The following is a 72,089-nucleotide window of genomic DNA, read 5'->3' on the forward strand; positions in this document are numbered from 1 at the left end:
TGCTCTTCATCAGACTTGCATGTTTCATTTTATTTGTCTTCTTCTCACTTTTTCTAGTTTTTTGTTTGTTTAATTTTTCCCATTCATATTGCATGTTAATTTTGCTTCATTCATTTAACTCATATTCCAAATAACTCTCTACTCTTGGTCTTCTACTTTTTATTCTTTTTATTATGTCAGAGAATTACACTTTTTCTTTTTTCCCCCTCTCTCAACCTGGGCTTTACTCCTTACACTTATTAATTTGCTTCCCTTATCATCTCAAAATGATTTTCCTTCTATTTTTAAAGACTTTATTTATTTATTTTTAGAGAAAGGGGAAGAGAGGGATAAATGCAGAGAGAGAAACATCAATGGGTGGTTGCTTCTTGTGTGTCCCCCACTGGGGACCTGCCCAGCAACCCAGGCATGTGCCCTAATTGGGAATCAAACAGGTGACCCTTTGCTTCACAAGCTGGTGCTCAATCCAGTGAGCCACACCAGCCAGGGCTCAAAATTATTTTTCTTTATGGTAGACATCTCAAATTCACTCTTTACTTTTCTACAATATTCTTTTTCCTATTCCACCTTTTCTAAACTTCAGTCAGCTGTCATTGCTGTCAATACAACTGTTGTTTTTCTGCAATTTGGATCCTGATGGTCTAATACCTTTTCAATTTTACTTCAGGACTCATAGTATACTTTTCCATTTTCTTACCATGTTGTTCCTATCACCTGTTTGTGTCTACTTATACTTTAAATTTTGTTCTCTCCCTTCTTTTGCCAGAGTTCTATACCAACACTTATCAATTCTCTTCCCTCTTATCACTCAATATTTCCCCTCTTTTATTCACCTCATATTCCCTTTGTCATAGTTTATAATATCTGTAATCTCTCTTCACCTTTATCTATCTGTGATCAATTGTGATTGACATTGCTCATGTGGTAGGGCTTTTTTTTTTTTTTTTCCTGACATAATTTTGGATGTCTGTAAATACTGCTTTGTTAACCAACACCTGCACAACAGCATACAACACGAGGTGGGAGTTGTGACTATCAGTAAGCCCCCTGGAGGGGATAATCCAACAACAAAAAAGCCAGTAAAAAGTAAAATCCAAGTACAACAAGAGAACCCGCACAAACGGAAGAAAGGACAACCCTAGAGCATCATGAAAAGACCAAAGAGACTCCATCACTGAGTCCCATAGAACTCCTACCACAGAAGTCCACCCCATGAAGACAGGTAGGCAAAACAGAGCACCCTGAGACACAGAAACAAACAAAAAGTGTCACCTAAAATGGAGAGACAAAGAAAGAACCTCCAATCAAAAAGAATGGAAGAATACCTAGTAAAAGAGCTAAATAAAATTGAGGCAAGCATCAGTCAGACAGAGAATTTAAAAAAATGATTATAAGGATGCTCAGGAAACTCAAGGACAACTACAAGGAACTGAGTGGGAACTACAACAGCATGAAAATGGAAATATAATCTGTAAACAAGAACCAGGAAGAAATGAAAAATACAATACATGAAATAAAAAAAAAATACACTAGAAGGAATTACAAGCAGGATGGATGAAGCAGAGGACCAAATTAGTGAGCTCCAAGACAAAGTAGAAAGAAATACCCTGGTAGAGCAACAGCAAGAGAAAAAGACTCAAAAAGTATGAGGATAATTTAAGGGGACTTCAGAACAACATGAAACGTAACAATTGTGAAATCATAGGAGTACCAGAAGAAGAAAAACCGTAAGGGATAGAAACCCTGTTTGAAAAAATAATGACAGAAAACTTCAGTAACTGGGAGAGGAGAGAAGCCATACAAGTTTAGGAAGCACAGACAATCCCAGTAAAGATGGGCCCAAAGAGACCTACTCCAAGACACATCATAATTAAAATGCCAAGTTTTAAAAACAAAGAGAGAATCTTAGAGTAGCAAGGGAGAAACAAGAAGTAACATATGGAACTCAAATAAGGGTAGCAGCTGATTTCTCAACAGAAACATGACAAGCCAGAAGGGAATGGCAAGAAATATTCCAAGTAATGAAAAATGAAGTCCTGCAACCAAGAGTACTCTACCCAGCAAAGCTCTCAATTAAAATAGAAGGCAAAATAAGGAGTTCCCCAGACGAAAATAGGCTGAAATAATACACCTCTATGAAACCAGCAATGCAAGATATACTAAATGGATTGCTTTAAGAAGAGGAATAAAAGGAGTGAGACACAGAGGAACACAGGAACAAAGGGGAAAAATGAATAAGTATCTATCAATAATTACATTAAATGTTAATAGTTTAAATGCTCCAATCAAAAGACATACAATAGCTGAATGGATAAGAAAACATAACCCTCACATATGCTGCCTACAAGAGACCCACCTCAGAAAAAAAGACCTACACAGATTGAAAGTGAAGGGTTGGAAAAAAGTATTCCAAACAAATGGACAGGGAAAAAAAGCTTGGGTAGCAATAGTTACATCAGAAAAAATAGACTTTAAAACAAAGGCCATAAAAAGAGACAAACAAGAACACTTTATAATATTCAAGGGAAAAATTTATCAAGAAGACATAAACATAATAAATATATATGCATTCAACATCGCATCACCCAAATACATAATGAAAATCTTGGAGGACTTCAAGAAAGATATAGACAGCAACACACTTCTAATAGGGATTTTACCACCCCACTGTCAACAATGGATAGATCAATAAGGATATTGTGGTATTTATCAAGGCCCGAGATCAAATGGACTTAACGATATACATAGGACCTTTCATTCCAAAGAAGCAAAATACACATTCTTTTCAATTGCACATGGAATATTTTCAAAGATAGACCACATCATAGTACAGAAAATAAGCCTCAACAAATACAAGTTGAAATCATATTAAGCATTTACTCAGATCACAAGGGCCTGAAACTAGAGACCAACCTCAAGGACAAAACTCAAAAACACTCAAATTCATGGAGATCGAATAGCATGCTATTAAACAATGAACAGGTTAATAATGATATCAAGGAAGAAATAAAAAAGTTTCTGGAAACAAATGAAAATGAATACACAACAGTCCAAAACCTATGTGACACAGTAAGGGCAGTTCTGAGAGGGAAGTTCATACTAATACAGGCCTACCTAAAAAAGAAAGAAAAATTTCAAATTAACAGCATAACCCTATACCTACAAGAAGTAGAGGAAGAACAACAAAAAAAGCCCACAACAAGTAGAAGAAAGGAAATAACCAAGATCAGAGCAGAATTAAAAGACATGCAGCATAAAAGAACAATTCAAAGGATTGATAACTCCAGGACTTAGTTCTTTGGAAAGGTAAAAAAAATTATCAAGCCTTTAAGCAGATCCATCAAGGAAAAAAGAGAAAGGATCCAAATAAATCAAATCAGAAATGAAAGAGGAGATATTACAACTGATAACACACAGACACAAAGGATTTTAATGAATTACTATGAACAAGTATATGTCAAGAAATTTGAAAACCTTGGAAAATGGACAAATTTCCCGAAAGATATATTATTCCAAAACTGAATGAGGAAGAACAAGAAAGACTGAACAGACCAATACCAGCTGATGAAATTGAAGCAGTAATCTAAAAACTCTCGGCACACAAATGCTCTGGACTGGATGGTCCACGGGAACATTTTATAAAGCATTTAAGGAAGAAATAACCCATATCATTCTCTGACTATTCCAAAAATCCAAGAGGAGGGAAGACTCCCAAACACTTTTTATGAAGCCAGCATCATCTTAATCCCCAAACCACATAAAGACACAACAAAAAAGAAAACTAAAAGCCAATAACGCTGATGAATATAGATGCAAAAATCCTCAACAAAATATTGGCAAACTGCATCCAGTAAAAAAAATAAATAAATAAAAGATCATACACCATCATCACCTGGGATTCATCCCAGGCATGGAAGGATGGTTCAATATTGACAAATCAATACACATAATACATCACATAAACAAAAGGAAAGATAAAAATCACATGAGCATATCAACAGATGAAAAAGCATTTGATAAGGTACAGCACCATTTATGATAAAAACACTCAGCACAGTGAGAGTAGAAGGAGCATACCTCAACATAATAAAGGCCATATAGGAGAAAGCTATAGCCAACATCATACTCAACAGGCAAAATCCAAAATCGTTCCCACTAAGATCAGGAAGAAGACAAAGATGTCCACTTTCACCACTTCTATTCATTATAGTATTGGACGTCCTAGCCACAGCTATCAGAGAAGAAAAACAAATAAAAGGTTTCCAAATTGGAAGAAGCAAAACTGTCATTATTTGCAGATGACATGATAGTGTACATAGAAAATCCTATAGACTCCACCAAAAAACTACTCGACCTAATAAGTGAATTTGGCAAAACAGTGGAATAACAAGTTAATATTCAGAAGTCGAAAGCATGTTTGTACACCAACAAAGAACTATCAGAAACAGAATTCTGGAAAAAAAATTCCATTTGCCATAGCAACAAGAAAAATAAAGTACCTAGGAATAAACCTAACCAAGGAGGTAAAAGACCTGAACTCAGAAAACTACACAACCGTGAAGAAAGAAACTAAGGAAGACAGAAACAAATGGAAACATATATGATGTTCATGGATTGGGAATTAACATCATCAAAATGTCCATATTACCCAAAGCAATTTATAGATTCAATGCAATCCCTATTAGAGTACCCATGACATATTTCACAGATATAGAACAAACATTTCAGAAATTTATATGGAACCATAAATTACCCCAAATAGCCTCAGCAATTTTAAGAAAGAAGAACAAAGTTGGAGGGAATCACAATACCTGAAATCAAACTATATAACAAAGCCACGGTAATTATAGCAGTCTGGTACTGGCATAAGAACAGACACATAGATCAATGGAACAAATAGAGAGCCCAGAAATAAACCCACGTTTCTATGTTCCATTAATAAATAGGGGAAGGGCCATCAAGGAACATGTATAAAAGACAGATGGACAAAGCCAAGGCAGGTAGGTTCAAGGGTGGGAGGTGGGGATAGGTGGGGAGGGAGTGTGATAGGGTGAAAATGGACATAAGTGTACTTGAACAACAATAAAAACATTAAGTGCTATTGATAATAAAAAATATATATTTGAGAAAGGGAGCAGAAGCATAAAACGGAGTAAAATAGCCTTTTCAAGAAATGGTGCTGGGAAATCTGGATAGCTACATGCAAAAAAAAAAAAGAAAGAAAAAAAAAGAAAAAGAAACTCGACCACCAAATTATACCATACAAATAAACAAACTCAAAATGGATAAAAGACTTAAACATAAGTCATGACACCATAAAAGTTCTAGAGGAGAACATCATCAGGAGAATCTCAGATGTTCCACACACCAATATTTTCACTGATATGATCTCTAGAGCAAGGGACATGAAGGAAAAAATAAACAAATGGGAGTTCATCAAAATAAAAAAGCTTCTGCATGGCTATAGAAAACATGAGCAAAATGAAAAGGGAACCAACCATATGGGAAAAATTATTTGACAATGATACCTGCAAAAAGGTTTGATCTCCAAAATATTTAAAGAGGAGTTGCATGACTACAGCAGGAAGTCAAACAATCCAATTAAAAAATGGACAAAGGACCTGAACAGACACGTCTCCACGGTGGACATACAGAGGGTCCACAGACACATGAACAAATGCTCAACAACACAAGCCGTTATAGAGATGCAAATTAAAATAACAATAAGTTACCACAACACACCGGTCAGAATGGCCATCATGAATAAATCAACAAATGACAAGTGCTGGCAATGTTGTGGAGAAAAGGGAACCCTAGTACACTGTTGGTGGGAATGCAGACTGGTACAGCCACTGTGACAATATGGAATATCTTCAAAAAACTAAAGATGGAACTGTCTTTCAATCCAGCAACCCCACTGCCTGGACTATGCCCTGAGAATCGTGAATCACAAATTCAAAAGAACCTATGCACCCCAATGTTCATAGAAGCTTTATTTACAAGAGCTGGAAGCAACCTAGGTGGCCATCAGTAAATGAATGGATCAAAATAGTATGGTATATTTACACAATGGAATACTATGCAGCAGAAAGAAAGAATGAACTCCTACCCTTTGTGATGGTATGGATGGAAGTGGAGAGCTTTATGCTAAGTGAAATAAGTCAGGTGGTGAAAGACAAATACCATATGATATCACAAATAAGTGGAACCTAATCAACAAAACAAATGAGAAAAATAGAACTAGAGACTAGGAAATAAGGAAGAAAGGGACAAGGAGCAGAGGGGAGTGGAGAGGGGTTTTACAGGGGAAAGAAGGGGAAGAGGCAAGCAAAGGAACAGGAATAGAGGAACCACGGACATGTACAATGGGGTGGGGTTGATTGTGGGAGTAGAGGGGCAGGGTGCGGGTGAGTAATGGGGAAAGCAGCGGGACTACTGTAACTCAACAACAACAACAAATGATCTCAAAAATGAATGAAAAATTAAAAAGAAAACTACTAAGAAAATATGCAATTTACAATTACATAAAAAATATCAAGGAATATATTTAACCAATGAGGCAAAAGATCTATACTCAGAAAGTTGTAAGATGTTGAAGAAAGAATCTGAAGATACAAATAAAAGGAAGTATGTAATATGTTCCCAGTTAGGAAGAATTGACATTGTTTAAATGTCCATGCTACACAGAGCAATCTATAGATTCACCTGGATTCCTATCAAAATACCAATGAGGTATTTCACAGAACTAGAAGAAACAACTTAAAAATTTTATATGGAACCACAAAAGACCCTGAATAGCCACAGAAATCTTGAGAAAAAAAAAAGAATGAAGTTGGAGGAATCATGCTACATGATATCAAACTATACTACAAGGCCATAGTAAACAAAACAGCAGGTTAATCATAAAAAGAAAATAAAAATACAGCTCACTGAATGCAAGAACACATTCTCTAATGATACATGTAGTAAGAGATTAAAATCCAAAATTTATAAAGAATTAATCCAACTCAACACCATAAATGCAAGTCATCCAATTAAAAATTGGCCAAAGGATCTGAATAAATACTTCTGGAAAGAGGACAGATTCAGATGGCCAATACACATATGAAAAGATGCTCAATGCCACTAACCATCAGAGAAATGCAAATTAAACCCACAATGATATTTCACCTCACACCAGTCAGTGGCTATCATCAGTAAAAAAAACAAGTATAATGCTCTCCAGAGAAATAAGCCAGGTGGTGAGGGAGAAATACCATATGATCTCACCTTTAACTGGAACATAATCAACAAAAGAAGAAAGCAAACAAAATATAGCCAGAGACATTGAAATTAAGAACAATATAACAATAGCCAGAGGGGAGTGGGGAGGGGATAGTCAGGAGAGGGGTTTACAGGAGCTACTATAAAGGACACATGGACAAGATGGGGGGGGAGGGTGGAGGTAGGGAGGGAGGAGGGGGTTTGGCTGGGGTGGGGTGGAGGGATAGGGAGAAAATGCAGACAACTGTAATTGAATAACAATAAAAATTTTTAAAAAATGCAAACCAAGGAAAACAATAGAGCATAAGAATTTATAGATTTAATAAACCCAGATGTTCTAGACTTTGAATCTTATTTTATTAGCTTGATGTTCTGTAGCATCCTTAGTTTACAAGAAAAATCAATTAGTACTTACAGTGTAGTTTTTGGCCATATGTTCATCTTTGTGCTATCTTTTGTGTTTTAATAAATAAACAAATGAAAAACAAGCAAACAAACAAGTGCTGGTGAGGATGTAGAGGAAAGGGAATCTTTTTGCACTGTTAGTGGGAATACAGACTGGTGCAGCCACTATAGAAAACAGTATGGAACCCTGGCTGGTGTGGCTTAGTGGATTAAGCACTGACCTACAAACCAAAAGTTCACCAGTTAGGTTCCTAGTCAGGGTACATGGGTCAGGTCCTCAGTTGGGAGGACTCTCACACATCAATGTTTCTCTCCTTCTCTTTCTTCTTCCCTTACCTGCTTTCTAAAATAAATAAATGACAAAATTTTAAAAAGAAAACAGTATGGAGTTTACTCAAAAAATTAAAAATGGGTCCTGGCTGGTGTGGCTCAGTGGTAGAATGCTGGCCTGTGAATCAAAGGATCACCAGTTAAATTCCGAGTCTAAGGCACATGCCTGGGTTGCAAGCCAAGTCCCCAGTAGAGGGCACATGAGAGGCAAGCACACATTGATGTTTCTCTCCTTTTGTTTCTCCCTCCCTTCCCTTCTCTAAAAAATAAATAATATCTTAAAAAAAAATTAAAAATGGAACTGCCTTGTGATCTAGCTATTCTACTTCTCAGTATATATGGAGAAACCCAAAACACTAATTTGAAAGAGTATATGGATCCCTATGTGCACCACAACATTTTTTTCTATAGCCAAACTATGGAAGTAACCCAAGTGCCCATCAACACACAAGTGAATTAAAAAGTGGTGGTACATATATACAATGGAATATTGCTTATCCATAAAAATGAATGAAATCTTATCATTTGTGATAGCATGGATGGACCTAGTGGGTATTACACTAAGTTCATATGATTTCACTTATATTTGGAATCTAAAGAACAATATAAATGAACAAAACAGAAAGACTCATAGATAGAGAGAACGGGCTGATGGTTGCCAGAGTGGAGGGAGGTTGGGAGAGTGGGTGAAAAAAGTGAATGGATTGAGAAGTACAGATTGGTAGTTTCAAAATAGTCCCGGGGAGGAGGTCAGAATATGGTGGCGAGGTAAGTGGGAACAAAGCTCAATTCTCCCTGTGCCTAGCTGGAACACCTAGCCGATATTTTGAGGAATGGTGTGGACAGCCAGTGGAATCCCAACTTATATGAAGTTTGGAGGAAAAAAATTGCGGAGGACATTGAAAAACAGACAGAGAGGAGATTGCACTGGGATGAAAAGGTCCCTGGGATCTGTGCGGGGACCAAGGCTGCTGTGCCCCCGGCCTGGTGCCTACCAAAGGATACAAGGAGGAGAGTTAGAGCACCAGCTCCCTCTGCTCTCAGAGCAGGGAGGGCAGCCAGGCACCAGGAGGGACCTGGATGCTGGAAGTCGCTGGGAGAAATAGAGACAAAGTAGGAGACTCACAGAGGCAGTACACATCTTCTAGGACTGTGGACGGCCAGCACCAGAGAAATTGGGGTGTTGGGGAATACCTGGAGATGGCGGCGGGGGGGCGTTGGGCCGTGTCAGACCCTGATTCAGATAGTCTCTGGACTGGTTGGAAAGTGGGGCTGTGTGAAAAGCCATGCGCTTGTTGGCAGTTGCAGGCATTTGCAGGCAGCTGCTTTGTAAGGAACTCTCCAGTGTGGCTGGCTCACCCTGAGGGTGATTTCAGCTGCTTGTGCCCAGATTGAGTGGCTGAGCAGAACTGTGTGCCCCTCTTGTTTCTCACTGTGTGCTCAGAGACAGTAGCTGAGCAAAACTGTGCGCCCCGATTGTCTTGGGCTCTGCACCGGAAATTGACTCATGCAGTGAGCAACTGAGTGGCTGATTTGAGCCTGGCAGCTCACAGAGGACCTGGACTGGAGACCGGGAAACTGTGCATATTGCAAACTATCCCTGGTCCCCATCCTCTCAAAACCATAGGAAGGGAGAAAAGCAAAGCTCATCCCTCCTCTTCCTGTGGCATCTAGGAAGACCAGCAGAACTCGCTGAACAGGTTTAAAGTCAGCAGGAGGCTTACTATTATCTTTTTTGTTTTCCTTTTTGGATCTCTTCTCTTTTTTTTTTCTTCCCACAAGTGAGACAATAAGACATGGAGTTACAAAGGGTCCACAGACAGATCGAAAGGGGGAGCACAAGGCTAACCCCAAAAACTGAGGAACTGAGACATATGTCACTTTGCTATCCCATAGAGCTGGCATTTTATTGTGGATGTGTGTTATTATTACCTTGCCATTATTTTTACCATATTTATTTTATTAGTATCTTTTAATTTTTCTTCCTTATGTTTTGTTTTCCTCATTTTATTTCCCTGTTTAATTGCATTGTTTGACCTGTTTCCCTTATTTTCTCTGTATTGTATTTTAATTTTCCTTCTTTCACTTCACCCATGTTCCAATAACACACAACTCTTGATTGGGTGCTTTCTATTCTGCTTATCCAAATCATATATTTCTTGTCATATAATTATTGTTCCAGTACTATTGTAAATAATTGTTGTTCCATACAATTGTACATACTACACAGCAATGCTCCATGATCTTAGCCCACTTCACTTTAATCCAGAGCATTATTATTGTTGTGGTTAACTGTATTCTCTCTCACACTACGCCTACTTTCTACCCTTTAATCTCACTATATCTCATCATCTAACCTTGCCCAGGTGCTCTGTTTTCAGGATTCAGCTCACAATCATCCTCCCCTCTAACAAGAGTCTGACCTCTCTTTCATCTTTTATAAAAAGTGGCTAGTAGGGTAAAATATCACAGTTAATGCTATATTTATCCAAAGAATCTCCTAACACTTCTCTACTTGCTGGTACTTTAAATCCCATAAAATACTCTCCTGCTTTCTTAATCCATTTTCCCTATCCCCTGCCACTGATCACATACAAGAATAGGTGGGAGCTGTGACCATCAGTATACCTGCTGGAGGAGAAAAAACACCAACAAAGGAACCACCAAAAGGTAAAAACCCAAGTAAAACAAGAGAGCCCACACAAACAAAGGAAGGGCAAACCTAGAGCATCCAGACAAGGAGATCAAGCAGACCACACAACTGAACCTCGTAGAATTCCTGCCATAGAAGTTGACTCTACAAAGACAGCTAGCAAAGCAAAACATCACGAAGTGCAGAAACAAAGAAAAAGAGTCACCTAAAATGGGGAGACAAAAAAAGAACATGCAATCAAAAGAAATGGAAGACTCCCCACTAAAAGAGCTAAACGAAATGAGGTAACCAAACTATTAGATATAGAATTTAAATTAATGGTTAAAAAGATCCTCAAGGAACTCACAGACACCTACAAGGAATTGAGTGAGAACTACATCAGCATGATAAAGGAAATAGAAACTATAAACAAGACCCAGGAAGTAAAGAACAATAGAATCTCAGAAATAAAAAATACATTGGAAGGAATTACAAGCAGATAGGATGAAGCAGAGGATCAAATCAGCAAGTTGGACAACAAGGTAGAAAAATACACCCAGATGGAGCAAGAAAAGGAAAAGAGGCTCAGAAAGAACGAACAGGTGTTAAGGGAACTGCAAGACAACATGAAATGTAACAATATCCGTATAATAGGGATACCAGAAGGAGAAGAGGAAGAGCAAGGGATAGAAAACCTGTTTGAAAAAGTAATGATGGAAAACTTCCCTAATTCGATTAGAGGAAAAAGTCACACAAATCCAGGAAACACAGAGAGTCCCAAGCAAGAGGAACCCAAAGAGGCCCACTTCAAGACACATCATCATTAAAATGGCAAAATTCCAAGACAAAGAGAGAATCTTAAAGTTAGCAAGGGAGAAACATGAAGTAACATACAAGGGCTGATAAGGCTAGCAGCTGACATCTCAATGTAAATACTCCAAGCCAGATGAGAATGCCAAGAAATATTCCAAGTAATGAAAACCAGAGAGCTGCAACCAAGATTACTCTACCCAGCAAGCTCTCAATTAAAATGGAAGGCCAAATAAAGAGCCTCCCAGACAAAACAAGTCTAAAAGAGTATACTCCCACCAAACCAGCTCTGCAAGATATGCTAAAGAGTCTGCTTTAATAAAAGGAAGGAACAGAGTGAGAGAGACAAGAACACAGGTACAAAAATATGGCAATGAATAAGTACCTATCCATAATAACCTTAAATATAAATGGATCAAATGATCCAATCAAAAGACATAGAATAGATGAATGGATGAGAAAGCATGACCCACACATATGCTGCCTACAAGAAACCCACCTCAAAACAAAAGACCTAAACAGACAGAAACTGAAGGGCTAGAAACAAATATTCCAAGCAAACGTGCAGGAAAAAAAAAGTCGGGATAGCAATAGTCGTATCAGACTTCAAAAAAAGGGCCATAAAAAGAGACCCAGAAGGTCACTTTATAATACTTATGGGAAGAATCCATCAAGAAGATGTAAACATTGTAAATATATATGCACCCAACACAGGAGCACCCAAATACATAAAGTAAATCTTGGAGGACTTCAAGAAAGATAATGAGAGCAAAACAATTATACTAGGGGATTTCAATATCCCACTGTCAAAAATGGATAAATCTTCCAAACAAAATACCAACAAAGATATTGTGGCATTGAACAATGTCCTAGATCAAGTGAACTTAACTGATATATATAGAGCCTTTCATCCCAAAGAAGCAAAATACATATTCTTTTCAAAGGCAAATGGAACATTTTCAAAGATAGACCACATGATAGGACAGAAAACAAGCCTCAACAAATTCAAGAAAGTTGAAATCATATCAAGCATTTTCTCTGACCACAAGGGACTGAAACTAGAAACCAACCTCAAGGAAAAAACCTAAAAACACTCAAACTCATGGAGATTGAATAACATGCTATTAAGCAATGAGTGGGTAAAGAATGAGATCAAGGAGAATCAAAAAGTTTATGGAAAAAAATGAAAATGAACTCACAACAAACCAAAACTTATGGGACATAGCGAAGACAGTCCTGAGAGGGAAGTTCATAGCGATACAGGCCTACCTAAAGAGAATAGAAACATTTCAGATAATCAACGTATCCCTACACCTACAATAACTTGAAGAACAACAACAACAAAGACAGCCCCGAGCAAGTAGAAGGAAGGAAATAACAAAGATCAGAGCAGAATTAAATGACATAGAGACTAAAAGCACAATTCTAAGGATCAATAAATCCAGGAGCTGGTCCCTTGAAAAGATAAACAAAATCGACAAGCCTTTAAGCAGGCTCATCAAGGAAAAAAAAAAAAAAAAAAAAAAGAGGGAAGGACCCAAATAAACACAATGAGAAATGAAAGAGGAGAGATTACAACTGATACCACAGAAATACAAAGGATTACAAGGAATCACTATGAAGAACTATATGCCATGAAATGTGAAAACCTAGATGAAATAGACAAATTTCTAGAAAAATATAATCTTCCAAAACTGAATGAAAAAGAAGCAGAAAGCTTGAACAGACCAGTAACACCTGACGAAATTGAAGCAGTCATCAAAAAGCTTACAACACACAAATGCCCTGGACCAGATAGTTTCACAGGAGAATTCTACAGAGCATTTAAGGATGAGCTAACCCCCATTCTCCACAGATTATTTCAACAAATCCAAGAAGATGGAAGACTCCCAAAGTCGTTTTACGAAGCCAACATCATCCTAATCCCAAAACCAGATAAAAACACAACAAGGAAAGAAAACTTCAGGGCAATATTACTGATGAACATAGATGCTAAAATCCTGAACAAAATATTGGCGAACTGGATCTAGCAATACATTAAAAAAATCATACACCATGGCCAAGTGGGATTCATCCCAGGGATGCAAGGATGGTACAACATTCACAAATCAATAAACATAATATATCACATAAACACAAGCAATGACAAAAATCACATGATCATATCAACAAATGTGGAAAAAGCATTTGATAAGGTACAGCACCCATTTCTGATAAAAACACTCAGCGAAGTGGGAATAGAAGGAGCATTCCACAACATAATAAAGGCCATATATGAGAGACCTGCAGCCAACATCACACTCAATGGACAAAAACTTAGAGCTTTCCCACTAAGATCAGGAACAACATAAGGTTGTGCACTTTCACAACTTCCATTCAACATAGTATTGGAAATCCTAGCTGCAGTGATCAGACAAGAAATAGAAATAAAAGGCATACAAATTGGAAAAGAGGAAACAAATCTGTCATTGTTCGCAGATGACATGATAGTGTACATAGAAAACCCTATAGATTCCACCAAAAAACTACTCGACCTAATAAATGAATTTGGCAAAACAGCCAGATACAAAGTCAATATCCAGAAATCAACGACATTTCTGTATAACAACAATGAAACTCAGAAACAGAAATTAGGGAAAAAATCTCATTTGATATAGCAGCAAGAAAAATAAAATACCTAGGAATAAACCTAACCAAGGAGATTAAAGACCTGTTCTCAGAAAAGTACAGAACATTGAAGAAATAAATTGAGGAAGACACACACAAAAAAATGGAAACATGTACCATGTTCATGGATCGGAAGAATTAACATCATCAAAATGTCCATACTACCCAAAGCAATTTGTAGATTCAATGCAATACTTATTAAAGTACCAATGGCATATTTCACAGATATAGGACAAACACTTCAAAAGTTTATATGGAACCATAAATGGTGCCAAATAGCTGCAGCAATTTTGAGAAGAAGAACAAAGTAGGAGGTGTCACAATAGCTGATGTCAAACTATATTACAAACCACTATAATCAAATCAACCTGGTACTGTCATAAGCACAGACACATGGACCAATGGAACAGAATATAGATCCCCAAAATAAACCCAAGTCTCTATGGTCAATTAGCATCCAACAAAGGGGGCAGTAGCATAAAATGGAGCAAAAATTACCTCTTCAACAAACGGTTTTGGGAAAGCTGGACAGCTACATGCAAAACAATGAAGCTCAAGAAGCACCAACTTACACCATGCACAAAAATAAATTCAAGGTGGATAAAAGATTTAAATATAAGTCACGACACCATTAAAGTCCTAGAGGAGAACATAGGCAGGAAATTCTCAGATATTCCACACAGCAATATTTTCAGTGATATGTCCTCTAGAACAAGGGACATAAAGGACAGAATAAACAAAAGGGATCTCATCAAAACAAAAAGCTTCTGCATGGCTGAAGAAAACAGCATTAAAATGAAAAGAGAACCAACTGCATGGGGCAACATATTTGCCAATGGTACCTCAGATGAGGGTTTGATTTCCAAAATATATAAAGAACTCACACAACTCCACTCTAAGAGGACAAGGAACCCAATTAAAAAATGGGCAAAATACTTGAACAGACACTTCTCCAAGGAGGATATACAGAGGTTCCAGAGACATATGAAAAGATGCTCAGTATTACAAGCCATCAGAGAGATGCAAATTAAAACCACAATGAGATACCACTTCAGACTGGTCAGAATGGCCATCATAAACAAATGAACAAACAACAAGTGTTGGAGAGGTTGTGGAGAAAAGGGAATCCTAGTTCACTGTTGGTGGGATTGCAGACTGGTGCAACTGCTATGGAAAACAGTATGGAATTTTCTCAGAAATCTAAAAATGGAACTGTCTTTTGACCCAGAAATTTCACTGCTAGAATTGTATCCTAAGAATCCTGAAACACCAATCCAAAAGGACCTATGCACCCAATGTTCATAGAAGCACAATTTACAATAACCAAGTGCTGGAAGCAACCTAGTTGCCCATCAGTAAATGAATGGTTCAAAGAACTATGGTACATTTACACAATGGAATTCTACGCAGCAGAAAGAAAGAAGGATTTCCTACCCTCTGCGATAGCATGGATGGAATGGAGAGCATTATGCTAAGTGAAATAAGCCAGGTGGTGGAAGACAAATACCATATGATCTCACCATTAACAGGAACCTAATCAACAAAGTGAACAAGCAAGCAAAGTACGGCCAAAGACATTGACATTGAGAACAGGCAGACAGTTAGTAGAGGGGAGAGGGAAGGGGATAATGGGAGAAAAGGGTGTAAGGTTTACAGGAACAATTATGAAGGACACATGGACAATAACAAGGGGGGTGGGATTCGGGGAGGGAGATGGAGGGTGTTGGGGTAGTGCGGAGGGGTGGGGAGAAAAGGCAGAAAACTCTACTTGAACAACAACAAAAAAATGTTTAAAAAACAGAAAAAAAACAAAATAGTCCCAGAGATGTAAAGTACAGCATGCAAAATATAGTCAATAATATTGTAGTAACTATATACATTGCCAGTTGGGTACTGGAAATATCAGGGGAAACACTTTGTAAAGTACATGATTGTCTCACCATGATGTTGTACACCTAAAACTACTGCAAGGTAATATTAAATGCAAATTATAATTTAAAAAAATGTAAAAAATAATAGTAAAAAATGAGACTATTGATTTGGACCATAAGGAGGTACATCCATCCCCCTTTTAAAGGACCTAGTATGTTACCAAAGATCTGGTGACACTTGTGTCATACTCTTGGTTTTCTCATTCAACCAGGTCTAATTTTCTCTGTACTGGACCACCTTATTCATAGATGGTGACTTGTGGTTGTGTTTGTATTTTGCTTTTATTAAGAATGTGTTTTTTCCCTCTATTTTTCACTCTCTTCATAGGTTTCATTTGGTTTTAGAGAAAAGCACCAGACAGTCATCTTTGCTTTGATATCTGTAACCTGAAGTTTTTTTGTTAATTAATTGTTAAATGTTTTTTCTATTTAAAATGAATCTTTTACACAATCTACTTTCTAACTCCTAATTTATGGTAGAAAAATATTTGCTTGATATATTTAGTTTAAAACTAGTTGCTTTATTAAACCACCTTAAGTGTTTTATCAATTTTTCAGTGGAATCTCACTGTTCTCAGTAGGCAGTGAACAAATTATTTTCCAATTTTTAAAGCCCTTCTATCTTTTATTGTATCTTCTTGATTTGGCCAAAGCTTTGAGAGGTATATTAAATAATTGTGGTAAACAGGGTATCCTTTACTTAATATTGATAATTTTACTGTTTAATTATTTTTCATTAAATCATTTAATCCTTAACTATTTTTAATTACCTACCATGTAACAGCACTGTACTAGATGTTGTACATACAGTGATGAAAAATAAAGTATCCTTTTCCCTTATGGTGTGAACAGTCTCATAGTGATATAGATGCTAAATAAACAATCACACAAATAATTTTATAGTTATGACTTCTGAGTGGATCTAATTTAAGTTATATGTCAGGAAAATCTACTCTGAATAACAAAAATTTAACCTGAGTCTTAAAGAATAAGTGGAAGTTAGTTAGAAAAAAAATATCCCACACAGAAGGAACAGTAGGCACCAAGGTCTTGAGGAATGTTGTTTGAAGAGCTGAAAGAAAGCTAGTAGGACTAGTTCTTACTGGGTAGGAATGAGTGCTGGCCAGAGATATGGCTGGAGAGGTTATCAATGGTTGCTCATTCAAGGCCTGATTAAAGCTTTTGTACTTTCTTTTAAGTTAATAAGGAACAGGTGATATTATTTACAGAGACCAGAAACATTGGAAAAGGGGAAGATTTCTTTTGGTAGTGTGGGAAGATTTAGTCCAGTTCTAGACATGTTGAGTTAGATACAATGGTAAGAAATCAAGTGCCAAATAAGCATATAAATATTCTGTACACATTTGGAGCCCAGAATACAGGTTGTGACAACACACACACAAAAGAACTTGAGAAGGAAAAGTCACAATGTTAGAAGGAAACATAGGGAGTTTCAAATGTATAGAGTGGACAACTTAATCAACTATCAATGTCAAAAAGTCAAGTAAAATGAGAACTGAAAAGTATTTACTAGAATAGCAACACACAAGTCAATAGGGACTATGTAAGCAAGAGATATTTCAGTGGATGATAAAGATTAAAGCCACAGAAAAGTGAATGGGAAGTGAGGAAGTGTTGTTAATGAATAGAGAATTCTTTCAGGAAGCTTGAATGTATTGAGAGGAGACAGAAACTTTTTGGAAAACTGTAGTATTAAGAAAGAATTTTACTTTAAGTGGTAGTGAATAAAGAATCTTTGAATACTATTATGGTCATAGAGAGGTAGGAAGAGATGAAAAACAGCTCTTAGCAAGGATCTGGTCTTTGTTAGCATGAGGGCTACTTTTCCATTATAATTAAAAGGAAGGGGAAGAAGATGAACGCAGATGCAAGATGTGGTAATTCCTGCCTGAGGGCTATTTTCTATGAGAGGTATGAGGAAAGATCATTCTCGAGAGAGATATTAGTAGTGGGGGAAGGTCAGTTTGGTGAGTTAAAAGGAAGAAAAAGTAAGAACTAGTTCTTGCAAAAAAGAGAAAGCAAACTTGTTAGAGAAACATAACACTTTTGCAGTGTTTAATGCTAAGTTGATAATTTGTCATAAATGTATAAAAATTGCCCAATTCTCCTGGCTCTGAAATTTTCTCTATCAACCTTTCAGTTGCAGAGTGATAGGCTTCATACAGTGCTGTATTTTACTGGTGGTGTAAAAGAAGGAACAGAAAAGAGCAATGACAGCATTTTCAAAAGACTGATAGTAATGATGAACCATTTGATATAGTATGAATAGGGAGAATGTGAGGTAGGAGACAAGTGAGAAGTAGAAAAAAAATGAAGTGTCCAATGGAGATGTTAATGAAAAGAAAATCTGTTTGGCTAAGCCATGTGAGCAAGTGAACTGGAAAAACAGGATGTTGTGCTGGAGAATGAGATGTCTAAATTAGTGATTTCAAGGATGCAGATTCTTAAGACAACAAGGTAGGTATAAAATGTGACTAGGGACGGGTGGCTGAGATAGAGTGGAGAACAGTATGTTTCTGTTCTCTAGCAAAGAGAAGTAAGAGCTCCCAAATTGCCCCTTTATAAGTGGTGAAAGATGCCCTTGGCAACTTTCTTTTCCTTTGTCAGTGATTTTACATTTGCTTTAAAGGGGTGGCAGCAAGTACTTTTTCACCTAGGTACCTGAAATATGTACTTTCTGCAAGGTACTTCAGATTATGCAGAAGATTGTCCCAATTTACAATTTTCTATGAAAACCTTAACATGATGAGGCATCTGCCTGACTTCCTAATGTGACTCCTTTGAAATCTGTGTTCCAAATCTTCCTGTTCATCCATGACTGTTTTCTTCTATTGTTTCCAGAATTGTCCCGTTTTACAAAAACTGGAAAAGAGAGGCAAAAATTTACTGTGACTTTAAAACAATTTATCATATATAAAATTTCAGTGTTAAAATGGTCCTGTGGAATTTCCAGACATTCATTTTCTTTTTTTTCTTTCTTTATATTTATAACTTTTATTTTATTATTTTGTTTTTAAATTTTAATTGAATTTATTGGGGTGACTTTGTCAATAAAATTATATAGACATTCATTTTCTTCCTTTGCTTAGAATAAACCACACCCACAGCAGACTGGTGGATGTTCTGGCAACAAGGTATAGGATAAAGCATTCACAGACACTTCTCTGAGCCAGCAAAGCAAGTCACAGAACTTGAACTCTTTCTGAAATCTTGTTTCACAAGTCCACAAGTGCCAATGCCCTGGCCTACCATTTCCTTAATTTTACTAATTTTTCCTTGAGGCTAAACCTTGTTTCCCCAATTGAGGCCACAATAAAGCTCTTCCCCACTTCTTCCTGAAAGTAGACTTAAAAGAAGATGACAGGAGTGTTCAGGGTGGATGATTCTGCAGTCTGTCCCAAGTCATGTTTTTAGCTCAATTTACTTTTTCCCCTTGTGATTCTACCCACATTCACAGTTTCCATCTAGCCCTCTCCCTGATCTTGCTGATACTGTACTTTTCCTAGCTACATTTATATATACAGTTGGAACCTTTAAGAAATTGTTCCCATATATCCTCAAATGGCTAGCTTAGTTGCTTTTATGTCAAAGCAATTGCTCTATGTCAGCTGGAATGTCCTCAAGTGCAGGATCAATGTTGTCTACATTTTGTATCCCCTTTGCAGCAAACTGAAGGCAAACTGAACAGGACATTTGTTATCTCACTTTCTTTTAAATGTGCCCTCTACTTTGAGAAGATAGAATCAAGTTATTAGAAAACTAATTCACATCAGGAATTAAGGCAAATTCACAAATATGAAACTCTTCATAGCGCCTTTTAGGCCCTATTCACAGTTAGCTGTATTTGACACCATGTTTCTTTCCTTTTGTGCTCTGATCAATAGTAGTTAATGGAGACAGTAATAAAGTTTCCACTTGGTAAACTAACTCTTAACTTTGGCTTCATCACTGACCCTTCACTTTACCTATTTGTATTATCCAGTTATACCAGCTTGGGGCTTAAAAATAAAAAAGGAGCTCTTGGCTTCATGAGACAGAAGCTAGAAAATTCTGTGGCTGTACACACCAGTCCTATCCTCTCTTGCAATTTTTTTTTTGCAGAAGATTATAATGCAGATAGTAAATAATGCCATCAGTTTAAAGCTTGCCTATATAGTGGACAGAGACTGTTGTCCTCATCTATCTGTTCCCTATAGATCACCTAGACAGGGTTAGTAAGCTCAATTCATTTAAACCAATATTTATTGAGTGCCTACTGTAAGCAAGGTACAGCTTTAATGCTTTGGACATAAGAAAAGCAAGTTGTTTGCCCTGACTAAGCTCATGGTCTCATAAAGAGACAGCTAAGCAAAAAATCACAATGTAGTATGGTAAATACTTTGATAAAGGAATGAACATAGTGCCTTGAAAACACAGAAGGCAGCCATTTGATCTAGCTAGGGAGAGACAGTGGGTCACACAAATCTTTCAGGGGGAAATTTTATAAAATCAAAGAATCTGCACTAGCCTAATTCAGACTTCACCAATAAAATTGTGTGATTCTAAGGAAGTGCTGTAACCTCTCTGTGTGTCAGTTTTATCATCTGTAAAACTCTGCTAATACCATCTCTGAATAAATCAAGTGCAAGAAGGAATGTAAAAGTACTTTGAGAAAAGTTAATGCCAATTTATTTTCTGTTATTATTAAAGGTAATTACCTGGACTTGAAGAAACGTAATGAAGGTACATCTTAGTCTCTGTAGTCAGGTATTTATGGGTTCAAGGCTTGGTTCTGCCATATGTGACTTTAGACAAGTTACTTAATCAATCTCTCTAAACCTCATTTCCATCCTTTAAATAATAAGGACCTCAGTGTTGCTGTGAAGATTAAATGAAAAAATGTGTATAAGTTGCCACATATTAATCATTCAATGACTTGAATAATATCGATAATGATGATGCTTATGATGGTAATATTGATAATGACAAAGTGATAAGTGTAGTGCTCAGCAAACAGAAGTTATTATAATTATTAATATTAATGAGAAGGGTTCTTGTACATTAGTTTTGCAGTTTCATTCTCTCAATGGCCAGAGTCTGCATCCTTAACTCAATCTGTCCATCATTTATTACTTTCTCATAGCCAATAAGAGAACAGGAATCCTCCAAGGTTCTGCCCTCTGCCCTCTATTTTTCTCTTATTATACCTGCTAAGTAATTGACAACACTCTCACATCTTCCATCATCATCTTTCTGTGTTTTAATCAGAAATTTTCATCTTTAACTCGTACAACAGTTCCCCCTCATTTATGGTTTTGATTTTCATGGTTTCAGATGCCCATGATCAATTATGGTCTGAAAATATTAAATAGAAAATTCCAGAAATAAATAATTCTTAAGTTTTAAATTGCACACCATTCTGAATAGCTTGATGAAATCTTACATCATACCACTCTGTCCTGCCTGGGATGTGAATCACCCCTATGCCCAGCGTGTCCATGTTGTATATGCTGCCTGCACATTAGTCACTTTCTAGCTATCTTGGTTATCAGATTGATTATCAGAAAGCAAGAGAAAGAACACATTCACATAACTTTTATTATAGTATAGAGTTATACTTGTTCTATTTTATTATTAGTTGCTGTTAGTATCTTATTGTGACTAATTAATAAGTTAAACTTTATCATAGGTATGTATGTATGTATAGGAAAAAGAAAAATAGTATATATAGGACTTGGTGCTATCTGCAGTTTCAGGCATCCACTGGGGGTCTTGGAAGATACCCCCCACTAATAAGGGGGACTACTGGATTTCTTTGCTTGTGTCAGTGGTTCCCAAAAGTTGGTATTCATTAGAGAGCTTATAAAACTCAATGCCAAGGCTGAACACAATACTAATTAAATAATAATAACCAAAGATCACTATTTTAAAAGATCCGTAGGTAATTTCAATGTGCAGCAAAGATTGGGAACCACTGACCTAAGTCTAAGTTTGTAATTACAACTTTCTATTAGAAATCTGGTTGGTTCATCATTCTTTGAGCTCAATTTGTCCAAGACCCACCTCATTATCTTTACTACCCCAATCTATTGTTTCTTTCAAATTCCATATTTCTATATGTTATCCAGGTCTCACATTTAAGAGATATCAATCAGCTGAAAAACTACTATAGATTATACTTCTGTTATAGAACTCTTTTTAATTGTTTATTCTACTATAGTTGTTCCAATTTTTTCCCTTTTGCCCCCTCCACACAGCCCACCTCTCTTTCCCACAGTCAATCCCCTCTTTGTTGTACATGTCTATGAGTCATTCATACATGTTCTTTGACTAAGTCTTTCCCTTTCCTTCCTCCCTTCTCCTCCTTTCTCCTCCCCTCCTACAACTATCAGTCTTCCATGTTTCCATGTCTTTGACTCTATTTTTCTTGCTGGTTTATTTTGTTCATTAGATTCCAGTTATAAGTGAGATCATATGGTATTTGCCTTTGGCTGACTGGCTTATTTCACTTAGCATAATAGTCTCCAGTTCCATCCATGCTCTCACAAAAGGTAGGGATTCCTTGTTTCTTTCTGCTGCCTAGTATTCTATTGTGTAAATGTACCACAATTTTTTAATCCACCCATATACTGATGGGCACTTGGCTGTTGTCAATAGCACTGCTATGTACATAGGGGGTGCATAAGTTCTTTTGAATTGGTGTTTCAGGGCTCTTAGGGTATAATCCCAGCAGTGGAATCACTGGGTCATAGAGCAGTTCCATTTTTAATTTTTTGAGAAAATTCCATATTGTTTTCCACAGTGGCAGCATCAGTCTATATTCCCACCAACAGTGCACTAGGGTACCCTTTTCTCCACAACCTCACCAGCACTTGTTATTTGTTAATTTGTTTATGGTGGCCATTTTGACCAGTGTGAAGTGGTATCTCACTGTAGTTTTAATTTTCCTTTCTCTGATGGCTAGTGATGCTGAGCATCTTTTCATATGTCTATGGGCTATCTGCATGTCCTCCTTGGGGAAGTGTCTATTTAGGTCCTTTGCCCATTTTTAAATTGGGTTGTTTGTCTTCCTGGTGTTGAATTGTCTGAGTTCTTTATATAATTCAGAGGTTAAGTCCTTGTCTGCCCAACATATATGTGCCCCCTGATCGTTTTGGGAGATAGAGTCCTTCTCTCCCTCCCTGTCACTCTCCTGGTTGGCATTTGGAACTGCACCCATGGACATGCTGCTCACTGTGTGTATAGTCTGTATCTCCTGACTCTGTACATCCTCTAAAGTTCCTATCAGCCAGGGTCCAGGGGTCCCCTGTGTGGAACTGGGGCCCCCTGCCCTGGAAGGAGAGGGAGCCAGAAAGCTGTGATTTTTGACCAGTCTCTTCACAGCTGCAGGTGCCATGCATGAGGTATTTATCCTTCAACTTATAAAATCCTTATTGCCCATTGTTAAGTGTATTCTTTACTCCTTAGCTTCAAGACTTCATAACAGCTAAGATTCCATTGATTATTCAGGTTATTTTTCAGAAGATAAGCTGAGAATTTGAGTTCGAGGCAAGAGCAAGTGGACTCAACTTCCCCTTACTCGACTGCCATCTTCTCTCTCTAGAACTCTTTTTACTCCCACTACTACCATTACACATCACTTAAGTAATCACATCATATTAGAATCACACATTTTATAGAGTTCAGGTTATAAAACTCAGTATATAAGACAAGCACTTGAAAACTTTGAGGAACACATCACAAGTTGCAAATGATCAGGATCAGAAAATAGTTGCCATAAGATTGGAATGGCTCACTCTTTTCTTGAGCACTAGATAAAAGTTAGGTTGTGTTTTGAAGTGACGTCATACATACATGAAACAAAATGCATGTATTTTAACTATAGAATGGCACTCAGCATGGTGAGATGGTTATTATATGAGAGTCCCACAAGAACTGAGAGACCTGCTGAGGAAAGAGCTTATTCATGTTCCTATCTCAAGCTCACTCCCAGTTCTAAATATCTTGAGTGAAGGGTAGACAAAAAATATCACAATGTTTTCAAACTGTTATTTTCCTGGTCTAACAGGGTGGCTAAGTTGATTGGAGTGTTGTCCCATACACCAAAAGGCAAAAGGTTACAAGTTTGATCCCCAGGCAGGGCACTTACTTGGGTTGTGGGTTCCATCCCTGGTTCAGGTGTGTTCAGAAGGCAGTCAGGCAAAGTTTCTCTCTCACATTGATATTTTTCTCTGTCTGTCTGTCTGTCTCTCTTTCTGTCTGTCTCTCTCTCTGCAAAAAATCAATAAAAACATATCCTCAGGTGAGGATTAAAAAAATTTTATGTTACTTTGTTTTTTTATTGAATGAAAATAATTAAATATGTATAGGTTTAAGGTAGAAGTGCATGTGTGTGCATGTATGTGTGATGTGCCTCCTCTTTAGTTTAAAGTGATTTCCGCTCTCTCCCACATTCTTTCTCACCTCTATTCCATTATGTGCACTGCTGCCAGGTGAACCTTACTACATTCTTACAACACAGTCTCATCACTTAAAATTCCAGTTCAAAAATAATCAATGGTACCACCTAACCTACTGAATTAATTCAAATTCCCTTGTCTGTCATTCATGGTCCTCTGTGATCTAGTTCCAAGCCTGTCTTTGTAGCCTTATCAACTACTCTTCCCTTTCATGGATCATATTCTCCAGTGAAACTGTAGTATTATGTACTGTATTTTGCCATCTTGATACTTTTGCTCAAACTATTTATTCCCTTTACCTGAAATAGTCTATCATTGTCTTGTTTATATCTGATGAAATACCAATTTTCTTTCAAAGACCTAGTTTGAGTGGAAATTTGGAAATTTTTCTGAGTTCTTTCCTGTTGCATATAAAAATACATTTTTTTTCTGGAAAACGATATCTTCTTCATATGACTCTGTATCACTGAGTATACCTGGAACTGTGTTGCATGTAATAAACACCCAATAAATAAATAAGAAATTAAAGCATTATAATTAAGCAAAAATAACTTCATAATCCCTGCTTCTCTTCTCTTCCCAAAACCCCTTCCACTTATTCATTGTATGATGTCTTTCTGTGTTATTTTAACAACCATGTTAACAGTTCCTTTATGAAGTGACTCATATATTTAGAATAAATTGAAACTAAAAGCACAGCAGGTATATGAAGCACCGGGACAGGGAGTTGGGTAGGAGAGAAACTAATTAATGTTAATTTAACTACAACATATAAAAGAACATGGCTTAAATGCCACATTTAGACCCAAATATGCTGAATCATTTTGAAGAAAATCTGAGCATTGAACACTTTTCCTTCACCTTGCCCAGTGGAAATGCTCATGCTCATTTAGTTAAGGACTATAATAAATGGGACAATGCATTCCCAAGAGTAAATGGGGAAAATGAAAGAAATGCATCTTGGAGTGCATTTCTAGAAATTATCTTCTAGTTGAGGCTCTGGGATGCTTCTGCATGACATTTGCAAATGTTTATCAGAAATTCTTCACCAGCCCTGGCTTGTGTGGCTCAGTGGATTGAGTGCCAGTCTGTGAACCAAAGGGTCACCAGTTCGATTCCCAGTCTAGGGAACATGCCTGGGTTGCAGGCCAGGTCCCCAGTTAGGGGCATGTAAGAGGAAAGCACACATTGATGTTTCTCTCTCTCTCTTTCTCCCCCCTTCCCCTTTGTAAAAATAAATACATAAAATATTTTTTAAAAGAAATTCTTCACCAAAACTGCCTCAAGCACCAAAATTTCTGGAACAAGGTGTAATACCTGGGAAGCCTCCAGATGACTTGATGGAAGTAAAATTCTCAATGAGTCTCCTATCTCTCACTGTAGAATTTATTGCATTGGTGTCAGTGCTGAGTAGAAGTAAAAAAGGGGAAAAAACAGGTTTGAGAGAAACAGTTAAACAAAACTTGGACTATAAAGAAAAATTAAATTTAGAGGTTTGGTCAGGGTAATGTAATGCAGTAGGAACAGAAACTATCATGGTTGAGTTGGCATCCATGGGAAAATACACAGGGGTTATGAAGAGATAAATCTGAGATGAGGGAGAGAAGATGGCGGCGAGATAGGTGAGAGCGGAGTTAACTTCCCCCTGCACCTGGGTGAAACACCTACGCACTCTACTGAGAAATAAAGCGAACAGCCAAAAGCTGCCCAGCGTTTATGAAGATAGGAGACCAAAAAGTACAGAGGACACTGAGAAAACAGAAGGTAAGGGGATTGCTTCAAGACAGAAAGGTCCCTGGGACCAAAGCAGGGACCAGGGTGGCTGCAGCCCCAGGCCCGCATGTGCTGGGCCTGCTGCAGGACTCCTGGGAGAGAGCCAGGTTAACGGCCCCCTCCCCTGCCAAACAAGGCCTGAGCAACACTGTGAGAGACCTGGTTGCCTGAAGTCGCAGGGAGGGGAATAAGGACAAAGTGGTAAACCCAGGGAGACCCCGGGCGCTGGCTGAGGAGAGTTAAAAGTTGGGCTGCGTGCTACCCTGACCCAGACAGCCCCCTGCGGAGCTGGAGAGGTGGACTGTGTGAGAGTTCAGGCCCTTCCTTGTACAGAGGGAGCCACAGGATTAAGCAGGAGGATTTTTCCCAAAAAGAAAAAGACCCTCTGGGGCACTTTGGGGAATTCCCCTGCAGCAACAGCTCCAGTCTCCTCTCCACCCCACCACCATTCGGGGGACTGTGCGCACCTCATCTCGGAGGGTGCTGAGACTACAGGCACCACCCGGGGCAGGATGCCCAACAACCAGGAGTGTGCCTATCCACCGGGGACTGCCCACACCTCATCTCTGAGGGAACTGAGACTATAGGCATCACTGGGGGAGTGTGCCCAGCTACCTGGGAGTGCCCACACCTCATCTCAGAGGGAGCTGAGACTACAGGAACCACCCGGGGGTGGGTGCCCAGTGAATTTGGAGTGTCTGCACCTCATCTCGGAGTGAACGGAGACCAGAGGAACCAGGGAGAGTGCGAATCAAGGAAGGCTCTGCACGCACACCCATAGCCCAGAGAAGGCCTACCATAAAAAAAGAGTGGGTAGAAGCTGGGAACACCAGGATTCCTCCTGGAAGAGGAAACCCACCAACAAAGGAAGCACCAAAAGATAACAACAGAAGAAGGTGAAAGAGAGAGTGGAAGTCACACTAACTCAACCCAGGACCTATCTGGAGATACAACTAAATAGTGAGAACAAACAACTGAACAAGAGCAAGAGAAAACCCTCAAAACCTTGTAAACACGGAAGAACCAGCTCCAACACAACCTGCCCACACCTGAACAACAGAAGACAACAGGTGGGGGACAGACTGACCCTCAGATAACCAGCTGGTGGGAAAGACCCACCAAAGAAAGACCCAACAAGAACCAAAAACCAAAGACATGCACAGAGCCAACAGAAACCACAGCCCAAGATCAGTAAGATCAGGAAATCAAGGAGACTGTACACAAAATCTCACAGGTATTCTACCACAGAAGTTTACACCAAAAACTCAGGGGGTCAAAACAGAGCAACTTAAGAAGCAGAGACTAACAGGAAGAATCTCACAAACAATGGGAAGACAAAGAAACAATCCCCAAATGAAAGGAAAGGGGGAAGTCTCAGAAACAATGCTAAATGAAAAAGAGGCAACTCAACTATCAGATAGTGAGTTCAAGGAATTGGTTATGAGGAAGCTTAATGAGCTCACACAGAATTACCAAAAACTACAGGGAAACTACAATGAACTAACTGCAAACTATATCAACATGAAAAAGGAAATAGAAACTACCAACAAAGGCCAAGAGGAAATGAAGAATACAATTTCTGAACTGAAGAACACAGTAGAAGGAATCAAAAGCAGGCTTGATGAAGCAGAGGACCAGTTCAGCGACCTGGAGGACAAGATAGAAAAAAACACTCAGAATGAGCAAGAAAAGGAAAAGAGGCTCAGAAAGAATGAAGACGGGTTAAGGGAAATGCAGGACAACATGAAACACAATAATATCCATATAATAGGAATACCAGAGGGAGAAGAGGAAGAGCAAGGGATAGAAAACCTGTTTGAAAAAGTAATGATGGAAAATTTCCCTAATTTGATGAGAGAAAAAGTCAGACAAATCCAGGAATCACAGAGTCCCAATCAAGAGGAACCCAAAGAGACCCACTGCAAGACACATCATAATTAAAATGGCAAAATTCCAAAACGAAGAAAGAATCTTAAGGGCAGCAAGGGAAAAAAAAGAAGTAACATACAAGGGAGCCCCGATAAGGTTAGCAACTGATTTCTCAATGGAAACTCTCCAAGCCAGAAGAGAATGGCAAAAAATATTCCAAGTAATGAGAACCAGAGCCTGCAACCAAGGCTACTTTACCCATCAAGGCTCTCAATCAAGATAGAAGGCCAAATATGGAGTTTCCCAGACAAAAGAAGTCTAAAAGAATATACCTCCACCAAACCAGCTCTGCAACAGTTGCGAAAGGGACTGCTTTAAGGAAAGGAAGGAAAAGAGAGAGAGAGAGAGGAACACAGGTACAAAATAATGGCAGTAAATAAATACCTATCAATAATAACCCTAAATGTAAATGGATTAAATGCTCCCATCAAAAGATATAGAATACCTGAATGGAAAAGGAAGCATGACCCACACATATGCTGCCTACAAGAGACCCATCTCAGGACAGAAGACCTACACAGACTGAAAGTGAAGGGATGGAAACAAATTTTCCAAGCAAAGGGACAGGAAAAAAAAGCAGGGGTAGCAATACTCATATCAGACAAAATAGACTTCAAAAAAAGGGCCATAAAGAGAGACCCAGATGGTCACTTCATAATACTCAAAGGAAGAATCCACCAAGAAGACATAAACATTGTAAATATATATGCGCCAAACATAGGAGCACCCAAATACATAAAGAAAATCTTGGAGGACTTCAAGAAAGATATTGACACCAACACAATTACAGTAGGGGATTTTAATACCCCACTGTCAAAGATGGACAGATCTTCTAAACAAAATATCAGCAAAGATATTGTGGCATTGAACAAGGCCTTGGATGAAATGGACTTAAAATATATATAGAGAGAGTGCCTTTCATCCCAAAGCAGCAAAATACACATTCTTTTCAAATGCATATGGAATATTTTCAAAGATAGACCACATGATAGGACACAAAGCAAGCCTCAACAAATTCAAGAAAATTGAAATCATATCAAGCATTTTCTCTGACCATAAGGGACTGAAACTAGAAACAAATCTCAAGGAAAAAACCCCAAAACAGACAAAAACATGGAGATTGAATAGCATGCTATTAAACAATGAATGGGTGAAAAATGAGATCAGAGAAGAAATCAAAAAGTTTCTGGAAACAAATGAAAAACTACTCACAACAATCCAAAAACTATGGGACACAGCAAAGGCAGTCCTGAGAGGGAAGTTTATAGCGATACAGGCCTACCTAAAAAGAGTAGAAACAGTTCAAATAAACAACCTAACCATTCACCTACAAGTACTTGAGGAACAACAACAAAGACAGCCCAGAGCAAGTAGAAGGAAGGAAATAACCAAGATCAGAGCAGAATTAAATGACATAGAGACTAAAAGCACAATTGTAAGGATCAACGAATCCAGGAGCTGGTTCTTTGAAAAGATAAACAAAATCGACAAGCCCTTAAGCAGGCTCATCAAGAAAAAAAGAGAGAGGACCCAGATAAACACAATCAGAAATGAAAGAGGAGAGACTACAAAAGATACTACCGAGATACAAAGGATTGTAAGAAATTACTATGAAGAACTGTATGCCAGAAAATTTGAAAACCTAGATGAAATGGACAAATTTCTAGAAAAATATAACCTTCCAATACTCAATGAGGAAGAAGCACAAAGTCTGAACAGACCAGTAATGCCTGATGAAATTGAAACAGTCATGAAAAAGCTTCCGATACACAAAAGCCTGGACCAGATAGTTTCACAGTTGAATTCTACAGAGCATTTAAAGGGGAGCTAACCCCCATCCTCCACAGATTATTTCAAAAAATCCAAGAAGATGGAAGACTCCCAAACTCCTTTTATGAAGACAGCATCATCCTAATTCCAAAACCAGATAGAGACATAACGAAGAAAGAAAACTTCAGGCCAATATCACTGATGAACATAGATGCTAAAATCCTCAAGGAAATATTGGCAAACTGCATCCAGCAATACATTAAAAGGATCATACACCATGATCAAGTGGGATTCATCCAAGGGATGCAAGGATGGCACAATATTCACAAATCAATAAACATAATACATCAAATCAACAACAGCAAAGACAAAAATCACATGATCATATCAATAGATGCGGAGAAAGCATTTGATAAGATACAGCACCCATTTCTGATAAAAAACACTCAACAAAGTGGGAATAGAGGGAGCATTCCTCAACATAATAAAGGCCATACATGAGAGACCTACAGCCAACATCATACCCAATGGACAAAAACTTAGAGCTTTCCCACTAAGATCAGGAACAAGACAAGTATGCCCTCCTTCACCACTCCTATTCAACATAGTATTGGAAGTCCTAGCCACAGCAATCAGACAAGTAAAGAAATAAAAGGCATCTAAATTGGAAAGAAGGAAATGAAACTGTCACTGTTTGCAGATGACATGATAGTGTACATGGAAAATCCTATAGACTCCACCAAAAAACTTCTTGACCTAATAAATGAATTTGGCAAAACAGCTGGATACAAAGTCAATACTCAGAAATCAAAGGTGTTCCTGTATACCAACAATGAACCTGCAGAAACAGAAATCAGGAAAGAAATCCCATTTGATATAGCAACAAGGAAAATAAAGTACCTAGGAATAAACCTAACCGAGGAGGCAAAAGACTGTACTCAGAAAACTGTACAACTCTGAAGAAAGAAATTAAGGAAGACACAAACAAATGGAAGCATCTACCATGCTCATGGATTGGAAGAATTAAAATCATCAAAATGGCCATACTACCCAAAGCAATTTATAGATTCAATGCAATCCCTATTAGAGTACCCATGACATATTTCACAGATATACAACAAACATTTCAGAAATTTATATGGAACCATAAACAACCCCGTATAGCTGCAGCAATTTTGAGAAAGAAGAACAAAGCAGGAGGGATCACAATACCTGATATCAAACTGTATTACAAGGCCACTGTAATCAAAACAGCCTGGTACTGTCATAAAAACAGGCACATAGACCAATGGAACAGAACAGAGAGCCCAGAAATAAAGCCAAGTGTTTATGGTCAATTAATATTTGACAAAGGAGGCAGGAGCATAAAATGGTGCCAAAACAGCCTCTTCTACAAATGGTGTTGGGAGAAATGGCCATCTAACTGCAAAAAAATGAACCTCGATCACCAACTTATGCCATACACAAAAATAAATTCAAGCTGGTTAAAAGACTTAAATATAAGTCGTAACACCATAAAAGTCCTAGAGGAAAACATTGGCAGGTAAATCTGCCAATAAATCTGCCAGTACCTATTCCTAGGTACTTTATTAGACAGTCCACGCAGAAACATCCTCACAGACACGTCCCCTAAAGCAAGGGACATAAAGGAAATAATAAACAAATGGGACCTCATCAAAATAAAAAGCTTCTGCATGGCTAAAGAAAACAGCATTAAAATACAAAGAGAACCAACAGTATGGGAAAACATATTTGCCAATGATACGTCAGACAAGGGCCTGATCTCCCAAATATATAAAGAACTCACACGACTCTACTCCAGGAAGACAAACAGCCCAATTAAGAAATGGGCAAAGGACTTGAACAGACACTTCTCCAAGGAAGACATACAGAGGGCCCAGAGACATATGAAAACATGCTCAGCATCACTAGCCATCAGAGAGATGCAAATTAAAACCACAATGAGGTACCATCTCACACTGGTTAGAGTAGCCAACATAAACAAATCAACAAGCAAATGTTGGAGAGGATGAGGAGAAAAGGGAACCCTAGTGCACTGTTGGTGGGAATGCAGAGTGGTGCGGCCACTGTGGAAAACAGTATGGAATTTCCTCAGAAAACTAAAAATGGAACTGCCCTTTGACCCAGCAATTCCGCTGCTGGGATTATACTCTAAGAACCCTGAAACACCCATCCAAAAGAACCTATGCACCCCAATGTTCATAGCAGCACAATTTACAATAGCCAAGTACTGGAAGCAACCTAAGTGCCCATCAGCAAATGAGTGGATCTAAAAATTTTGGTACATTTACACAATGGAATTCTATGCAGCAGAGAGAAAGAAGGAGCTTATACCCTTTGCAACAGCATGGATGAAACTGGAGAGCATCATGCTAAGTGAAATAAGCCAGGCGGTGAGGGACAAATACCATATGATCTCACCTTTAACTGGAACATAATCAACAAAAGAAAAAAGCAAACAAAATATAACCAGAGACATTGAAATTAAGAACATTGTAACAATAGCCACAAGGGAGTGGGGAGGGGATAGTGGGGAGAGGGGTCTATAGGTGCTACTCTGAAGGACACATGGACAAAATCAAGGGGGAGGGTAGAGGTGGGGGAGGGAGGTGGGATTGGCTGGGGTGGGTTGAAGGGAAGGGGAGAAAATGCAGACAATTGTAACTGAATAAAAATAAATAAATATATTAAAAAATAAAATATATTAAAAGAAAAAAGAAAAAAATATATCTGAGATGATGAGTTTGAAAGTTGGGCTTCTATGTTGCGACTACATATTGACAAAGCCTTGAAGGCTAGGCTTTCAATTCTTGGAAGTGTGTTTTCCCTTCATGGAAGGAAAAAGGAGAATTATGTAAAGGAAATCAGTGGGCTAATAACTATTGCATCTTTGTAACCTGACTAAGAGTGTCTTTAAATAGCTTCAATCTTGGTAGTAAAGATGTGCTAAATATTCTCATGGTAGATGTGGCTTCAAAAAGGCATAACCTGTCATTATGTCAAAAGAGCAGAATTTTTTGATGGACAGACACATATACAAGTATTGGATACTTTTCTTTATTGCTGCATTGAGGTGTTGGCATTGGGTGCAAATATTACAACTACAGCAAAACAGTTATATCAATGTATAGTTTGAATGAGGTTAATTATCTTAATGATAAGAGTATGTTATCCAGGATATATATACAGTCTCCACATAAGCTTTACTTTTTGGTCTGATCACAGATTTCAGCCCTAATCTTGAAAACTCATAAAAAAATATATTGATGATCATCCTGGAGAATTGTTTAGATAACATGAGATATTTCTGTATAAAACATTCTTACAACTTCAGAAATATCTTAAGATATATATTTCAGATGGTAGAGCCTATATTAGTCATGATGGGTTAAGCATGTTGTTGTAATAAGCAAGGTCCCAAATATCTGTGCCTTTACACAACAGAAGTTATTTCTTGTTTAGAAAAAGTTCACTGTGGGCCCTAGGTGATTCCAAAAGACAGTTGCCCACCCATATGATGACTCTGTAATCCAAGGTGCTTTGGCATCTCAAGGCCTCCTTAATAGGTGCTATGGCAGGGAAGATAAAGTACTTGAGAATTCCACATGAATTTTTAACTGCCTCAGACTAGAATTTATAGAGTATTACTGCTCATATTTTATTTTCATATTTTATACTCCTCTTAGTGCATAAGAGCTAGGAAATGCACTGTTTCCCTTCTCTGTTCAGAAAGGGAAGGTCACTAGATACTGGTGGACAATAGTATGCCAGATACTTACATTCTTTCATATGGAATCCCCAGAGTCCACTTGATTTCAGCACAGCTAGAGTGGACAGTTCACCTTATCTTATGCACTCTAGCAGGGGTGTCCAACCCACAGCCCATGGGCCACATGCAGCCCAGGATGGTTATAAGTGCAGCCCAACACAAAACCATAAATTTACTTAAAACTTTTTTTTTTTTTGCTCATCAGCTTTCGTTAGTGTTTGTGTATTTAATGTGTGGCCCCAGACAATTTTTATTCCTCCAGTGTGGCCCAGAGACACCAAAAGGTTGCACATCCCTGTTTCTGCTTTTGCACCTTAGTGCTACCCCCAAAACGTTGAAAGGCTGCTCACCCCTCATAAAGGTGTAGCCTGAGTAGGTGATGGAGTTAAAAGGCTTGAGGATAACTCTCAACAAGTGAGGGTTAAGAGGTCAGTGCATAAATGTTTCAAACATCTACTACCCCTTCAGAGGGAAAATTCTGAGGTGCTTTCTAAAGCATTTCTCGTAAGGTCTCAAGGGGAATTAAGCCTTATTGTTCACAGACAACAACTCAATATCATATATTTTATAGGCTTTTCCCTCTTCCCTGTCCCTCCACTTACTTGTGCTCTTTAGGATCATTTCCTATATAAACTATCTGTACACATGTTCCTGTCTCAGGCTCCCCTAACAGGAGAACCCAAACTAAGATAACTAGTAATGGTTACTACAGAGCCAATGCTGCACAGAATAGATCAGTAGCCCGGAAACTTGTGTTCTAGGCTGAGTCACCATTCACTAACTTCATGACCTTGGGTATGTCAGTTGTTATAACAGATTCCGTTTGTTTTCCCATGTTTAAAATGAATTCTTTAGACCAACAAATCCCTAATACCATTTACAAATTTGATGCCTATAATTCTGTGATTAAATTCTTGCTCTGTTAAGGGTTATAAAAACAATAATGAAGATCAGTGTTTCTTCATCATCAAAGAAGAAGAAATTATTTTAAATATTAGCCAGAGGGTTTCCAATTAGATCCAAAAAAGAGCTGCTTGAATATAAAATTTCTTATCAGTGATTTTTAAGAGCAAGATTATCACATATATCTGGAATATTTTTTTAATTGTTAATTTTATTGTATTTTTTCAATTATCATTTATCTTCCTTCTACCCTCTTCTACCTCCACCACACCCTCTGCAATCACCACACTCTTGTCTGTGTCTATGAATTCTTTTTCCTTTTTGACTTTATTCCTTAACTGCCCTAGAATAGTTTTTAACTAGGTTACTCTTAAATGCTCTCCTACTTTTGCTCCTAGGAAGCTATTGTGGTTGTGATGAAAATGGTTAGAGAGCAGATTTGATTATATGGTTGCCCTCTGCATTCCCTCTCTTTTTTAGGGAATCAAAGAGCTCATATCAGGGGCTTGACTTAAATAGCAACTTCCCAGGGGATAACCACACTTAGCTGCTGCTCCTATATTAATAAAATTAGCTCACATCCAGTAAATACTTGTTATATGCCAAATATTGAGATAAACACAACATGAATTATATTATTTAATGTTCACAAGGATAAATAAAATTAATACTGATATAAGGTATATTTTATTGGTAGGGAAACTAAAGCCTAGAGAAGTTAAGTTTACCTTCCCAGGATCACATAGCTGGTGAGTGGCATAGTAAGGACTCAAACCAAACTGTGTTTATTGCTTGAGCATCTAAGTATACTGCCACACCTTGCCACTGTAGAAAAAAAATCAACGATGCTCCTAGTATAAAATTTGAAGTTCTACATGGGCATTACCCACAACAACAACAAAGAAAGAAATCCTTTGCCCATTTTTTAATTGGGTTGTTTGTCTTCCTGGAGTGCAGTCGTGTGAGTTCTTTATATATTTTGGAGATCAGGCCCTTGTCTGAGGTATCATTGGCAAATATGTTTTCCCATACTGTTGGTTCTCTTTGTATTTTATTGCTGTTTTCTTTAGCCATGCAGAAGCTTTTAATTTTGATGAGGTCCCATTTGTTTATTCTTTCCTTTATGTCCCTTGCTTTAGGGGATGTGTCTGTGAGGATGTTGCTGCGTGGACTGTCTGAGATTTACCTGCCAATGTTTTCCTCTAGGACTTTTATGGTGTTATGACTTATATTAAGTCTTTTATCCATCTTGAGTTTATTTTTGTGTATGGCGTAACACCAATCCAAAAGAACCTATGCACCCTAATGTTCATAGCAGCACAATTTCCAATAGCCAACTACTGGAAGCAACCTAAGTGCCCATCAGCAAATGAGTGGATCCAAAAACTATGGTATAGTTACACAATGGAATTCTACACAGCAGAAAGAAGGAGCTTATACCCTTTGCAACAGCATGGATGGAACTGGAGAGCATTATGCTAAGTGAAATAAGCCAGGTGGTGAGGAACAAATACCATATGATCTCACCTTTAACTGGAACATAATCAACAAAAGAAAAAAGGAAACAAAATATAATCAGAGACACTGAAGTTAAGAACAATCTAACAATGGTCAGAGGGGAGTGGGGAGGTGACAGTGAGGAGCGGAGATTACAGGAACTACTATAAAGGACACATGGACAAAATCAAGGGGTAGGGTGGAGGGATGGGGAGAAAAGACATACAACTGTAATTGAATAAGAATAAAATTTTTAAAAAAGAAAGAAAGAAAGAAAAAGCGATCCTTGTTTTTGTTTTAGTCTCTACTTAATAAAGCAGGAATGTGTGGGTATAAATTTAGAAAAATCTTTACCACAATTAATAGAAATGAGGGCAATTTTTGTTCTCTACCCACAGCATTATGTCTATTTGTGGAATCACTTAATGATACGAATGTACTTCAAAATGTGAATGTCTTGGAGTTGGGGTTAACCTTGGGAAATTTTCTCAAAGCTTTCAATAAAACATTAAGTTCATACAATTATTTAGTCATTTCATAAATCTATATTTATGTTCAGATCAAGTTATCACATCTAATCATTAGATTCCATAAATACTGAAAAGTAAAGTATTATTTATCATTTATTAAAATCTAAAAATATACATGAACAAAGAAAGTAGAGTCCACTGAATGGTTGCTTTCATGTCTGCACAACATACAACTGTAGAATGGGCTGATAAGCTTACCTTCTTTGGATTCTGTGTTCTGGAAAGAAGAAAGTATGTGCTGAACAGGTTGTCTGAGGAAACAGTGGTTGGCTACAAGTAATGGGAAACCTAGTTTCTATGGTCTCACAGAGACGTATCTGCATAAAAAAACCACCTTTTAATGAATTAATCCTGAAAGAAGAGTGAATGAATGTCTTATTTCTAAAATGGAAACAGGCTGATTGTGTGTGACCCTTTGTTGTGAAGATTGCTGAGAAAGCATCACATTTTGTATCTCTCTAGAGTCCACAAGAGATAACTGGTTGATATGTTTGTGCAAATACTTTGAAAAGTATAAATTTATATGTGTAAATATTAGCCAGCATTATTCTTCCTGTTGAAAAACAATTTTCCCTCTCTTTTGGCATATAATGTTCATTAAAAGTTCCCAGATTATGTTAAAATGGCAAATGTCCCTTCAACTTTTAAAGAGCATCTCCTTTATAGAAGTATTGAATCAGAAGCACAGAAGAATGAATAAAAGCATGGGAAAGACAGACACTTTTTTGTACAGTATAATTGAAGGCTTTTATCTTTTTATGGTCACTACATTTAAATGAAGAGACCTTTTAGTTCTCATGGAGGTGATGGGGGAAATGGTGTCTGTATCATGAATAATAAACATCAGGAGAAAATGTCAGTTTTTCAGCCTACTAGCACATTTTGTTGCTATGACAACAGAATGCAAAGTATTATCTTAAAGGGAAACATGGCAATTTGTTGGGGATTAGAGTAAAACTCAACCAACATGGTATATTTAAATATAATGTTAGATTCATGAATACCAGGGACATACTAAAAAGGACTTAGAGTTCTTTGATTTGTGAGGAGATGTAATTATGAGAAGAGCCATGCTGAAAGTAATGAGGAGAAACATTAAGAGGGAACTTTTCTGTCTCTGCATTTCCTCTTAGAACCTACAGAACCATAGCCATTAGTAGCCCCATCTGGTGTGGAGCCAGAAATTGGCACCAAATGGAGATAGATCCTTTTAGTTCTCAGACATTTAGGCAGGCTATGTTTTAACATTCTCACTGCATACGTAATTTTATATCTGAGCCCATGTTAATTATTTTTTAAAACATGAAACATGGTTTGAACTCAACTAAACCAAAAATTAAAATTTTCCATATTGCAAGGGGGCACCTGCCAACCTGTTAAAAGAGGTAATTCTGAGAAATGGTAATTAAGATTCCCTTTTAAATTCTGTAAATGTAGGGAATAAGAATTTTCCAGTTCTGGATAATATATTCTATTGGTTTCTGTTAGCCTGAGTGAATTAAAGTGTTTGATCTTATCAGTATCAGCTCAAAATTGTACTTGGAGAGCTTTTGCTTCCATACCCAGATAAGATGGTTGTAGCCCACGTCAGATATCACTTAATTGATCATACCACCCTTTTATGCCAAGCCTGGAAGCAATTTCAACATCCTTCTTGACACAGAACTCTGGGCAGCCAGCAGCCACTATCTACGTTTGGAATTAGCATAAGAGATGAAACCAATTTAGTAACTCTGCTTGATCCTATGAAACAACTACCACTCTTGTATCTCATTCTGGGTTTAGGGACTCTGAAAGTCAGCTAAAATCTTCCTTCCTCCAGTAAATTTTCCTGATTTTTCTTTTTTTGTTTAAAGATTTTATTTATTTATTTTTAGAGAGAGGGGAAGGGAGGGAGAAAGAGAAGGAGAGGAATATCACTGTGTGGTTGCCCCTCATGCACCCACCACTGGGGACCCTGCCTGTAACCCTGACATGTGCCCTGACCAGGAAACAAACCAGTGACCCTTTGGTTCACAGGTTGGTACCCAATCCACTGAGCCACACCAACCAGGGCAGTTTTCTTGATTTTTCTAGTCCATACTTATTTTCCTTGAAAAATCTTATTACTTTATAGTTAGTATCACAAATTTTAGCCTTTCATTATGCCAAGGATTTTAAAATAATTTTTATTGTTATTCTATTACAGTTGTTTCATTTTTTCCCCTTTCCCTCCTCCGCCCATCCCACCCACTCTTCCCATAGTCAATTCCCACACTGTTGTCCGACGGTGGGTCATTCATACATGTTCTTTGTCCAGTCCCTTTCCCTTCTTTCCACCATTGTCCCCCTCCTCCCTCCCCTTGGTCACTCTCAGTCTGCTCCATGTTTCTATGTCTATGGTTTTATTTTGTTCATTAGTTTATTTTGTTCGTTACATTGCACTTATAGATGCGATCATATGGTGTTTGTTTTTCACTGACTGGCTTATTTCAGTTAACAAAATATTCTCCAGTTACACCCATGCTGTCACAAAAGGTAGGAGTTCCATTTTTTTTCTGTGGCATAGTACTCCATTGTGTAAATGTATGACCATTTTTTTTTTTTTTATCCACTCAGTACTGGAGTGGATAAAGTGCTGGAGGGAGTTTCCAGCACTTTGCTATTGTGAATAAAATCACTGTGAACATAAGGGTGCATAAATTCTTTAGAACTGGTGTTTCAGGATTCTTAGGGTATATTCCCAGCAGCAGGATCATTGGGTCAAAAGGCAGTTCAATTTTTAGTTTTTAAAGGAAATTCCATACTGTTTTCCACAGTGGCTGCACCAGTCTGCATTCTCACTAACAGTGCACTAGGGTTCCCTTTTCTCCACGTCCTTACTGGCACTTGTTTGTTGATTTATTAATGATGGCCATTCTGACAGGAGTGAGGAGATATTTCATTGTGGCTTTAATTTGCATCTCTGTGATGGTTAGTGATGCTGAGCATCCTTTCATATATCTGTGGGCCCTCTGTATGTCCTCTTTGGAGAAGTGACTATTCAAATCATTTGCCCATTTTTTAAATTACATTGTTTGTCTTCCTGGTGTTGAATCATATGAGTTCTTTATATACTTTGGATATCAATCCCTTCTCTAATGTATCATTAGCAAATATGTTCTCCCATATGGTTGGATCCATTTTCATTTTGATGATAGTTTCTTTAGCCATGCAGAAACATTTTTAATTTGATATACTCCCATTTGTTTATTTTCTTTATTTCTCTTTGCCTTAGGAGATGTATCAGCAAAAATATTGCTATGTAGGATGTCTGAAATTTTACTGCCTATGTTTTCTTCTAGGAGTTTTATGGTATCACAACTTATATTTAAGTCCTCTATCCATTTTGAGTTTATTCTGGTATATGGTATGAGTTGATGGTGTAGTTTTTATTTTTACTTTTTTGCACATACCAGTCTAGTTCACCCAACTCCATTTATTGAAGAGACTATCTTTACTGTATTGCATGATTATGCCCCTTTTGTCAAATATTAATTGACCACAGACACATGGGTTTATTTCTGGGCTCTCTATTGTGTTTATTGATCTTTCTGTCTGTTCATATGTCAGTACCATGCTGTTTTGATTACAGTGACCTTGTAGTATAGTTTAATATCAGGTATTGTGCTCCCTCCAATTTTGTTCTTTTTTTTTTTTTCTCAGGATTGCTGGGTCATTTTTGGTTTCATAAAATTTTGGGGAATATTTGTTCTACATCTGTGAAATATGCAATTGGTATTCTAATAGAAATTGTTTTGAATCTATAGATTGCTTTAGGCAATATGGACATTTTAATGATGTTAATTCTTCCAATCCATGAGCAAAGTATATGCTTCCATTTATTTGTATCTTCCTCAGTTTCTTTCCTCAGTGTTTATAGATTTCTGAGTACAGATCTTTTACATCCTTAGTTAAATTTATTCCTAGGTACTTTATTTTTCTTGTTGCTATAGTAAATGTGATTTTTCCCTTAGTTTCTCTTTCTGATAATTCATTGTTGGTGCACAAGTATTCCATCAATTTCTGAATATTGACTTTGTATCCTTCTACTTTGCCAAATTCACTTATAAGTTCGAGTAGTTTTTTGTTGAAGTCTACAGGGTTTTCTATGTATACTATCATGTCATCTGTGAATGATGAGAGTGTTGCTTCCTCCTTTCCAATTTGGATGCCTTTTATTTCTTTTTCTTGTCTAATTCCTGTGGCTAGAACTTCCAGTACTATATTGAATAACACTGGTGAAACCAGGCACCCTTGGCTTGTTCCTGATCTTAAGGGAAACATTTTAGTTTTTGCTAATTGAGTATGAGGTTGAAAGCAGATTTTGTGTATATGACTTTTATTATTATGAGTTATGCTTCAACTATTCTTGCTTTGCTGAGTGTTTTTTCATAAATGTGTGCTGATTATTTTAAAAGGTTTTTATTTATTTATTTTTAGAGAAAGGGGAAGAGAGAGAGAAAGGGTAACATCAATGTGTCATTGCCTCTCACATAGCCCCCACTGGGGACCTGGCCCACAACCCAGCATGTGCCCTGACTAGGAATTGAACCAATGACCCTTTGGTCTGCAGCCCGTGCTCAATCCACTGAGCTACACCAGCCAGGGCTGGGTGCTGATTTTTATCAAATACTTTTTAACATCTATTGATATGACCATGTGGTTTTTGTCTTTCTTTTTGTTGATGTGATGTATTACATTTATTGATTTGCAAGTGTTATACTATCCTCGCATCCCTGGGAAAAAAATCTCACTTGATCATGGTGTGTGCTAAACTTAATGTATTTCTGAATCTGGATTGGTAGTATTTTGTTGAGGATTTTAGCATATATGTTCATCAGAGTTATAGGTCTGTAACTTTCTTTGCTGTGTCTTTACCTGGTTTTGGAATTAAGATAATACTGGCCTCATAAAAATAGGAGTCTTCTCTGTTCTTGAATTTTTTGGAACAGTTAGGGAAGGATAGATGCTAGATCTTCTTTGAATGTTTGGTAAAAGTTACCTGTGTAGCCATCCATAAACCCAAACCATTGGTCCAGGGTTTGTGTGCCAGGAGTTTTTTGATTACTGCCTTAATTTCAATTGTTGTTATTGGTCTGTTCAGGCTTTCTGCTTCCTCTTGGTTTGGTTTTGCCAGATTGTATGTTTCCAGAAATTTGTCCATTTCACCCATGTTATCCAGTTTCTTGGCATATAGTTGTTCATAGTAATATTTTTTCAAATTTTGAGATTTTTTCATTTGAAGGTAAATCTTAATGCTATTATAATCACAAATATGTTAATTTAAATGCCCAATTCTATTTATCTAAAACATACAATGCAAACATACAAATATCTATTCTCTCCACATGTCAGAGCCCATTCATTTCATGGTTTGGAAATGGGGAGAATAGATTCCCCTTAAACTGCAAGTCAGCAGGTGTTTCTTTACAGTTAACTTTAGCAAAATTCATACAAAATAGTGATTAAAAATGGTCCTCTCTACTTGTTAACTCACAAGGAAACACCTTCAAAACTGCATTTTGTTAAACATTCTATACTAAAATGTAGAAAAACTGAACTACACAAATATTGAAAAGTTAAAAATTCCTTAATTTTTTATTCCTGGTACCACTACCACAATTTACAGGGCAATATACCTGATGTAATGAAAAGAAAAAGAAAAAGACAAAGCTACAACAGATAAAAGACCTCAGGAATGTACATCTAATTGACACTACATTGCATTAATCAATAGCTGCACTTTTTGCAAATTGTGGCTATGACAGTCCTGAACAAGAAGGGTTTCCTGTTTAAGTTGCAGTAACTTTTCTGACTATGGATCATCGCTCTTTCTGTGGCAGATTTTCACAGTTCCTCTAATGCATTTGAGATGACTGTCTCAAAGTAACCTGCAGCTTTCCTGACAACTCCTCACTCTCTCTCCTGCTAAGAACTGTAGCCCTTTTCTGCTGAGTTTTTAGAACTTTCTGCTACCATACCCACCACTTCCACTACCAGATCCATAACCACCACCATAGCGGCTGCCCGAGCTTCTTCCACCAAAACTGCCCCCTTTCATGGGTCCATAATTTGACTGCTGTTGTCCACTATAATTTCCAAAATCATTATAGTTCCCACGACCACTGTAGTTACCACCAAAATTCCCCCCTTCGTTGTAACCATCATATCCTCCATCACCACCACCATATCCACCACCACCTTGGTTTCCATATCTGGGTCCACCACCATAGCCTCCTCTACTACTATAACCAGGTCCACTGCCATAGTTGCCACCATCACCTCCAAATCCATTATATCCACCATCACCTCCTCCATAACTATCTCTGCTGCCACCTTCACCATAGCCTCCTCTTCCACCAAAGTTTCCACCATGGCCAAAGTTACCTTCACCACCTCCAAGGTTTCCTCCACAACCCATAAAGTTGCCAGATCCACCTCCATGGCCTCTTTGCGATCCAGCAGACTGCATTTCTTGTTTAGAAACGGCCTTTTTCACTTCACAATTATGCCCATTAATAGTGTGGTATTTCTGAACAACAATTTTATCAACTGTATCATGATCATCAAAAGTTACAAAAGCAAATCCTCTTTTTTTCCCTCTCTGCCTATCTTCCACAACTTCTATGGTTTCAATCTTGCCATACTTTTCAAAGTAGTCTCTCAAATTATACTCTTCTGTATCTTCTTTAATACCACCAACAAAAATTTTCTTCACTGTTAGATGGGCACCAGGCTTTACAGAATCCTCTCTAGAAACAGCTCTCTTTGGTTCCACTGCACACCCATCAACCTTGGGTGGTCGAGCACACATTGTTGCATCCACCTCCTTTACACAAGAATAAGTGACAAAACCAAAGCCCCTGGAATGTTTTGTTTGGGGGTCTCTCATCACCACACAATCTGTGAGTGTGCCCCATTTCTCAAAATGTTCTCTAAAACTATCATCTGTAGTTTCAAAGCTCAAATCACCAATAAACACTTTTCTCAACTGCTCTGGTTCCTTTAGATGGTGACCCTCCTCCCCCCGGTGGTGTCGGCGATGGCCAGAGTTGGGCTGGGGGCGACCAGGTGGCGGTTTTACCTCCATTTTGAGAGCAATTTTTTTTTTTTAACAATTCGTATTTCTGTTGTATCGGCTGTTACTTCTCCTCTTTTGTGTCTGATTTTATTTATTTGGTTCCTTTCTCATTTTTCTTGATGAATCTGGTTCAAGGTTTGTCAATTTTGTTTAGCTTTTCAAAGAATCAGCTCCTCAATTCATTGATTTTTTGACTTTTTCATTTAGTCTCTATGTCATTTAATTCTGCTCTGATCTTTATTGTATCCTTCCTTCTACTTGCTCTGGGCTTTGTTTGTTGTTGTTCCTCTTGTTCTTTTAGATGTAGAGTTAGGATGTTTATATGATATTTTTTTTCTATCTTCTTTAGGTAGGCCTCTATTGCTATGAACTTCCCTCTCAGAACTGTGTTCTCTGTGTCCCATAAGTTTTGGGTTGTTGTGTGTTTATTTTCAATTATTTTCAGATACTTTTTTATTTCTTCCTTGATCTCATTGTTCATCCATTCATTTTTCACTAACATGTTATTCAGCCTCCATGTATTTGAAAGGATTTAAATTTTTCCCTGGAGGTTGGTTTCTAGTTTCCAGCCATTGTGATCTCAAATGATGCTTGATATGATTTCAGTTTTCTTGAATTTGTTAAGGCTTGTGTCCTACTTTGTGGTCTATCTTTGAAAATGATCCCTGTGTGTTTGAAAAGAATGAATACTTTGCTTCTTTGGTGTGAAATGTTCTGTAAATATCAGTTAAGTCCATTAGATCAAGAGTGTTTTTCAATGCTACAATATCCTTGTTGATTCTTTGTTTGGAAGATCTATCCATTGTTTACAGTAGGGTGTTAAAATCCCCTACAATGACTGCATTGCTCCCAATTTCCTTCTTAAAGTCTTCCAAGATTTTCCTTACGTATTTAGGTGCTCCTATGTTGGATGTGTATAGGTTTACAAGGGTTGTTTCCTCTTGTTGGCCAACTCCCTTAAGAATTATGTAGTGACCTTCTTTGTCTTCTGTTATGGCCTTTATTTTGAGGTCTATTTTGTCTGATATAAGTATTGCTACCCCAGCTTATTTTCATGGAATCTTTTTTCCACCCCTTCACTTTCAACCTCTGTAAATCTTTTTTTCTGAGGTGAATTGCTTGTAGACAGCATATATTCAGAATATTTGCTTATCCACTCAGCTACCATTTACTTTTGGATTGGAGTGTTTAATCCATTTACATTTAAGGTTATTATTGTTAGGTGCTTGTTTATTGCCCTTTTTCCCTTCACATCTTTGTTCTTCTCTCTCTCTCTCTCTCTCTCTCTCTCTCTCTCTCTCTCTTTTCCTCCCTCGTCTTCTTAAATAAGTTCCTTTAGCATCTCTTGCAATGCTGGTTTGGTGGAGATGTACTGTTTTAGGCTTTTTTTTTTTTTTTTTTTTTTTTGGTCTAGGAAGCTCTTTATTTTGCCTACCATTTTCAATGAAAGCAATGCTGGATAGAGTAGTCTTAGTTGGAAGTCTTTGCTTTTCATTATAGGAATATTTCATGACATTCCCTTCTAGCTTATAGTGTTTCTGTTGAGAAATCAGCTGATGGCATTATTGGAGTTCTCTTGCATGTTGCTAGCTGTTTCTCCCTTGCTGCCTTGAAGATTCTCTCTTTGCCTTTAAATTTTGTCATTTTAATTATGATGTGTCTTGGAGTGTGCCTCATTGTGTTCATCTTGATTGGGACCTCTGTGCTTCCTATACTTTCATGACTTACTTATTTTTACCCACAAAGCTGCGATCTCTGACCAGGCTCTCTGTGGCTGCAGGTGCCACACACGAGGTAATTACCCTTCAACCTAATAAATCTCCTTACTGCTCATTGTGAAGTGTCTTTTGTACTCGTTGGCTTCCAAACTTCATAAAAACTAAGATTCCATTGAATGTTTAGTTTATTTTTCAGAAGATCAGCCAAGTATCTGAGTTAGGGGCAAGAGCAAGTGGACTCAGCTTCTACCAACTTGACAGCCATCTTCATTCCCAAGGATCTTAATTCTCTCGCCAAATATGTATTTGAGAGGTTTTTCCAAATGGCTGTTATGGCAGGGCTTTCATCAACACTTATTTATGCCTCCTTCTACACTGGTCATGACACTAGAATGTTAGCATTGCTGGTCTGGGTTTCTCTTCACAGCTACAGAGGTTTCTGGCTATTTGGGAAGAGAAAAAAGAAGAGGCCAAGGGCGGCATTTTTGTATGTTTTGTTTCGTTGATTTTTTGTTTGTTTGTTTGGCTCAGTGCCTATAGTCAAAATCAGCAGTAAAGTTTTTCTTTGCTGTCTTACAACAACCCATTTTCCCATTCCCCTACATGGGACCCAATTTTTCTTTCTTTTTTTTAAAAAAGATTTTATTTATTTATTTTTAAGAGAGATGGGCAGGGAAGGAGAAAGAGAGGGAGAGAAACATCAATATGGGGTTGCCCCTTGTGTGCCCCTCCTGGGGACCTGGCCTGCAACCCAGGCATTTGCCCTGACTGGGAATCAAACTGGCAGCCCTTTGGTTTGCAGGCCCATGCTCAATCCACTGAGCTATACCAACCAGGGCCCAATTTTTCTTATCACAGAAGAAAAGTATCTCATAAATAAATTTGATAAGGAATTTCATATGTTACTCTTCTGGAGGTATTTTTACTTCTAAGTGGATATTCAGAGGAGGCAATTCTTAACCCAAAGAAGATATTATCAGTGGCAGATTTCCAGATATGATTTCTTGGGGGTATGGGGAAGATATCTGGGGAAAGGGAAGGATGGCTTAAGTCATGGCATTTGAATAACCACCTACTCTAAATATACGTAAGTGTGATACTTGTAAGTGACTAGTAGTTACCCTCCTTAAGTTTGGTCTATATTGGCATAATGCGATCACTTCTCTGTGACTTAGCCACCTGCATTTGGTTTTTTAAGTGTTATTGTCACATGCTGAACCAATGGGAAAAGTTGTTGTTGAATTGGCACTGGTCACACTGAAATAGCCATGGAAATAAACTCATTACCCTAATTTGTGACTAGCCATCATATATTAACCTAAAAAAAAACTGTATGTAGAGTGTTAAGAACATAAAAGTGCTGCTTTCTTGATATTTCTTGAAATGCAGTCAAACTTAAGTAAATTTATAAAATACACAGTTTGTCAGAAAGGGCTCTAAACTCCCTGAACTCTTCCATTTCTGGAGACATCTCTGTGACTCCGAGGTACTCAAAACTTGTCCCAATTTCTTTAGCAAATCTGCTTCTCTTCCTTCACTCTGGGTGTCAGTCACTGAAAGAATATGAGTATTTTTCAAGATGGTGTTCTGTGTAACACACTTGGTAAAGTAAGTTCCTATGGAAAATACATTTAGGAGAACTGTGTTTCCAATAGTGCCTTTTAGAATGTTGCCATTCATATAAACATATTAAAATCTTGGAAAAGTTCTATGGTGAAGAAATCTGCTTAACTTTGTTTATCCCAACATCTTGCCAACTAAGTTGACTCTTTTGTAAGATAACACAATTCTTTTAAAAATCCCTCAGATCTAATGTCCTATGGACCAAAACTTGGAGAATTCTGGCACACATGCTGTACTCTCCAAGGTGTCTCTATTTTTTTTAAAAAAACTGATACAAATTATTAAAAGAAAAAGTATATTCATAAAGGTAGATTTTTAGCACTCCTCCAAGGGTTGGTTAAGGTGATATTCTTTTATTTTTTTAATGTATTCATTTTTAACCATCAAAATGATCCCAATGAACATTAATCTTGGATAATATCAGCCTACAAATTTTGAGGAATAGCTTAATGTAGTAGCAGTTATACAGGCTTTGTAATTGGATAAAGCTGTCTTTAAATCCAGTTAATTCACTGATTAGTTGTGTCATCTTTTGCAATTGAATTAGTGTTTTAATAATCTCATTTTTTAATCTGTGAAATGGGGGTGATACTAATATCACAAGTTTTTGGAGCTTAAGTAATATAATACATATAAAATCTCTGGAGTATTTTCTATCTTCATCACATAAATAAGTTTAATCCTTTCTACAAGTATACTTTATCAGGAAAAGAGTATTTCATAAATTTTGTGTCTTCACAAAAACATTGTTAATTTTTAAAAGGAAATGTTTACTCATTTGCAGAACTAATAAAGCAAAATTTTCCATGAGTTGTCATGTGTATATAAAGAGCCATTCTTTTCTTGTACTTACTTATTAAACTTCAAGCCTCAAAAAACAGTAAGTTGTTATGACCTTGCCACCAATAGCTCAAGCTCTTGCTATTAAATGTGGGATGCCTCACATACCATTCCAAACTATTGGCTTTTAGTAACAAATGAATTATTAAACGTCAAATTGTTATTTCCCATGACAGTTTCCAAATGGACTGGATCTGCACTAACAAGTAGTGAAATGTGCCTCCAGCCGCCTTGCAGCTGTGGAAGAAACGGATTGTGACTCCAGTGGACTCATTTTACCTGGCAGCAGAGCACTGGAAGGCTCGCACATATGTCAACACACATTTCTCTTCCAATTTCCTTGAGTTCCTTCTTGAAATATTTCTTGTTTAAAGAGAAAATTAAGGGCTATTCAAAGCAGTGGATTTTTATAAGGACATTTCAAGTACAATGAAATCCAGATAGTTTACTTATACAGTGTCTATGTTGTTGATTAAAATTAATAGACTCTATTCTCTTAGTTTTCCACCATTCTCCTTCCTATTTCACCCTCTAAATGAGTATGTTGAAGAATAATAAATTCATTAAGTAAATTAGTTATAAACAAATAGCATCTAATGTCTCCAAGCAAAGAAAAAAATTAGAATATATGTTAAGCTAGGTTCTCTTTGTAATTCAAATGAGAAGGTAAATAAGTTTTTAGATCAAGTATAAATTATTATTATATGTGTTGATGAACAACTTTTACTGGGGCATAGGTCCTCCCTCTCAAAAGTGTAACATTATCAATTAATCATGGCTTTCAAATGGCATGAATAAAGGGTGACACATTATTAAATTAAAGCAAATTATTGTCCAGGGAAATACATTGATCAGTTGCCTCCTGTATGCACCTGAGTGGGGATCAAACCTGAAACCTAGCTATGTTCCCTGCCTAAAGATCGAACCTGCAATCTTTTGGTGCACAGGACTACAGTCCAACCAACTGAGAAACTCAGCCAGGGCTTTTTTTTTTTTCCATTTTAAATAATTTTTATTTTTCAATTACAATTGACATGAGTTATTATGTTTGTTTCATGTATACACCACAGTGATTAGATAGACATTATATAACTTACTACATGATCATCCTGATAAATCTCGTACCCATCTGACACCACATGCACTTAATAGATTATTGTCTATATTACCTGTGCTGTACTTTACATTCCCATGACTATTCTGTAACAACAAATTTGTACTTCTTAATCCATTTACCTTTTTCACCCATCCCCCATCTGGCAACTCTCAAAATGTTCTCTGTATCTCTGAGTCTGTTTTGTTCTGCTCATTTGTTTATTTTGCTTTATGGCTCAAGTGTTGATAGATAGGTATTTATTGTCATTTTATTATTCATATTTGTTGTTGTTCTTCTTTTTCTTCAATAATACTCTTTAACATTTTATATAATACTGGATTAGTGGTGATAAACTCTTAGCTTTTTCTTGTATGGGAAGATCTTTATCTGTCCTTTGATTCTAAATGATAGCTTTGCTGAGTAGAGTAATATTAATTGTAGGTCCTTCCTTTTCATCACTTTGAATGCCAATTCCTCTGGTAAATTTTCTTTTGAGAAATCAGCTGACAGTCTTATTGGAGCTTCCTTGTAGGTAACTAACTGCTTTTCTTTGCTGCTTTTAAGATTCTTTCTTTGCCTTTAACCTTTGGCATTTTAATTATGATGTGCCCTGGCATGCGCCTCTTTGGGTTCATCTTGTTTGGGACTCAGTATACTTCCTGGACTTGTATGTCTCTTTTCCTTCACCAAGTTAGGGAAGTTTTCTGTCATTATTGTTTTTCAAATAGGTTTTCAATTTATTGTTCTCTCCATTCTCCTTCTAGCAACCCCATGATGTGAATATTTGTATGCCTTAAGTTTTCCACAAGGCTCCTTACACTATCCTCATTTTTTTTGGTTTCTTTTTTCTTTTGCTATTGGGACTGGGTGTTTTTCATTTCCTTGTGTTCCAAATCATTGATTTGATTCTTGGCTTCATCGTCTCTACTGTTGTTTCCCTGTAACAAACTTTTAACTAGACTTATAAAAAAACAAAGAGGACCCCAATAAATAAAATCAGAAATGAAACAGGAAATAAAAACTGACACCAAAGAAGTACAAAGGATTGTAAGAAAATATGTCCAACCATATGCCGACAAATTGGACAACATGGATTAAATGGATAGATGCTTAGAAACACAAAATCTTCCAAAACTCAATGAGGGAAAACTAAAAGTGTTTCTCTTAAGATCAGGAACAGGGCGGAATGTCTGCTTTCACCACTTTTATTGAACATAGTACTGGAAGTCCTAGCCACAGCAATCAGACAACAAGAAGAAATAAAAGGAATCCAAATTAGAAAGGAAGAGGTAAAACTCATAATTTGCAGATGACAATATACTGTATATAAAGAACCCTAAGGATTATACCAAAAAAACTAGTAGAACTGATAAATAAATTCAGTGAAGTAGCAGAATATAAAATAAATGTTCAGAAATAGGTTGCATTTTTTCTACACCAATAGTGAACTGTCAGAAAGTAAAACTAAGAAAATAATACAATTTACGGTTGCATCAAAAGTACCTACAAATAAATTTAACCATGGAGGTAAAATACCTGTACTTGGAAAATTATAAGACACTGAAGAAGAAATTGAAGAAGATACAAATAACTGGAAGCATTTATCATGTTCATGGGTAAGAGGAATTAACATCATTGAAATGTCCATACTACCCAAAACAATGTGTTGATTCAATACAATTTCTATCAAAATACCAATGGCATTATTTCATAGAACTAGAACAAATAATCCAAAATTTTGTATAGAACCACTAAAAACCCTGAGTAGCCACTGAAATTTTGAGAAAGAAGAATAAAGTTGGAGGCATAATGCTATCTTGTATCAAACTATACTACAAGGCTATAGTAATCAAGATGATATGTTGATGGCATAGAAACAGACATATAGATCAATGTAACAGAATATATAGAGCCCAGAAATAAACCCAAGACTATGGAAAAATAAAAGCAGAAGGAAACTAGATGATTCACATTATCAAATTAGACAATCTTGTTTTCTCTACTTTTCCTCTGGATTTGCAGATCTGTTAGCCAATAAATCCTTTTAATGGCTTAAACCAGTTTGAGTTTTGAATTAATTATAACAAAATACATAAACTAATATATTCTCAACATTAAGGAGGAAATTGATTGTTTTTATATGTAGGACTAAAAATTAGAAACATTCTACTTTGTTATGTAGTCATTAAAATGCCAAACTGCTTGTGACCTGAGGATCCATAGATTTTTCATGCCACAGAACACTTGTATAATATCCAAAGTATGTTTACTGAAGTTTTCTATAACATTATAAAGGAAATTTTCATTCATAACACCCAGGAAGGCTTAAAAATATTCTCCTCCCCAAAGCCTCATGTAAGGCAGATGACTACATCCCTCCACATATCTTCATAAATACCTAGAGATTTTTTCTTAAATCAATTGATATTGGGCTTTAATTTTTAGCCTAATATTTCCCTCTGCTTTCCTCTTTCCTATTTTTACTTTTCCATGAGAAACTCTCATTTAACCAATTTGATAAAATATTCAGTCTGGTTTTAGTCCTTTCATTCATTATATCCATTAACCTGATCTGTATCACAATGGCCTAGGAATCTAGCTAACAGTAAAATAATCCTCCTCAGTTGGAAGAAACCTTGAATATTTGTCATTCTTCCTCTCTGTTACATTTATAATATTGTAGTCTTAGAATTTTAGAAATTTAGGCCTAAGAGGTGCTTTAAAGTTAGACAAATTAATTCTAGCTGGATGATTTGTTGGTCTTCATATAGTGAAAATAAAATGAAGCCACAATAAACAATTAAAAACTTTCTATTTTTAATTGTTTGAGCTACTAAATAACCAATTTTCAGGGATCTCTTGGTCATTTTCTATATTGTTGGAAGATTGTGGGACAGGAGCAAAGCTGCTAAAAATTTATATGATAAATGATATCTTTTGATAACTACTCAATTCTTCTTTCAGTTATTTTTATGTCCCTAATCCTAAAACCTGTCATCCTCTCATTATGTGAGAAAATGTATGGTGTTTTCATTTTACCCTAGAAACAGAGGGCTCAAAAGCAGCACTCAACTGAGATTAAGATTTTAAATTTTCTACCTAAGCCTGTAAATAACAGTCATATTAAGCTACAATTCAAAAGAATAAATTATTGAATTATTTAATTAATTTTACTTTCAATATTAAGCATTTTTTCAAGTTGTATGCCAGCTTTATCGAAATCAGATGCTAGTTGATGTTTCTGCTCTTCATGGTCTAGGCAAGGGAAAAATTATGTAACCTCAATGATATACAAGACAGCACCATGTCTTTATTTCCCCACAGAAACATCAAAATAAATAAATAAATAAAAACAAGAAGAAAATCTACCAAAAATGGCTTAAACAATCTTATAGAAGTTCTGGAAAGCAGTCGAATATCTATAACAATAGGAGGAAGGGAGTAATGAAGAATAAAATAAAGATAAATAAAGAAGAAAAACACAGAGAAACTAAACAAAACAAAGGTTTGGTTTTTTCAAAAGATCAATTAAATCTTTAACTAGATTGACTGAGAAAAGAGAGTAGAACTTAACTTACTATAATTGGAAATGAGAATAGGGACATTACTACTGGTTCTACAACAGTAAAAATGATCATTAGAAGTATTGTGAGCAATATTAATCCAAAAACTTTTATAATTACGTTGAAGTGGACAATTCTTAGAAACACTGAACATACAGAGATTGAATTTAAAAATAGAAAATATGAATATACCTATAACTAGTAATTAGATTGAATCAATAATCAAAAACCTTCAAAAATGTAATGCTCTGGACTAGATGGATTCATTACTGAATTCTACAAAATACAAAACAACTGATGCTAGTGGTTCTGAAACTCTAACAAACAATTGAAGAGGAGAAAGGATTTTCAGTTGTTCTATGAGACTAACATTATCTTGATCCCCAAACCAGAGGGAGACTACAAGAAAACTACAGACTAATAACTCTTATGAATGTTGATAATCCTCAACTAAATATTAACAAAATGATTTCAGCAGCATATTAAAATGATTATACAGCAAAACATGTGGGTTATATTTCTGTAATGTAAGGATAGTTCAACATATTATAGTCAGTCAATGTAATATTAAGAGAATGAAAAAAATCATACAATCATCTCAATTGATGCAGAAAAAGTATTTGATACTATATGACTTTTCATGATAAAAACATTAAACAAACTAGAAATAGAAAGAACATTTTTAAACATAATACAAGCTATACATGAGAACCACACAGCTACTGAAAATCTTTCCCCTAAGATCAGAAATAAGGCAGATGCCTGCTTTGCCAATTCTATTTAAGACAGTATTGGAAGTTTTATCTAAAACAATTAGATAAAATTAAAAAATCTAATTCTGAAAGAGAAAGTAAAATTATCATTGTTTACATAGGATAAGATCTTATAGGTAGGTAATTGTAAATATTCCACTAAAACCTGTCAAAACTAATAAATAATTTATAAAAACTGCAGGATACAAAATCAATACACAAAATTCAGCTGTGTTTCTATACATTAGCAATGAACAATCTGAGAAAAGAAATTGAGAAAACAACTCCATTTGCAACAGAATCAGAATGAATAAAATATTAAGACTAAATTTAACTGAAGAAGTGTAACATCCATACACTGAAAACTATAAAACATTCTTGGAAGAAATGAAAGAAGACATAAATAAATGAAAAGATATTCCATGTTCATGAAATAAAAGGCTTAATTTTGTTAAGATGTGAATACTACTCAAAGCAATCTACAGATTCAAGGCAGGTCCTTTTCTTTCAAAACCACATTTATTTGTAGAAATAGAAAAATCTAACCTAAGGTTTATAGGGAATCTCAAGGGACCCCCAATAGCCAAAACAATCCTGAAAAAGAACCAAGCTAGGGGCCTAACACTTCCCTAATTACAAAACTTACTACAAAAATACTGTAACTAAAAATGGTGTGATACTGACATAAAGACAAAAAATATACCAAAGAAATATAACAGAGGCTTTAGAAATGAACCCTCATGCCCTGGGTGGTCTGGCTCAGTGGACTGAGTGCTGGCCTGTGAACCAAGGGATCTCTAGTTCAATTCCCAGTGGGTTGCTGGTTTGATTCCCAGTTGGGCACATGTCTGGGTTGTGGGCCAGGGCGCCAGTGGGGGGTGCACAAGAAGCAACCACACATCGATGCATCTCTCCCTCTCTTTCTCCCTCCCTTCCCCTCTCTTTAAAAATAAATAAATAAAATCTTTTTAAAAAATGAAAAAGAAATAAATCCTCACACATATAGTCAAATGATTTCCAACAAGTTGTCAAGACTATTCAATGGGGAAAACATAGTCATCAACAAAAACTGTTGGGAGAACTCAATACCCGCATGCAAAAGAGGTATTTCAAAAGTATATTAACCTAGATGCACAGAAACAATGGGCAGGCCTTGATTAAGGCAAAGATAAACCTTTCACTAAAGCAGTTATGTGCCTGGACCATGAGTACCCACCAGGAGACCTACCCAGCTAGGAATTTATGATCAGAAAACCCTGTGAGGTTATTTTCCATAGAACATTTTTTTCTTTTTTATTGAATTTATTGGGGTGATATTGGTTAGTAGAGTTATATAGGTTTCAGGTGTACAACTCTACAATACACCATGTGTATGTTGTATCGTTTATTCACCACCCCAAGTCACTCCTTCCATCATCACTTATCCCACTGATACCTTCTTCTACTTCCCCCACCCTTTTTCCCCCTGGTAATCATTATACTGTTGTCTGTGTCTATGAACAAAATAGAAACAGACTCATAGCTAGAGAACAGACTGACAGCTATCAGAGAGGATGGAGGTTGTGGGGCTGGTGAAAAATGTGGAGGGATTAAGCAAAAAAGAACATTTATTTCTCACATGTGTTACCTAGTTGAGTAAAATTCATAGATAGACTAATGGTTTCCAAGGTCTGGGTGGAGATGATAGAGACTTATTGTTTAATGGATATGGAGTTTCAGTTTGGGAAGATGAAAAAGTTCTGGAGATGGATTGTGGTGATGGTTGCACAGCAATGTGAGTGTATTTAATTCCACTGACTTGTATATTTAAAATGTTAAATTATATTTTTAAATATTTTACCACAATAAAAATAATATCTAAGCAAGGTTAGTTACATCTACCATCTAAGATTTATTAGCTAAAGAGAAGGTCTCTAACTGCTGTTGAATTAGACCTGCAAGCAGAGGAAAAGGAAATTATAATTGACTTGGCTTGGGTCACAGACCACCCGTATGGCCATGTGGAGTAAGGTTAGATAATGTGACTAAATAAAAAATACCATGAGAAATTGAGGAAAGGCAGTATATCAAAAGAAGGTTAAGTTAGGCTACCAGAATCTGAGAAGGAATGTGGGTAGGAAAAAAATGAAAGTTAGTTTCCTTGTTTTTCTGCCTCTGATTTCTGGGTATGTTAGGGGTCCAACCCACTTCCCGCAGGCTGCATGTGGCCCAGAATAACTATGAATGTGGCCCAACACAAAATTGTAAATTTATGTAAAACCTTTCTTTTACTCATCAGTTTCCATTCATGTTTATGTATTTAACATGTGGCCTAAGACAACTCTTCTTCCAGTGTGGACCAGAGATGCCAAAAGGTTGGATACCCCTGGCTCTAGATTTTTGTTCTGCACTATCTTGCATTTCTTTCTTAAGGCAGTCTCATGCTAGCTCATATTTGAAGTTATGTTCCTTTTCCTTGATTTCTATAAAGACAACACCCATATAGGGTTTTTTTCTTCTCTTTTTTAAAAGATTTTATTTATTTATTTATTTTTCTGGAGAGAGGGAAGGGAGGGAGAAAGAGAGGAAGAAAACCATTGATATGTGAGAGAAACATCGACTGGTTGCTTCTCACACACAGACTCACAACACAGATATGAGCACCAACCAAGAATTGAATTGTAGACCTTCCATTTTATGGGACAACACTCAACCAACTGAGCTATGCTGATCATGGCTCATATAGGGTTTTTGTAGTAAAAATTTCTGAAGGATTGTAGGGAAAGAAGGTGTCTCATTTCAGCAATGCAAGGGATTTAAAATTTGAGTAATTGATAATTCTTTTCTGAAAGAGTTCCTTGGCTATTTGAAATAGCTCAGGCTTAGACTCTCACCTTATTTTTTGTTCTCTCTACTCCCTCTGCTTTCTCTAGACTGTTCACTCCTGTCCCCCAAGAGTGAATATAGTATAGTCAATATTTCCCATTGTGTCATTCAGAGCAATTTAGCACTGCTTTTATACTCTGTCACTAGATGCGGGGCCTATTTCAGGCTTATTCTTCCACACCCAAATGGATTTTTTCCAGGTATTTCAACTCTGGCTTAGAATCATATTTAGAAAAAATCTGTTACTCTTATCACTTATGGTATTTAGTAAACACTCATCAATATGATTAGTAAATGCTATTCTTTGTATCTATCATGAAAAGAATTGTTGGGTAGAACTTTATAATACAAAATGTGATGCATTTGTATTTTCCCCAGCAATGGGGGGACCTTACTCCTTACTTCTCCATTGGAAGCCCATGAACTTCTCCTCTGATAATGATAGCACCTTAGGAAGGTGGCACCTTCCTAAATGGCAGGCAGAGTAACTCCAGAGAAATTGCCTCAAAAGCTCTCTAAATCTAAACTTGCAAAAAAAAGGATAACAAATATTAAAAACCCTGTGAGGGTCTTTGATATACTCAAAAGCAACCTTGCTACTATGTTGCTAGAATGCTGTACTTTAACTTCTGGGGACATATTTCAGCTTATATTCTTGGAAATGGCTAATGTCCAAATGCAATCAGAAGAGTAATCCAGCATCCAAAACAAGAGAGTAATCAACCTATCTTCAGCATCCAAATAAAATGGCTTGTCTGAATTAGTGTCTGTTAGCTCAACATAGAGGCATAGGTTAAACTCATAGAATATTATAGCTGAAAAGGACATTAGGGAGAATCTGATAAACTGTCCTCAATTTTACCTGAGGAAACTGAGGCCAAGAGAATTTTGTTGACAACTTAGTCATCATGGTAATACTGAATTGAATCTAAAATCTAGGTCTCCTGACTGTTAGTCTATTGCTTTTCTAGTTATACCAGCAGCAAGACTGCTTCCTCCTAAGCTAGTTTTGCCCAAAGCCCTTACTCAATATTTTAGACATCGTAGGACCTTCTTATTCACTGTTGAAACCAACACATTTTTAAGGGCAATAAAGTATTTTTACATCAGTGGAACCAAAATATACTATGAAAAGGCTAACAGTATTTACAGTTTGTCATTCTGATATTTTGTCTATAAGTAAATAAAAAAGCCTGTGGGAGTACCTTGGGGTAATAAAATTTAATCACTGAGCACTTAAGGGTATTTATTCTTAATTGGTGGGTGATTAAAAATGCTCAAGGTTAATAGCTATGTTTTCAAAGCCAGTAATTCCCTTTACCCAAAGCTTCCCCTGTAGCATTGGCCACACCCATCAATCAGTTCCTTCCCGTAACCAATAGGATAACAAATTTAGGAGCATAACCCTAAGGGGATTTCGAAATGAGGATAACTATCTTAACTATGATTGTAACTTTTCTTTAAAAATTTGGTCATCTTCAAAGTGCTTTATTCTTTCTCTCTTTTATATCCAAATGGTGTGGTTTTGTCATATAGATGTAAACCTAAATGGTATTTTTTCTAAGGCCCATAAAACTGATAAAGTTTACAATTTACTTTTAAGGCTGGTTCTGGTTTTAAAAACTTTTTGGCTAGGCATTTCAAAAATTAGTACATAAAATTAAAACTGATTTGCTAACTATTATGAACATTAGCTCCGCAACAGCTAGTGACCAAGGCATGTTCAATATATATGATAAAGACCTTAAGTAAATGTTCAAATTGGAAGGGATCTTAGAGACTCTTCACTCATGCTAAAGCTGGTGAACTGAAGAGATCTGGAGTGACTGAATGACCTGCCCCAAAGTCACATAACTCAGTTAAATCTACGACCTGATATTTTGATGTCTGTCAATCATTTAGCTATGCTAGACCAGTTTTTATCTGAACAAAATATTACAGTGTCAATTTAACATGTGTATAAAAAATAATCTAAGGGAAAGCCCGTAAGTCAAGTTTGTGTTCATTTGGCAAGCTTGTGTTTTTTAAGTCTGCAAAGCAAATGAAAACTTATTGCTGAAAATAAATATCATTAATATGAGAAGTGTAAGAAATGTACCCATGCGTTAGAATGAGCTATCCTCTAACCAAATCCCAACTGCTTTTTTATTCTTTAGTAATCTTTGGTAAATTCTTCTGTAGAAATCAAGTCATTAATAACCTTATGATTACTATACAGGTGAATATAGGAATTGTTTACACTAATCATTTATAAATTTTGAAAATCTCATCACTGAAAGTAGTTTGTGGGTGTGTGTGCAATTGTTATTTATCTACTTTTGTCAATAGTAATGTGTTCACACAGTAAATGAAAATTGAGTTCAAAGATTGATTTATTTAAAATCACTCAGTGGCAAAATTTATTCCCACATGTCAATTCTCTCCTTTCAATTATTTTGCCTTGTTGTGTCTTGTAAAAGAAAAACAGAAAAATATATTGCATTCCTAATTAACATTTAAGTAATACATTTAATTAATGAAAACAGATTTGTCATTTTGTTCTGATTATCTGGAAGGGTTAAGCAACATGAGATTTTTGCAAAACATGAAATTTGGGGCATGGCCTAGAGAGGTCTTTTGGAAAATGCTGTTAGTGGCTCTTGGCAGGATGCTTCATGGTAAGCTCAGGGATCTTAATATGTGGATGTATGTAAGCATTTCCAGTAGGCTGAAGCCACAACTCATAGGTACGATTTCATAATAATTCTTATAATGAAGTAGAACATTAAAACAGAAAAAAAAACCAAGTTCTACTTAAAAACCAAACCCATTAGCTTTTGGTTAATCATGATGAAATAATGATGTCTGTGAGTAATTTTCCTTTTACTAATCTCAGTAGCCTTTGCTTAATCCTCAGATTTGTTCATGAGAAATAATTACCACCACTTATATATTACCCAGTCAAGAATCAGAACATGTTAATAGCCTAGGGTATCAAACTACTGAATTTTTCCTCCTTTTGATTGCCTGATTACTTGGCTTGCACTTGACTCAAACCCATTCTATTCTTTAAGAAGATCATTGAATTCCATTGGGTAAATATATCACAGTTTTTTGATCCACTCATTCACTGATGGGCACTTAGGTTGCTTCCAGTACTTGGCTCTTGTAAATCATGTTGCTATGAACATTGGGGTTCATAGGTTCTTTTGGATTGGTGTTTCAGGGTTCTTAGGGTATAATCCCAGAAGTGGAATTGATGGGTCAAAGAGCAGTTCCATTTTTAGTTTTCTGAGGAAATTCCATACTGTTTTCCACAGTGGCTGCACCAGTCTGTATTCCGACCAACAATGTACTAGGGTTCCCTTTTCTCCGCATCCTCTCCAACATTTGTTTGTTGATTTGTTTATGTTGGCCACTCTGTCTACGCAGCAGAGAGAAAGAAGGAGCTTATACCCTTTGGGTCAGCATGGATGCAACTGGAGAGCATTATGCTAAATGAAATAAGCCAGGTGGTGAGGGACAAATACCATATGATCTCACCTTTAACTGGAATGTAATCAACAAAAGAAAAAAGCAAACAAAATATAACCAGAGACACTGAAATTAAGAACAATGTAACAATAGCCAGAGGGGAGTGGGGAGGGGATAGTGGGGAGAGGGGTTTATAGGAGCTACTATAAAGGACACAAGGACAAAATCAAGGGAGAGGGTAGAGGTGGGGGAGGGAGGTGGGAATGGCTGGGGTGGGGTGGAGGGATGGGGAGAAAACACAGAAAATTGTAACTGAATAAAAATAAATAAAAAATAAAAAATTTATAATAGCAAAAAAAAGAAGCTTATTGAGAAAAGGTATTTTTCTTTACTTTGAAAATTAATCATAGGAAAAGTCAAAAGAGAGAAGGGATACTCTTCTCTGCTGCATAGAAAGAAACCCAGATTTTTATATGACATCTCCTGATTTTAAGATACTGGAAACTAATGTAAATGTATTTAAAAACACTGTGTAAGCCAAAAAATTAAAAACATCTCTGGGTCAGCTTCATTTCATGTTTTCTGTAAGCATACTGAATGAGTACACCACAGCAAATTTGAGGACATATAGTGGGAACATATAAGTATTTCAAGCAAGCTATACTAGTTCTAAGCCTTAGTGGCTGGTCTTGCTTCTATCTAGTCCCTAGTATTGCCCCATTAAAACATTCACCTGCTCTTGAAATAAAGGAAAGGACACATTTTTGAAAAAGGAAAAGAGGGTCTGGTGAACATTCACTAATAATAGTCATGATAGTAATTGCTATTTATTGAACACAAATTGTGGCCAAGGGATCTTTCAAACATTATTTTTTATTGGAAATTTACAGTGTAAATATTATACTTTCTATTTGTTGTGGTACTTCATAGACACAGAACAGAACTTCACTCTAAATTTTGTCCACATACAGAGACTGATAATGACACACACACTAAGAGGTTATGAAAAAGTTTATTAGTTACATAACGAGGCTTCTGGGGACAATAGGACAGACTTCTCAAGCTGGTCTAAAAATTGTTTGAGAGAGTGAGGAAAGGAGATTGGCTTGGAATTTTCATTGTGCTTAGGATTGGGCTTGTCTGTGGGCTCATACTTATGTACAGGAACATGCAAAGTTTGAATCTTCCATTGCACCAAAGGAGAGTGCACCTCGGTTTTCTTGTATTAGCTTTCTAAGATGTGTGGTGGAAGGGGAAGAGGGGAAGGTGAGACTTAAAAGCTATCAGCACTCAGACACTAAAAAACAGTCTTAGAGGGTTTTTTCTTTAAGATTTTATTTATTTATTCTTAGAGAGAAGGGAAAAGAGGGAGAGAAACATCAATGCGTGGTTTCCATTCATGCACCCCCTACTGGTGACCTGGTCTGCAACCCAGGAATGTGACCTGACTGGGAATTGAACCAGTAACCCTTTGGTTCACTGGTTGGCACTCAATCCACTGAGCTACACCATCCAGGGCATAGAATTAGAGTTTTTATTAAAATATTTTATAGATGAGGCCCCTGAGACTCAGAGACTTTATGGATTTTTCCAAGATTCTATGATACAGGATCAAACCTCGATGGAGGGAAGATGGCGACGAGATAGGTGGGAGCAGAGTCCACTTCCCCTCAACACCAGTGAAACACCTAGCTGATCTGAGGAGCAGAGCGAACAGCCAACAGTATTCCAGCATATATGGAGATCGGAGACCAAAGATAGAGGACATTGAAAGATCTGACAGTAAGAAGAGTGCTTAAGGACAATAAGGACCATGGGACCTGCGCGGGGACCAGGGCGGCTGCAGCCCCAGCCCGGGCACAGGGTCTGCTGCAGGATTCTTGGGAGAGAGACAGGCTGAGCTGTGTGAGCAGCCAGGTGCTTGTTTGGACCAGGGGGGCTTGAATATTAAGAATTTCTCAAAAAGAAAAAGAAAATAGAGGCACTCAGCGGCTAGTTAGAGAACTCTCCACAGCAGCTGTGGCCACTGGCGCCCCTCCCCCCTCAGCCCCTGGATGGTGAAAACGGGATAAGCAGCCCCGGCGTTCACCTGAAGCCCGGTTGCGTGCACCCAGATTAGTGGACAGGGGGCCCACACCTGAAACCTCGGGTGGATGTGCACTGGGAGCAGAGGCTAGTTGCCCAAGGCACAGGCCCAAGGTGGCAGACCGGCAGGCTGCACAACTCAGGCCCAGAGCTGCGGACAGGCCAGCCACAGGACTCAGGCCCAAAGCGGTGGACCAGCCAGCCGAGCACGACACAGGCTGAAAGGGGCAGATCCGCTGATCAACGGCTTGGCTGCCTGCGAGGGTCCACACCTAAAAGCACCGGTTCTGAAAAACTCCTAAGTAGCCCCTGCACATAGAGACCTGCAGGGCCTACTGGCTCTCTAGGAGGAAGGCAGAACACCCAGCAGAGGGGAGCTACAGGGCAAGGGGAGACTGCATGCCCCGGAAAGACTCGACCCAACAGGGGGCTGAACTACCCCATAGCACCACCGACAGACCCTAGCATCTAAGACAGCAAAGAGCAAGCAGGGGGAGTGTGAGTTGCCCCTAACTGGTGCAACTCAAGGACAGCACAACTGGTGAACTAAAGGCCTACTGGGGAGCAGAAGGACCATGAGGAACTGGACTGGAAGCTGAACAACAGCAAAGAGTGTGGCTCAGGAACGGAGAAAAGTGAAACCAATCCTTCCAACCACCCCCTCCATTTTCACACACAAAAGACCACCAGAACTAACCTGACCAGTTTAAAGCCAGCAGAAGACTTTTTTTTTCTTTCCTCCATCCCCCCGAATTCCCTCTTACTTTCTGTCAGTCTTTCTTTTTTTATTCCTTCTTCCTTCCATCCGTTACCTTTTGTATTCCTTCTTCCTGCCTTCTTTTATTTATTCTTTTGTTTTAATTTTTGTTAAAAGTCCTTCTTATCTTGCCTCCGATCTATCTTTATTCCTTCTTCCTTCCTTTCCTTTTCTATTCCCTTTTTCCCTCCTTCCCTTCTTTTTTTTTCTTCTCCCCCCTGCCCCGCCTTTCTCTTTTTCCCACAGGTGAAACAATAAAACCTGGAGTGATGAAAAGACCAGTTAGACCATGTTACACCCATAAACATCAGCTCAAGACCAGTGAACAAAGGAGATTAAGGAGACATCACCACGGAATCCCATTGGCATTCTACCATAGAAGTTCATACCATACACCAGGGAGTCAGAAAAGATCAATTTAAGAAGCAGGGGCTAACAAGAAGAGTCTCACAAACAATGGGAAGACAAAGAAACAATCCCCAAATGAAAGGAAAGGAGGAAGCCTCAGAAAGAATGTTAACTGAAAAAGAGGCAACTAAACTATCAGATACTGAGTTCAAAGCAATGGTCATCAGGAAGCTCACAGAGCTCACCGAGCTCACAGAGAACTACCAGAAACTACAGGGAAACTACAATGAACTCACTGCAAACTATATTAACATGAAAAAGTAAATAGAAACTATCAACAAGGGCCAAGAGGAAATGAAGAATACAATTTCTGAAATAAAGAATACAGTACAAGGAATGAAAAAGCAGACTCGATGAAGCAGAGGATTGGATAAGTGAGCTGGTGGACAAAGTAGAAAAAAAAAAAACCCAGAAAGAGCAAGAAAAGGAAAAGAGGCTCAGAAAGAATGAAGAGGGATTAAGGGAAATGCAGGACAATATGAAACATACCAATATAAGTATAATAGGAATACCAGAAGGAGAAGAAGAAGAGCAAGGGATAGAAAAACTGTTTGAAAAAGTAATGATGGAAAATTTCCCTAATTTGATGAGAGAAAAAGTCACCCAAATACAGGAAACACAGAGAGTCCCAAGCAAGAGGAACCCAAAGAGGACTACTACAAGACACATCATAATTAAAATGGCAAAATTCCAAGACATAGGGAGGATCTTAAAGGCAGCAAAGGAGAAACAGGAAGGAACATACAAGGAAGCCCCAATAAGGTTAGCAACTGACTTCTCAATGGAAACTCTCCAAGCCAGAAGAGAATGGCAAAAAATATTCCAAGTAATGAGAACCAGAGGCCTGCAACCAAGACTACTTTACCCAGCAAGGCTCTCAATCAAGATAGAAGGCCAAATAAAGAGTTTCCCAGACAAAAGAAGTCTAAAAGAGTACACTTCCACGAAACGAACTCTGCAAGAGATGCTAAAGGGACTGCTTTAAGGAAAGGAAGGAAAAGAGAAAGAGAGAGGAACACAGGTTGGAAAAAATGGCAATGAATAACTACCTATCGATAATAACCTTAAACGTAAATGGATTAAATGCTCCAATCAAAAGACATAGAATAGCTGAATGGATAAGAAAACATGACGACACGTATGGTGCCTACAAGAGACCCATCTCAGGACAAAAGACTTACACAGTCTGAAAGTGAAGGGCTGGAAACAAATTTTCCAAGCACACAGACAGGAAAAAAAAAAAAAAAAACAACAGGGGTACCAATACTCATATCAGACAAAATAGACTTCCAAAGAAGGGCCATAAAGAGAGCCCCAGAAGGTCACTTCATAATACTCAAAGGAAGAATCCACCAAGAAGACATAAACATTGTAAATATATATGCACCCAACATAGGAGCACCAAAATTCATAAAGAAAATCTTGGAGGGCTTCAAGAAAGATATTGACAGCACCACAATTATAGTAGGGGACTTTCACAACCCACTGTCAAAAATGGACAGGTCTTCCAAACGAAAGATCAACAAAGATATTGTGTCACTTAACAAAACCCTAGATGAAATGGACTTCACTGATATATAGAGAGCTTTTCATCCCAAAGAAGCAAAATACACATTCTTTTCGAGTGTACATGGAACATTTTCAAAGATAGACCACATGATAGGATACAAAGCAAGCCTCAACAATTTCAAGATAATTGAAATCATATCAAGCATTTTCTCTGACCACAAGGGACTGAAACTAGAAACCAACCCCAAAGGAAAAACCCAAAACACTCAAAATCATGGAGACTGAATAGCATGCTATTAAACAATGAATGGGTGAAGAACGAGATTAGGGAAGAAATCAAATATTTCTGGAGACAAATGAAAATGAACTCACAACAAGCCAAAATCTATGGGACACAGGAAAGGCAGTCCTTAGAGAGAAGTTCATAGCAATACAGGCCTACCTTAAAAAAATAGAAACATGCAAACAAACAACCTAACCCTACGCCTACAAGAACTGGAGGAACAACAACAAAGACAGCCCAGAGCAAGCAGAAGGAAGGAAATAACCAAGATCAGAGCAGAGTTAAAGGACATAGAGACTAAAAGCACAATTGTAAGGATCAATGAATCCAGGAGCTGGTTCTTTGAAAGATAAACAAAATTGACAAGCCTTTAAGTAGGCTCATCAAGAAAAAAAGAGAGAGGATCCAAATAAACACAATTAGAAATGAAAGATGAAAGATTACAACTGATACCACAAAAATGCAAAGGATTGTAAGAAATTACTATGAAGAACTGTATGTCAAGAAATTTGAAAACCTAGGTGAAATGGACGCTTTTCTAGAAAAATATAATCTTCCAAAATTGAATGAAGAAGAAGCAGAGAACATGAACAGACCAATAACAGCAGACCAAATTGAAGCAGCAATAAAAAAAACTCCCAATACACAAAACCCTGGACAAGATGTTTTCACAGGAGAATTCTACAAAGCATTTAAGGAAGAGCTAACCCCTATCCTTCACAGACTATTCGAAAAAATCCAAACTGATAGAAGACTCCCAAACTCTTTTTATGAAGCCAGCATCATCCTAATCCCAAAACCAGATAAAGACACAACGAAGAAAGAAAACTTCAGGCCAATATCGCTGATGAACATAGACGCCAAAATTCTCAACTAAATATTGGCAAACTGCATCCAGCAATACATTAAAAAGATCATCCACCATTTTCGGGGCGCTTTAACGCAGCCCCCCATGTTCCGCCACGGCCGAAGGAAAAGACTACCAAGATATGATCTGCTTGGGGAGGAAAGGTGGCCGTTTCTCTCAGGGGGAGAAGGGCCCGGAGCCTCTCTCTCCAGGGGCTTTTATTAGGTTCATTCGCATAGGAATACAGATAAAGCTCATCAATCATTGTCAGTCAGTAAGGGTTAAACAATACAAGATTTACAGAGAACTCTGAGGGCTTATTCTGAGTTACAGCCAATTAGTTAGAGGGCCATAAAACTTTAGGCGCCAGACTCATCTCAGGTCTGGACCCTTATCTCTTAAACTGAGGGTACAAATTAAGTAGGTTTTACAGGAATGTATGTATTTTTGTTAGGCCTGATTCCCCAGGGAATCCGCCCCTCCCAGCACAGGACTGCACTGCCCTCTGTTATTGCTTCAGGCTTAAGTCAGGCAAGGGAAGTAAGGCAGCCAAGAGATTAGGAGACTTCTTGCAGACAGAATGAGGACTCAGGCTATTTCAAAGCCGAGGGGCGAGGGTCCATCACCCCCTTTTTCCACAGCCCCCCGAGTTCTTCCCTGTGGGCCTCTTCCGTGACCAGAACCTGTCTTAGGTTGATCCTCCCTTGAAAATTCTTACCCGTCATTGGCTAACTGGCCAAGCTCAGGGCCAAGCAGGGTGAAGTGGGCAGAAGTGGCACTTCTGCCAGGGAAACAAGCTTTGTCTCCTTAGTGGCTTATGGCCCCAACTCTGACTCAGCCTTAACCATGAGGGGTTACAGCCTCTGAAACCAGGCAGGGTGGTTCCCAACACACCATGACCAAGTGGGATTCATCCCAGGGATGCAAGGATGGTACAATATTCGCAAATCAATAAACATAATACATCACATCAACAACAGCAAAGACAAAAATCACATGATCATATCAATAGATGCGGAAAAGGCATTTGACAAGATACAGCACCCATTTCTGATAAAAACACTCAGCAAACTGGGAATAAAGGGAGCATTCCTCAACATAATAAAGGCCATATATGAGAGACCTACAGCAAATATCACACTCAATGGACAAAAACTTAGAGCTTTCCCACTAAGATCAGGAAGAAGACAAGGATGCCCTCTCTCACCACTCCTATTCAACATAGTATTGGAAGTCCTAGCCACAGCAATCAGACAGGAAAAAGCAATAAAAGGCATCCAAATTGGAAAGGAGGACATGAAACTGTCACTGTTTGCAGATGACATGAGAGTGTACATGGAAAATCCTATAGACTCCACCAAAAAACTACTCGACCTAATAAATGAATTTGGCAAAACAGCTGTATACAAAGTCAATACTCACAAATCAAAGGCATTCCTGTACACCACCAACAAAACTGCTGAAACAGAAATCAGGAAAAAAAATCCCATTTCATATAGCAATCAGAAAAATAAAGTACCTAGGAATACACCTAACCAAGGAGGCAAAAGACTGTACTCAGAAAACTACAAAACACTCAAGAAAGAAATTAAGGAAGATACAAACAAATGGAAGCATGTACCATGCTCATGGATTGGAAGAATTAACATCATAAAAATGGCCATACTACCCAAAGCAATTTATAGATTCAATGCAATCCCTATTAGAGTACCCATGACATATTTCAAAGATATAAAACAAACATTTCAGAAATTTATATGGAACCATAAACAACCCCGAATAGCTGCAGCAATTTTGAGAAAGAAGAACAAAGCAGGAGGGATCACAATACCTGATATCAAACTGTATTACAAGGCCACGGTAATCAAAACAGCCTGGTACTGTCATAAAAACAGGCACATAGACCAATGGAACAGAACAGAGAGCCCAGAAATAAACTCAAGTCTTTACGGTCAATTAATATTTGACAAAGGAGGCAGGAGCATAGAACGGAGCAAAAACAGCCTCTTCAAAAGATCGTGTTGGGAGATCTGGACAGCTACGTGCAAAAAAATATAACTCAATCACCAGCTTATGCCACACAGAAAAATAAACTCAAGATGGGTAAAAGACTTAAATATAAGTTGTAACACCCTAAAAGTCCTAGAGGAAAACATTGGCAGGAAGATCTCAGACATTCCACACAGCAACATCCTCACAGACACATCCCCTAAAGCAAGGGACATAAAGGAAAGAATAAACAAATGGGACCTCATCAAAATAAAAAGCTTCTGCATGGCTAAAGAAAACAGCACCAAATTACAAAGAGAACCAACAGTATGGGAAAACATATTTGGGAATGATACCTCAGACAAGGGCCTGACCTTTAGAATATATAAAGAACTCACACGACTCTACTCCAGGAAGACAAACAACCCAATTAAAAAATGGGCAAAGGACTTGAGCAGACACTTCTCCAAGGAATACATACAGAAGGCCCAGAGACATATGAATAGATGCTCAGCATCACAAGTCATCAGAGAGCTGCAAACTAAAACCACAATGAGGTATCATCTCACACCAGTCAGAGTGGCCAACATAAAGAAATCCACAAACAAATGTTGGAGAGGATGCAGAGAAAAGGGAACCCTAGTACATTGTTGGTGGGAATACAGAGTGGTGAGGCCACTGTGGAAAACGGTATGGAATTTCCTCAGAAAACTAAAAATGGAACTGCCCTTGACCCAGCAATTCCGCTGATGGGATTATACCCTAAGAACCCTGAAACACCAATTGAAAAGAACCTGTGTACGCCAATGTTCATAGCAGCACAATTTACAATAGCCAAGTATTGGAAGCAACCTAAGTGCCCATCAGCAAATGAGTGGATCCCAAAACTATGGTATATTTACACAATGGAATTCTACACCGCAGAGAGAAAGAAGGAGCTTATACCCTTTGCAACAGCATGGATGGAACTGGAGAGCATTATGCTAAGTGAAATAAGGCAGGCGGTGAGGGACAAATACCATATGATCTCACCTTTAACTGGAACTTAATAAATAGAAGAAAAAAGCAAAGAAAATATAACCAGAGACATTGAAGTTAAGAACAATCTAACAATGGACAGGGTGGAGTGGGGAGGGGACAGTGAGGAGATGGGATTACAGGAACTACTATAAAGGACACATGGACAAAATCAACGGGGTGGGTGTAGGTGGGGGAGGGAGGGGGATTCGGTTGGGGTGGGGTGGAGGGATGGGGAGAAAAGGCACACAACTGTAATTGAATAAAAATAAAAATTTTAAAAAATAAAAAAAATGAAAAAAATATAGATTGACACAAATGAGTGACAGATTCAAAACGAAGGTGTTGTCTATGTTATTCATTATTCAATACTTAGAGACTGAGCCTAATATAATGTTTAATTGGTTTTTCATAGTCTTCTTAATTACTGAAGCTAACTATATCTATCCTTTTATGACTTAAATAGACCACATAATAAATAATTACATCATTAAATGTTTCATTTTGTCACTAGTAGTAGTCCACATAATTTTATCCATTAATCAACTTAAAAGATATAATGATTAAATGAATGTTATCTTAATTTCAGATAATACTGACAAATCCTTTCTGGATGTTAATGTTTTAATAAAACAAGATAATTAGAGTAGTTCTTAATCTTTAAAAGTCATTTATCCAGAGGAGATTGGGTGCATTCAGGGTGGTATGTCCATAGACTAGTGGGGAGAAGGGTTTTCAGAAACTACTATAAAGGACACATAGACAAACCAAGGGGGAGGATGGAAGCAGGGGAGGGAGGTGGGTTTGGCTGGGGTGGGGTATAGGGGTGGGGAGAAAATGCAGACAACTGCAATTGAACAACAATAAAATAATATGTTTTAAAAAAGAATGAAACCTCGGTCCTATTCCAAAGTCACTACTTCCTTTCACTAGAAAACTGGCAGACTGTTTTAAAATGTAAAAAATTAGTTGCTTACACTTAAAGTTTAGATTTCAGACACAAAGAAATCAGGTCTGAATTCCCACATGTTTAACTAGTTGGAGCTAAACAATAGCTGTGCCTTTAGACAATACATCTATATACTTTCCGATTCAACACAGTCCCCACTACTCCTACTACATCTTGACACTGCAGCAGAATATCACTTGACATTTATAATTACATTTGTGTCATTGATTTTCAGAAGTTTATGAGATGTTTTGCCATGGATTTTGTTGGTTATTTACCCTGTTAGAGATTAATTCAGTTTCTTGAATCTGAAGGCTTATATATTTTTCCAAATTCAAAAAGATTTCAGCCATTTTATTTCCTCAAATATTCTTTCAGATCCACTCTTTCCTATCCTTCTGAAACTCTGATAATAGGAACTTTGAATCTTTTGTTATTATCTGTTAGATCCCTGATCTGTGTAATTTCCCCAGTCTATTTTCTCTCTGCTGTTCATAATGGGTAAATTCTGACTACAAGTTCAATAATTTTATCCTGGGTTATCTTCACTCTATTATCAAGCCAATCCAATGTTTTTTAAAAAATTTCAGTCATTGTATTTTTCCATTTTCGGTATAATTTTCATTTAAAAATGAATTCCATTTCCTTGAGATTTTCCATTTCAATATTTGTTTCAAGGAAACTTTTAATTGCTTTTGAAGCATTTTTATGATAGCTGCTTTAAAATTCTTGCCAGATGATTCCAGTATCTGGTTCATCTTGGTGTTAATATCAGTTCATTTTCTTCTCTCACTCATTTTTGTGATTTTTCTCATTCTTGGTTTAATGGATCACTTTCTATTGTACCCTGGACATTTTGACTATTATGTTAGAATACTTTGGATTCTCTATTAATATTTATTGCAGCAGGCAGTCACTCTGCTTATGTTTAGCATACATGTCCTGGCCTACTTTTGTGGGCTATAGTTCCAATGACAATTTAATTTTCTGAGACTTTGTAATGCTATTTTGGTTTGGTTGGTTTGTCTGGTTTCACCAAGGCTCACACTAGTCCTTGCTGATGCTATCTGATAGGGTAGGGAGAGCCTCTCCAGGGAGATGAAGGAATAAAGAGAACTTACTTGGCTGGGCTGCTTGTTGTGGTTTGATGACTGCCAGTATCACTCAGTGTCTCTATGCAGGGGAGGGCAGTTGCAGGGATCATCAGGGGTAAGGACTGCTTCATGGCCTGGTCCAGTTGTTATGGTGGAATTCCTACTGCCGGTAACATTCACTGCCAAGCATTTTTCAATGAGAGAAAGAGCTTTGTGGTCCATTTAGGAAAAAAAACCCCAAAAAACAAAAAACCAACTTCTTAGCTGGGATTGTGGCAGGATCCCTTTGCTGGTGCTTCCCAGATGCCTGGTATAAGACAGGGAAGTATCTGGTTCAGCAGGGTAAGCAAGTGCTTCCTGTGGATGCTATTGTCAGTGGTGCTCCTGATCTTTCCTCCATGCTAGTGCCAGTGGGAGTACCTACTGTTGTTAGAACCACTGTTCCATGCAGAGAGGAATAAGTCTCCTTGGACTACTTGCTGTTTCTAGGTTAAAGGTTGGAGGATGCTGGGTTTGTATTGTCCTCTTCTGTTGAGTGGTGTCTTAATGTACTCTGCTGCAATTTGTTTCTTCAATCTTGGTGTCCCTAAGTAGTTCACCGTCTTCTTTCTACATTTCAGATTTCTCCTTGGGTTCCAACTTATATTGTTCTCAGGGATTATAGTTGAACTTATCATATACCTTGTTTCCTGGGTGTAAAGTTGGGAGAACAGGGAGAAATTAATCTATACCATCTTGTTGGACTGTACATTGCTTTTCTTATATCTGATTTATTTTAATTATATATGTTAATCTTCCTAGTACCTATGACATTCTAATCTTTGTTATTTGTGCTAAACTCTATCCCAAAGACAAAAATCTGCACACTTAAGCACATATCTCCCAACTCTTCCTCCTCTAGCCTAATCCAGTTATTGGTTCTATGATTTCACTGAAAACCAAGTTTGTCTTGAAAATAATGTCTTCTATCGCTCATGATATGGCAGTGTGGTATGTAGCAAAACCCTTGCAATGATTTAAAATTTATGTGTGAAGCAGTGCTTGGGAGATTCCCCTACCCCCTTTTCTTAGTCAACTGTGTCCATAAACAACCTCAAGAATCTCACCCTCCACAAAAACCTACACCCCAAAAATCTCCTAAAAATCCTTTTTAAGAAAACCAAAGATAAAACATTTCTAACTTTCCCTCACATCCTATAGCTTTTTGTGTCTCCTCTCAAATATTTATTCGCCAGAAGTCTCACTGTGATCTGCATCCAGCTTATATTTCCAGTTTCATTGCTCACCACTGCTACTCAAATCCATCATGTTCCTTTTACTTCCTCCAGATCTTCATATATGCTGCTCCCTTTGTAAGATTTTCCCCCACTACACCTAGAAAAATGACTTACTCTTCATATCACAGCTTATTTGTCAGTTCCTCTCTGATCCTTTCTTCCACCTAAGACAT

At 37.4% G+C, this 72,089-nt stretch overlaps 1 protein-coding gene across 2 annotated transcripts; it reads right to left on the reverse strand.

Moving 5' to 3' along the window:
- Positions 1-42,242: 42,242 nt before the first annotated feature.
- Positions 42,243-43,800, reverse strand: LOC112310765 (heterogeneous nuclear ribonucleoprotein A3-like). 2 transcript variants are annotated; one of them, XM_024567058.4, is made up of 2 exons: positions 42,987-43,800; positions 42,243-42,860 (listed from the first exon to the last, which is right to left on the reverse strand). In XM_024567058.4, exons 1-2 carry the CDS (start codon positions 43,798-43,800, stop codon positions 42,670-42,672), a joined length of 1,005 nt encoding a protein of 334 aa, XP_024422826.2. In that variant the 3' UTR covers positions 42,243-42,669. The 2 variants fall into 2 exon arrangements, with proteins under 2 accessions (XP_024422826.2, XP_024422824.2); XM_024567056.4 differs by having other exon boundaries at positions 42,243-43,800.
- Between the last annotated feature and the right edge of the window lie 28,289 nt (positions 43,801-72,089).

The sequence above is a fragment of the Desmodus rotundus genome, chromosome X, assembly GCF_022682495.2.
Source record: "Desmodus rotundus isolate HL8 chromosome X, HLdesRot8A.1, whole genome shotgun sequence".
NCBI classification, from domain to species: Eukaryota; Metazoa; Chordata; class Mammalia; order Chiroptera; family Phyllostomidae; genus Desmodus; species Desmodus rotundus.

Excerpts from the sequence above, each read along its gene's own strand:
- LOC112310765 (XM_024567056.4), bottom strand. The coding sequence starts at position 43,800 with ATGGAGGTAAAACCGCCACCTGGTCGCCCCCAGCCCAACTCTGGCCAT.